This window comes from Apus apus, chromosome 24, assembly GCF_020740795.1.
Source record: "Apus apus isolate bApuApu2 chromosome 24, bApuApu2.pri.cur, whole genome shotgun sequence".
NCBI classification, from domain to species: domain Eukaryota; kingdom Metazoa; phylum Chordata; class Aves; order Apodiformes; family Apodidae; genus Apus; species Apus apus.
In genome coordinates this window covers 2908579-2964618 of record NC_067305.1, presented here as the reverse complement: position 1 = coordinate 2964618, position 56040 = coordinate 2908579, and the positions used below count along the sequence as shown (strand labels likewise).

Here is a 56040-nt window from a genome sequence, read left to right as displayed (position 1 = left end):
TGGGGGGAGCCCTGACAGTCCCCAGGGGCTGGTTGAGCCTCTGGGGCAGAAGAGGGGATGGAAAACAAAGCAGACGTTGGAGCAGGGTCTGCTCCCAACCCCCCTGCTGGGATGGTGACCCCAGGAGCTCCTCTGCAGGCCACGGGGAGAGATCACACATGGGGCTGGAACCTGCTGATCTTTAAGGTCCCTTCCAACCTTCACCATTCTCTCTAGGTCAGGAACCCTTGTCCTGGGGGATTTCCACTTTCCCCACCACCAGCTGGGAACACCACAGTGCTGTGAGCAGCAGGGCTGGGAAATTCCTGTAGTCTGTGGGAAAAGACCTTCTTGTCAGAGGAGCTCAGGGAGCCAGGTAGGAACCACAGCCTCCTCAACTTCCCAGCTGGGAAGGGAGGATTGGTGGGCAATGGAATAGTCTTGGCCACAGTGATGAGGAAAGTTCAAAATGGTCAGTCAGACTAGATGATCATTGTCCAACTGAACTATTTCAGTCTGTTCTGGGAGCTGCTGCAGAGACAGGCCTTGCTGCAGGTGTGGCTGGTGGCAGCACAGAGCCAGCTGAGAGCACTGGGCAAAGAAATGACAGTTTTGGTCCTTGTGCTACTCATGCTTCCCCCAGGGCTGCCTGTCCCTGTTGGCTCTGAGGTGGAGGTTCTGCCTAAAAGCCAGATGAGGAGCAGGAATTGCCCTGTTCAAGGAGGAAACTGGGACAGAATGTTGTTCTCAAAGTGGGATAAGCAGGAGAAGAAAAATCTACCACTTGGTGTCTGCTTCAGCAATATTGCTCTTCCTTTCTCAAGCATGTTATGATTTCTCTCACTCCGTTTGCTGAATTACTTCCTTTGTGTGATCTTGCTTGGAGAGGGAGGGATTTATACTGAAATACTGAGAAAACTAGTATCTTAATTTGTTTTGAGCATGAAGTGAGAAACAGCAGAGAGCTGAGCCTGACAGAAAACTGGTTCCATCCCAGCACTGGAAAAATATCTGATGTGTTTTTCACCTCCAGGACTCTCACTCCTGCTGGGAGGGTTGAGCCACACGTTCAGGCCAGTGTTGCCACTTAAACCAAAGCAGCAACTCACAAAAGCAGGTTTGAGGCTGCAGAGAAGTCACTTGTGCTGTATGAAAACAGGGGATGTTCTTGTGTTTTTCTTGAGGGGACTTTGTTCCTGTTTCTACTACATTAAGGTGACTGACATAGTAAAAACAGGAGCTCCAAAAGAGATTTTAAATTGATTTTTACTGAATTGAAGAGATGACATAAACAAGCCATGACATGAAGGCTTAATATCTGCAGAGGCACAGAAGTAGAAGAGTCAGTTGTTTTCCTGACACAGCTCTACTTGTTCCATTAAAAAAAGGCATTTTCAACTCTTGTTTCAGCCAGTGGGATATAAAAGAAAATAAAAAAAACAAAACACAAAACAATCCTGTCCATCACAGAGCTGTGAATAAGTTATCTTCATGATTCAATTATATACAAAAGATGCTTTCCAAAGGACCTTATAAGAAGAGTTTACACAAATAAACCCTCATTCCAACTTCTCAGTACTATTTACATCGTTCTGTACATGGGTCTTCCAGGTCTTCTGAGACCCTGGAAAGCAAGAAGGAAAAGTCTTGACTATCCAGGCATAAGAACAAGTGGTTTCCAGCAGTCAGCCCCTCAGAAGCAGGGAGGATTTACCTGTCAGCAATTCAAAAGCTTGTTGTGAATATCTTCAAAGACTTGATTGTAGAGCTCATCTCGAGACTTCAGGCCATCTAAATAAACTGAAAAGCAAAGGAGGAGCCTGTAGGTTTCTGATCAGAACAAAGTTTATGTAGATGAGTCGAAAAATATTTCATAGCCCTGACAACTTGTATTCTAACTGGAAAACCAAATCCAGCCTGAAAAAACAAACAACTATGGCCTGGCCTGCAAAAATCTCATATCCCATTAGAAAGAACATAGTTCTTAAAAATGTTTCTTTCTCCCCCCCTAGAAGTGCTTGGAATATGAAACAAAGGGAAGAGGCTCTTAGCTGTAAAACTGCAGCTATTTATCTGGACAGAAATTAGGTCAGGGTTACAACTTAGAAATAAAAATAGTGCCTTGCATCATCACAAAGTTCCCTTGAATTAAATTACCAGCTTCCTTAAAATCCAGAGCAGAATGCCAAAGGCTTTGTGTTCAGGGAGACTTACCAACATCAACTCCACTGTCCTCCATTTCCTTCCTGTGCTTCAAGTACATGGGCCAGACATGTCCATCAAAGAGACCCGGTGGGTCGGGAACGGTGTAGTTCCTTGTGCTGGGAATATTGACATGGAAAGAACATCAAGGAGTGCTGGGAATTCCCTGCTGAAGCCTGGTGTTCATCTGGCAGCTGCTCAGTTGCTTTTGTGCAAAAGCCGATTGTCACAGGCCAGTTTCTCACTGGTATTGGTGGTTTGCAACAGGTTTACTGAGGCACCCAAAGCCAGGAGAGAAGCTGCAGGCAGCAAGTAAGGGCAAAGCAAGCAGGCTGAGGGTTTAGTGATGATGCTCAGTGGGAAACATGCAACAACTCTGCTCCCTTGGACCTCCATAACCCCCCCAAGGGGGGGACAGCAAGAACCAGTTTCAGAAAACAGCACATGAAAAACCTTTCTCCAGTTATATTACCATTTTCAACTGTAATTCCAGTTAGTGACACCAACATATCCCCTGAATAACAACAGAAAAGGTGGCCTGAAGGGCTGCTGTTAGTAGAGTCTTTATGGAAGGATGAGATGTCAAAGAACCTTCTCACCTTCTCCTCCTCTTGCATTCATCGTATGGAACTGCCAGGTAGTAGCGAAGGTCAAAGAGGTCTACCAGGGGTCTGGGGCAGGGCAGAGAGAAAGAACATGTCTATTTCTTTTTTCCTGACAAAGTGTTAAATCACCCCTGAAAGCCACAAAAATCTTTCCTGCCTCCCTCCTCTGTGTCTACTGTAGACAGCAGAAGTGCAAATGTGTTAAGACACAAGCTGGTGGTTCATTAGTAGCTGTAAAACACAGACAGTGCTGATCCCTGCAGGACAGCAAGGTGTGCCAGGTGCTTTTCCCACCCAAATTCCTGTTACTAGTTCCTGGGGAGGATCAGACACAGGGCTGGGAAAACCTGGGGTGTGAACCATGACTCTTTTTTTCTACATCAACTTCAAATTCAGCTTGCAGCAGACCAAAATTGCTATTTAATCAATCTGCTGTGAACTGGAGCAAGCTGTCACAATGTGTACCAGGTCTGGTACAAGGCAAGTCCTCAGCTCAAGTGCCTTTCCAGAAACATGGGAGTTAGCTCTACCATGGCTCACTGTGCTGTGCCCCTGGGAGGCTGCAGAAAATAAACCCAGGAAAATCCTTAAAGCAAATTTAGTTTGAAGCTGGTGGGCCTGACAGAGTCAGAAAACCCAGCTGAGGGTTGCATAAATGCTTAATATAGTATGAACTGAGCAAGCTGCAGCTCTGTGGGTGAGATACTCCCTCTGGGCTAAGGAAAAGGCTCCTGTGAGCAAGAGTGAGCACTTGAGAGGTATTTGTAACCTTCAGGAGAGACACAGAGAGTCACCTCCCCAGGGACAGGCCAGGAACACCTGGCAGTTTGCCAGAGCAAGCTCCAGTTTGCCATTCTGGGCATGGAGAGGCCAAGGCTGCCATTCCACATTCAGCTTGGGAAGCTGGGATGGGGCTGCTGGTCTTAAGGTGCTGCCTAAAAACAACTCCAGTTTTGGGAAGTGTCACACACAGCCTGTTCTCTAGAAGGAGCTTTGTAAACAAAACCATAGTTTAGAGGCAAGAATCTTTTCCTCATGTTCATAGCATGCCATTTTCTGCAGTTTATATATTTAGCTCTTGGAAGTTCTCTCTTCAGTGCTAGTCTTTGTCTCCCCATCTTCCTGCCAAGCATTTTTTTGCCCATATTAAAAAAAAGCCACAACAAAACAAACCACAAAAATAGTTGATCTTTGCTCCAATGTACAGTTAATTACTAAGCTCAGTTTAGTCAGTATTAAACAAGAACATGTATCCTGAGAGAACTATTCCTAAATTCCAGGAGAGATTCCAATGTGGAACAGATTATCATCTTGTTCTCATCAAGGACCTCTGCAGGTCAAGGTTTAGGTGGGAGGGCAGCCTGGGCCTCCAGTGCTGGGTGAGCACTGACAAGCTCTGGTCCAAAGTTAATCTAAAGATGAGAACTTCCTACACAACCCTGGGAGTCACCTCATTTGTACCAACATTGACTGGGCCATTTTACATGAGAAAAATGCTGACGTGTGATTCCTCAGAAAAGGGAAGAAGGGTGTGTTAGTAAAGAGGTTTTAGCCCTGGCACTAGTGGTCTAGTGTTCTTCCCTGGCAAACCAGCAATAGTTCCCCAAACCTTACTTGTAATTATAAAGCAGGAAGCCTTCAATGACCAATATATGGGGATCTTGGGAGGCTGGCTCTTTAGAGCCAGGTGTGACATTCACCCCATGGGAACGGGCAAACTTCACTGGGTTCTCAATCCACGCCCGTACTGTGCTCACCATTGCCTCCATATCCAAGGAGTCCAACACTAGTTAGGAGAAAGGGGGTGGGTGGGGAAAAAGGGGACACAATCAAACACCACAAACCACGTCGGCTGGAGAATATAATAGAGAATGAACTTGTAAAAACAAAAGAATATAATAAAATATCGAAATTACAGAAATTTACTGTTAAGTCTTTAAGAATTAAAAAGGAATACTTAGGAAAAAGATACATTACTGCATCCTACAGCGAGCACTGCTCTTACCATCCCATTGTTTAAAGCCGTCTTCCCCGACTTCTATTTGATCTTGTGGCTGAAATATAGTGAGCAATAAAACATTGCTGCAAACTCAGCTCAGCTACCTAAGATCCCATCACAACCTGGACACTACTGCAGTAAGACAACAAAGCAAGGGTTCACTTCACAAAACTATGACAGACCCTAGCTGGGCTACATGACAATTCCAGTTCCCATCTTTCACCAACCCCGAGAGCTTGGAAAAGTTTTCTTGGCTCAGGCCAAGTCGGACAGAGTTCTAGGTTAATAATTTGAGATGGTGTTATTACCCAAAATGCTACAGGCCTCTGTTTATAAGTCAACATAGAAGAACTTTAAATGCAAATACAGTGTTAATTAACTAATAAAATGTTAAAAAAAAATAGCTATTTTCGCTCTTAATGGCTCTAATAAAAACGCAGGTCAGCACAGCACAACTTCTGATCACTTAGTTACAGCTTGATTTGCACCAGCGTTAGGGAGCTAAACACACTAGTGAGAAGTTTTGTATCATTGTGGAAAACTTCAGCTCGACTTGAAGGGCTCATATCTGACCAAATTTGTGCATGAGGCTTCTGGCAAAGAGGCAGTTCCAAATGAGTGTCTCATTCTGTTCCGTGCTCCTGCTGGGGATCCCATGGAACTATTGCACTTGTGTGGACACATCTCTTTGGATTTCCACCTCTGGCGGGGTCCAGCTAGTTGGTAACTCCCGTGAAAAGGCTGCAGCCTCCAGGGGTTGGTCTCACTCTTCTGGTGTGTCCACTGCCCTGCTTCTCCTCACCCGAGCCAGCACAGGGCTCCTGCCTCCATCCAACCCGTGGATGGGGTTTGGGACACGGAGCTGCCAAAGCTCCCAGCACAACCCCCTGCATTCCGAGCACCGCGGGGGTGCTGGAACCCTCAAGTCTCACTTGCAAGCAACATTCTTAATTTAAATAGGGAGGAAAAGCCAACATGGAGAAAACTATTCGCGCAGAGCACAGCAAATAACCCCTGACTTAGATCAGCAGCTTCACCTCCGTTTAGAACGGTTGTTAAATTTAAAGGAAGCTCTTGCTGTGCCGAGCTCCACTTGTGTGGAGCCTGGAGACACGTCTGTAAAGGCCAGGACCTCCTCGCTTGCCCGAAGCTGTTAACAATTAAACTATTTTTTTAAAACAAATTGGAAATTAATGACTCCTAAGTTGTGAAAACTGACTTGGAAAGCAAGCACGAGTAAATAAGAGCTCCACCCGCCACAGCTACCCCGACAAGCCCAGGCAGCAGCCGGTGCGGAGGGCAGAGGGGAGCTGGGCTTACCTTGAAGAAGTCATCCTGGTGCACCACGCAGCAGTTGGGGAGCGCCTTGATGAGCCGGTTGGTCAGGGTGGTTTTGCCACCGTTGGTGACGCTGAGGGGAAGAGGGGAGAGGAGCCGTGAGGAGAGGAGAGGAGCCGTGAGGAGAGGAGCCGAGAGAGAGGAGAGGAGAGGAGCCGAGAGAGAGGAGAGGAGAGGAGCCGAGAGAGAGGAGAGGAGCCGAGAGAGAGGAGAGGAGAGGAGCCGAGAGAGAGGAGAGGACAGGAGCCGAGAGAGAGGAGAGGACAGGAGCCGAGAGAGAGGAGAGGACAGGAGCCGAGAGAGAGGAGAGGACAGGAGCCGAGAGAGAGGAGAGGACAGGAGCCGAGAGAGAGGAGAGGACAGGAGCCGAGAGAGAGGAGAGGACAGGAGCCGAGAGAGAGGAGAGGACAGGAGCCGAGAGAGAGGAGAGGACAGGGGAGGAGAGGAGCCGAGAGAGGAGAGGACAGGGGAGGAGAGGAGCCGAGAGAGAAGCGGGGAGAGAGGAGAGGAGCCGTGAGAGGAGAGTAGCTGATAGGACAGGAGCCGGGAGGACCACCCGGGCCCCGCGGCCCTCAGGACCGGGGGGCGCTGTGCGGAACCGCCCGCTCCTCCCGTTTGAATTTCCCGCCTCGCCGCGCGCTGCTCAGCGATTGGCTGCGACCGCTGCCTGTGCCCCCCCCCCCAACACACACACTCGGCCCCGCCCCTTCCCCGTCGCGCGCGCGGTGCCCGTTAGGGGGGCGGGGCTCCCAACGGCCGCTTCCCGCGCGCGCCGGGGGCTGAGGGAGCGCGCGGCGCCATCTCCGCTCCCCTCAGGGCGGGAGGGAAGGAGCCCGGGGGCGAGAGGAAGGGACGGAGCTCCCTGCTCCTCCCGGCGGGCACCTCCTCACGCAGCCGCCGGGCCGCCCTCCCCGCTCCCCCCTCTGCCTCCTCGCCCCGGCCCCCGCGGGGTGTAAAAACGCTCCCCGCGGGGCTCAGAGCCGTGCGGGAGCAGCCGCCCCAAGTGCTGTGAGGAAGCGCCTTCCGCGGGGCTGTGAAGGAGGAAGCTCCCTCTGTCCTCCGGGGAGGGCTCAGCCTGGTACCTGTAGAGCCTGTTTCAAACCTCCCCCTCCAAGGACAGGGCTCTGGAGTCGGGATGTGCTCATTTCTCCCTTTTTGTTCACCTCGCTGCCTTTTAACCCGCGCTCTAAACGCGGGTCTTGCCCTGGGTGAGCTCTGTCTCCCTGTCCTCACACGGGTTTGAGTCTAAACCCTGCTTTTCTGGATAAAAGCATTTTATACACCCCAACCCCCAACCCCAATCTCATTTGAACCAGATTTCCCCCCCTCCTCTTGTCTTTTATACCTTTTAAAAGCCTAACCAGACGTGGAAAACCTCCTGTCTCATAGCTGAGGCACACCGCTCCTTTCATCTGACTTACGAAATTGCTTCGTTATTAATGACCGCTTCATTATGACTTATTGCTGCATTATTTTTCCCTACCTCAGCACAGCTCCTGCTAACACAAGTTCAGCACAAGCCACCCTGCAGAGCAACCTCTGTCAGCAGCCAGCAAGTCGCATCATTTCCAGAATCCTGTCATGTTACGTTTAACAGAGAGAGAGGCATGAATTCTAAGCCTTAAAACGATAAAAAAAAGAGGAAGAAAAAGCAGTAGAAACACGCGATATTCACAGGCACTCACCCTCCGATGCCTATGATGTATTTCATCCTTGCAGCTGCCTGGGCAGGGATGGGGTGAGGAGAAACCAGCCAGGAATTTCAGAGGCACGAAATGACTTTTCAGCGGGAACCAAACGATACCCGCAGGGCCGGGCTTGGCCTGAACTATTTCATTGAAGGAAAAGGCGGGCTGGTCTCTCATTTATAAGCCCCGCAGTGCCCTTCCTTCCCTCTGTCCCCGCCCCAGGGGGCAGCCCTGTGACTGTCATGAGCCCCAGATGTCACATTTTCGGGGCGGGATGAGCCAATTGTCCCCTGGTTTGGATGGGTCATGCGTGCTGGGCTTGCACCTGTCCCTCCCTGTCCCCCCCTCTCCCCTCCAGCTCTGATACCCGGGCTGGAAATAGGTTTTTATTTTGGCAAACTCTCCCTTTGCCTAAATTAGTCATGGGGTAGGTGGAAATGTCACCTCTGGGAGCTCAGGGGCAGGCACAGAGCTGGGCGAGGGTGGAATTGTCTTTCTTTCCCTGTCCCTTGAAGGCAGACAAGCTGCTCTCTCTTCACCTTCCTCTTCTTTTTTTCCCCCCAATTCCTCTTTGATTCTCTAAAATGCATCCAGAAATGCCACGGGAAGGGATTTTTTTGTGTTTGTTCCTTTCAACTTCTGATAGGGAAGGCAGGGGAGCAAATTTATGATCACTTTTTCACTTCTTTTTACTGAAGCTGTTCAGAGAAAGGAATATGCAGAGGCTGATGAGTGAATCCACTTGGACCATGATCTTTTGAACATTTAGGAGGAACTTTTTGAACCCTGGGCTCATTCCTCCTTCACAAAGTCATACCATGACATTAGCTTCCAGCTCCAGTTCACTCATGTAAAGTAGAGCTTTTTAAGGTAAGTTCACTCCAGCTGGACTGTTTCCTCCTGTGAATACCTCTCACCATGAACACACATTGTGGAACTTGTGCTTTCATTTTAATTGTTTCAGATTCTCCTAAAATCAGGCTTGAGAGAGGGGAAGACAGAATTAACCACAGCTCTGAATGTCTGTTGTGTTGGGTTTTTTCAGATGGTTTGAAGTATATTGTATGTATTATAAATAATATCTTGTCTAATATAGAGCTTTAATCATCCAAACCATTATGTTTGTCCTTTTTATAAAACCAGCCTAGGGAAATGTTAAAAGTCATACTTAAGGAGTCCTTGTCCTTCAGCTGTTTGTAAATAATTGTGACACTGATGTGTGGTGCCCTGTTCATTTTCTTTACAGCTTTGGAGCTGATTCTTGTGCTGATAGTGTCCAAGATGGGAGTGTTGGTGGGGGGGCTTGCCCCTGCCTGAAGGTGGGCACAGAAAAGGATTTTCACTGTGCCCAAAGGACAAGATCAGTGCTTTCTATTATATTCCTTTTTTTTGTAGTGCCTCCATCATTTCCTCACTGGCTGCCAAGTATTGTCCCTTGAGCTTTTCAGCTGTTCCTGGGTAAAACCCACATAGCTGGGATTTAACCATCAAGAACCTGAGAAAAGGGGGTTTTAAAGAAGGGTTTTTCCTAAAACACCTCACAAGGGCAGTGCCAGCATCACAGGCAGCCACTAATCCAGGCTGTCTCTCCCATATCCAGGGTTTAGAGCTATATAGGCAGGATATTCCATGAGTAACACCAGGTCTGCAGGACCCCCTAGAACATTTTAGTCCTGGCAGTTACTGGTATCTCCTTTGGCCCACCTGTATCCTATAGCTTAATTACCTCACACCTTTTTAATATCCCCAATAGTTTCCTTAGATTGGGTGATTATTTTGCCATCATTGAGCTTTATTCAGAACAACTGGTTCCAAGCTGTATTTAACTTCAATTTTTCTGCTTCTCTTTCAGGTCTGAAGAAGGGTTTTTTGGGCTCAAACTCTTGTTTGTCTCCCCTCATCTATGTCCGTTGATCTAATAAAAGATGTTGCTTTTTTTCTGCAAAGCTGTTTTATGCTCATCAGCTGTAAAGTCAAGGCTCAGTGCTTGGATAAAATGAGCTGATCATGAATAAACACGGACTGCAAATTAGAAGATTATTAACTGTTAGAGGTGTAAGGTTCTGCAAATCTTGCAGTGAAGATTTTGAAGGCAAGAAAATTGGTTTTAAGATAAAACCTGGTAAATTTTTGAGTGGGATTATAACAAATGGTCTTTTCCTGTTCATTTTCTGTGTGTCTAACAAACAGATCTCAGCTAGTGTTTGTCACTGTAATGATTATTTATGGTCAACGTGAGGACACTAATTGATTATTCCTGAAGATACCCCTTGCAAAGTCGACTTTCACCACAATTTCCAAAACACCTCCATGCAAAGATTGCTCCAGAGACATTGGGAGCTGGAATTCTTGAAAAGGAAGGAGTCTTGACTCGGGGAAATCACAGCCCAGCAGCTGCTTGTCACTTTAAGCACAGCATTTGCAGTGGGGAGTCACCCAGCCAGCCCCTCAGCTGCTGCCAGTTGTCCTGGCCACTGGAGCAGGGCTAATTTACACCTGCTGCAAATTTAACCTAAGATAAGTTCTCTGCTCAAATTTTTCATGCCCCTTTCTTGTGTTTCTCTTCTCTCCCTCAGCTAGGAAAGCATCTTGGTTAAGAAACCAGCCACTGTGTTTATTTTACTGTTTGCTTTACCACATTTGGCTTTATGTCTAGGTGAAAACTGGGAGACTTGGAATAAAAATTAGGAAGGGACAGTGGTGTCAGCTCTGGCCTAGTCCTCTATATCACAGTCATGCTCATCCAAGTGTTGGAATGTGCCCTCCTCAAGGTGAGTGAAAATTGTCTTCTGCCATGTTGGATTTCCTAATCTGAATGTGCTTCAGAAATACAGGCTGGGGTTTTGTGTTGAAAAAAGGCAGTATTTAGCCTCAGATGTCTCAAAATACAGGGAGCAAGTAAGAAATAATTCTGGCAGTAACAGAATTTTTAGTGTTTGGCTGAGTTGGTTTGGATCAGTGAATTCCAGAACAGTCAAGCCCCCCTATCTTTATAAAGAATATAAAACCTGTGTGTTTTTATTCTGAGAACCAGAGGAATGAAGGACAGAAAGCATTTTTTTCTTTGTTTGGTTATGTTTTTTTCATTGCTTTATTTTTGAGCTTAAGGTTACAAATCTCATTCATGGAGCCCTCAGTGTAAAAGCTCAACCTTTCCTTCCTGGCCCCTCAGTTCTCCTGTGGATGTGTCTGCCTTGAGTTTCTTTTTTTTCTAACACCCTTCTTCCTACTCATCCCCCAAACACCCAGTGAAATTGTATTCACCCACATAACTCAAATTCTGGGATTCCTGAAGCCTCAGCCTGGCTGTTCCTTTAGGTGCTGCCATTTCCCTGCCTGTATTTGGAGATCTCCAGCATTTCAGCTGTCTGCTCCCCTAAGAAAAAAAATAGTCTGTCTGAAACAAAGGGTGGCAGTTACACTTCCCAGCTACAACAAACTTTACCCAACCTGTAAAAATACCTCTATGCAAATGCCAAGTGTTCATAAATGCTTTTTTTAGCAAGTTATGTTAGCTGCATTTCTCAGTGACTTATGTGTTGGTCATCTGAAACTTCCTTTTTTTGTGCCTGTTTATCCTGCAGATACGTTATCTGCTTGACACTTCACTAATACAAATGCCATTCAAGAGTGTGTTTCAATCCAGGACAGAAAGTGTTCCCTCTCTTTACATTATTTTTAGAATACTAATGTTTACTAAAAGTTAAATATTCATCTTCTTTGTGAAAACGAAGCTCAATTTGGCAGAAGCCAGTTTAATATTTGTGGAGCCATCATGATATCATTTCCATCTGCTAGTTTACATTCTGTGAGTGCCCTGACCTTTCTGTTGCACAATGTGACTCATTTATTCTACAGCTTTAATTCAGAATTTCAATCCTGCACTCATCATAAGACATTGTTTGTGGTTTGAGCAGGGTTATGCCAAGGTTCCTTCCACTAGAGACTTGGAGGAGGGGGCTGGATGAGGCAGCCTCCCAGCTAGGGAGGAACAGGCAGAGGAATGAGAGTAATTTTCACTGGTGAATTTTGAAATGATGGGTTTAGTTCTTCTTTCCAGAGCGTTGTGTTAGTTGAGTTGCTAAGAGAGCCCTTCTCTGAGGCCTTGGAGGCTGCTGGTGTCTTGACAATGCAGGGCCTGTCACACCTCTCTGGAGAGAGACTTTGGTTTTAAACAAAAACAAAGGAGAGAACATCAGCAGAACATTCCTCACTGATGACCTGCAAGTAACCAGGACAGCTAAAAGGAAGGAAAACTGGGCTAGGAGAACAATGAGCTTAAATACTGGAATGATGTCCCAGTGATATGCAGGATGGCTGTAAGCCAGGAGCTGCCACCTTTGGTGGTGACATTTTCTGATCCCACAGCTGCAGTTGGTGGCAGAGGGTCTGCAGTCCCCTGGGAGCAAGTGACAAACATGTCACCCTCTGAGAACTTAAGGTGGGACTGGGGAGAAGCAGCTGTGCAGGCAAGAAAAACACAGGTGAAAAGATTTCAGTACATTATGACTTGGGGGATGTGGGATTAACCCAGAGAAAATATTCTAGAGGGAAGGAAATGAATGAAAGGACAAGAGGGTGAGTGTAAAAGGGACAGGTTTAGAGGTAATCTGAAGTGAGGACTATGAGGGAAGGGAAAACTGGAGCCCAAAGGCAGCCAGCTCATTGCTGAAGAAGTCCAGTCAGGGACAGAGAAATTCTTCTACATTCTCAGTTCCCAAAGTATCAGGTTCTGCAGTTGTTTCCCTCCCCATGCTGCACTTCCCAAGCTTTTCCTGCTTGGAGCCCTCTGGAGCTGTTGACCATGATGCTTCAAGAAAGGATCCTCCTTAGATTTCAGTGGCCTGCATGAGGAATTTGTTTCATGGGATTAGTGGACATAGAAGCAAAAATGAGTCAGATATGCAAGAAATGCTTCTGTTTTGTATCTGTGTGGTGCCAGGTGACAATGGCAGTAATTCCAGGGATGCATTCTTAAACAGATGCCAAACATTTCTAGCATCATTTGCCAGCTGACATATCTTTGTAGATACATGACATTAAATTAATCCTGACCTGTGTGTTGCTGTAAGTTGTATAGTAAGTAGTAACTAATTGGAAGCATTTTTAAAAGGTAATAGAATCCCAGTTTTTAACTCTCAGGTTTATTTTCTAGGGGAGATGATGTCTCATCTTGCTCCCCACCCAGCTGAATCTTTTGGCTGATGTAGATCCTACTGATGGATGAGTAGAGAGGAAGCAAAATGTGAAGATAGTCTGGAAAGTGAAGAAGGGTGGAGAATGACTAAGGCATGAAATCTGTGTTGAAGCTTTTTGCAGCAAACAGGCAGTGAAGAAGCTGAGCTGTGAGGCATGTTGTCAATGTCTGATGATTCATCAAACACCCAAAATATTCTGACAGTGTTTCAGGTACATTTGACAGACTCTTCACAACCAGTCAGAATTGGTAATACACAGACAACAGAGGGAAGTTTTTTCCTTTTCTTGCTTGTTAGAAGCTCATCCCTGCTCCAGTCTGAGGTTGGTGGGGCTAAGTCAGCTCACAGGGCTTGGGGCTTCCCTGTGCTGTGGCCCTTGCTGCCCTGGCATCCATGGAATCCCCAGGCTGCAATCCTCCCACTCCACCTGCTTCTTGGAGAAACTCTCTCTCCCAACTGGATTTCATGAGGGGAAGCAGAGAAGCCCTTTGTGGTGGGATAGCTGATAAAAGGTGCATTGAGAGAGCAAATAATTCAGCTGGGGGTATGGGGAGGAGAATGAAAGGCAACCACGGGGTCCCTGGTTTTCTCTTTAGCTTTTGTGTGTTGTTTGTCACCTCCATGGGGTGCATTTCTGGGTAAACTCTCTCTTTTAAACATTTCTGCCAGTTCTAAATGTTACCAAAGGTTTCTCAGCCCTTTTCTGCATCCTTTAGCATTCCTTCCTGACCCTTCCTTGCTGTTTCCACCTGCACCATCCCAATTCCTGCATGACTGGTTCCTGTGAGATGCTTCAGTTCCTGTCAGAACATGGTGGTGTCATTCCTCCCTGTGTCACTCAGACATCCAGTTCAGGACTTCAGCCTTGGAGCCTCAGCCTTGAAAGCCACTTGCCATGGAGTTCACAGTGGTCCCTTGTCCTCTGAGTTGTTTTGGCTTCAATTTGGGTTATTTGAAGTTCTGTTTTAAAGAAACTAAGAATATAAGTTCAGATTTTCACGTGGGATATGTCTAGTGTGTACTTTAAGATAGACTCTTCCTTCTCATAACACTCAAGAAAAATCAGTTGCTTATCCATATCTAATAACTTATCCATATCTAATAACTTATCCATATCTAATAACTTATCCATATCTAATAACTTATCCATATCTAATAACTTATCCATATCTAATAACTTATCCATATCTAATAACTTATCCATATCTAATAACTTATCCATATCTAATAACTTATCCATATCTAATAACTTATCCATATCTAATAACTTATCCATATCTAATAACTTATCCATATCTAATAACTTATCCATATCTAATAACTTATCCATATCTAATAACTTATCCATATCTAATAACTTATCCATATCTAATAACTTATCCATATCTAATAACTTATCCACATATAATCTTGGCATAAAAAACAACTGAGTACACTCAGCAGGGTTTTCAGGGCTAATACTTTGAATATATTTTGAAAAGGAAATGCTGGAAATAGCAGATAAGTTAATAAATGCACTTTTATTCTTCGTGGTTCTTTCCTGTTTGGTGCTGTTTGTGCTGGTGGTGCCACCCTTCACTTATGGGCAGTGCTGTGCTCAGAACAGCCCCAGCTGCCATTTTGTCCTCCCCTCCTCTGCCTTGGCTACAGGGAGCTGGAAAAAAAACCAAAATGCTCCCTTCCCTAGGAGAGAGCTGCCCAACACCAAGGTCGTGTGGGTGTGGGATCCCAACTGGACAGCGGAGCCATCCCCTCCTGTATTGATCTGTGTGTGGTTGGTCTCACTTTATGAAATCATAGGATGATTTGGATGTGAAGAGACCTTCAAGATCATCTAGATCCCACCCCCTGCATGGACAGGGACACCTCCCACCAGTCCAGGTTGCTCCAAGCCCCATCCAACCTGCCCTTCAACACTGCCAGGGATGGGGCAGCCACAGCTTCCCTGGGCAACCTGGCCAGGCTCTCACCCCCCTCACACTCCAGAATTCCCTCCTCATGTCTCACCTCAATCTCCCTCTTCCAGTTTTCATCCATCCCCCCTTGTCCTCTCCCTCCCTGCCCTTGTTCCAAGTCCCTCCCCAGTTTTCCTTTCCACTACCTCCAGGGACACAGAGGTGCTGGGCTGCACCCCCAGAGCTGCCAGATGCCAGGAGGAGCCTCCAGACCAGCTCTGCCCCAAAGGGAGGAGGAAAATCCTCTCTTCCCTCCACCTGAGTCAGGCTGAGGATGGGACTGATCCTGCTTGACCATCTCACAGCTCAGGGGCATCCATGCTGCCCAGGGCTGCTGGTAGGATGGGGCTGGGTGATCTTCTGGAGGTGCCTTTTCTCCCTACTGACCTGTGACCACACAGACTCTGTGCATCACTGGAAGCTCCTGTGCAGGAAAACAATCTTCACTGAATAAATCAAGTGGCTGCTGAGGCATTTTCTAGAAAAAAACCTACTTCTCTTGGTCATTTTCCTGCTGTGACTAACATTCTGTAAGGCTGTTTTTGGTTGTCAAAGGCAGAAAAAGGAGAATGATCTTCAGTTTTAGTCAAAAACTTGTGACAGCAGCACCAGGCACAGAGCAGATATTTTCCTTACCAGCTTTGTTGGTTTATTTGTTTGTTTTGCAATAGGTGAAAACTTGGCCTCCCACAGTGTTGAGGCTAAAAATTCCCAAGTTAAGTGACTGCTTCAGGCTGGTGGTTTTTCATAAGTTTTTTGCTAAGTTGGATGCTTGATATAAATGACTTTAGACACGGTTCTCTGTGTTGATTACAGAGCTATACAACTCATTTATGTTTAGTTTGCTTTGGAGAAAAAAATTCCACAAACCCAGACAGGCAAAATAAGCTACATTCAAGGAATTGTAGCACTGCAGAGTTAACATAACTCAGGGCTGAGTGTCCTGTGTAAAAGGCTATTTTCTATTTATCAAGGATTTAATGACTGTCTCATCTCACACACACACACAGACAGGCCTGAGAGCCCTTAAATCCTTAAAATGGATTTTAAGGAATGTTCCTTTGAATGGATTTCTGTGGATGTAATCATTTCAGAGAGGCTATATTTGGAATTTAGATCACTGTGGTAGAATTATTAACCATTCATCTTGCTGCATCTGCCTGCAGTGTGATGTAGTCAGAACACAAGAAATAAGGGAATAGAAATGTCTGGCATTTGGAGAATGAAAAAAAATAGAGTAATATGATGTGAGAAGACTGTCCTGTGTGTGGTGTGAGGAGTTATCCAGGGTTGGGAGCCTGTAGGTTGTTTGGGGCAGGATGAGGGACACTGAGGGCAGAAATGAATTGATTTTGATGCTCTGCTGCTTGCTGACAATATCAGGAGTCCCTGTCTTTCCATTCAAACCCAGTCAGTCTTTAGCTCAAGTTTTTCTCAGTGCTGTGTTCTGAGCACATATTAGCAATATTGTGCAGTTCCTAACTGTAATTTCTCTTTTCTTTCCATTCCAGGTACACAATCTTGTTCCTACAGCTCATGGTTTCAGGGAGACCTTATCACCAAGTTCCAGTCCTTCAAGGGTGGCTCCCAAGAAGATGGAGACTCCCTGTTTACAAGGAGTCACATGGAAAAGACAAGGGGTGATGGGCACAAGTTGCTCCTGGGGAGATTCCAATTGGACACAAGAGGTAAATTTTTCCCCATGAGGACAATCCAACATTGGAATAGTCTCCCCAGGGAGGTGGTGGATCCCCCCACATTGGACAGTTTCAAGTCTCAGCTTGAAAAGGATGCTGAGCCACCTCATATCAGCTAGAGTAGCACCTAGAAAGGTTGGACCAGATGATCCTTGAGGTCCTTTCTAACCTGGCATTCCATAATTCCATGTCTGGGCATTATTAACTTTTATCTAGAGGTTGAGTTTTCCCTGGTGGCTGTTCTCTAACGGACTAAAATAAATACAACCCATCTAAAGTGAGTTTTAACAGGAATGTATTGGCTTTGCCTCCTGCTTCAAATCTCTTCTGAAAACCCAGCTCTTCAGCTGGCATTCCCTGGTTAATCTCCAGCCTCATGTTACTCAGGGAACCTGACTGCTTTTGATCAGATTCAATTGTTCAACAAAAGCTCAAGTACACAAAAACTCCCCAACATCCTGAGAAGTTAACCCAAGGTGACAAGTTGAATGATCAAAGTTGCTGACCTCCCCTGAGGGCTGGGAAAGGAAGGAATGTTCTTTCACTTGCTCCCTTTTTCACTTGCATTATTGCTTCATTTTCCTCCCCCGGGTTGTGATTCATTTATCTGGGAGTGTGAAAGACACGTGTGCAGTGAGGAGCCAGAGGTTTAGCTGTGGAGAGAGAGAGAGAGGCCTCCCCACAGTGATTCATTCCCTCCTCAGACAGGTGAAATCATCTCTTTTAATCTCCTGCAGAGGAAACCTGAGACTAAATTAGACTCTGTATCTAGTTTTTGGATTGATAAACTTGGGTGAGATGAATCTAGTATTGAGGTTAACTGTGTGAAGAAGTTTCTAGTTGTTTTAAGCTGGGAATCTTGGTTTCTACCTGTTGGGGCATCATGATTAGTAATCATAGAATCACAGAATGGTTTGGGTGGGAAGGGACCTTCAAGATCTTCAGGATCCAACCCCCCTGCATGGGCAGGGACACCTCCCACCAGCCCAGGCTGCTCCAAGCCCCATCCAACCTGCCCTTCAACACTGCCAGGGATGGGGCAGCCACAGCTTCCCTGGGCAACCTGGGCCAGGCTCTCACCACCCTCACACTCTAGAATTCCCTCCTCATGTCTCTTAAAAAAATGTACTTTAAAAATGCACTTAAAAAAATGTAGCACAGTAAATGAAGTGGTGACAAGAGCAGCAAACAGTTAATCTTGAACTTTTCTCTCCCTTTCTGCCAAACCCCCTCAAACTAACAATATAATCTTAACATATTGACAAGATTCTGATGTTGTTGTTGTTGTTGTTGAGTGCTTCTCTATCTAAGCTGCAGCCAGTTGTTTGCAGAGATCTTTTAAAATGTTTCTTCTTGGGAATAATCTTAGCTTTTCCAGAGTGCTAAATGAAAATAAAGATGATATGAACTGGTCAAAGAGAGGGATATGACGTGGCTAATGGAAAAGTACAGCAAAGTGAGATTAAAAGGGTGTGTTTTCTTTTGAGGAAGGACATCTTGTTTTCTGTTTGGGAAACTTGTTGCTTTGGGTAGGGTAGCAGCTAATCCTGGTTCTTGTGGCACGGTGGAGTCACAACAGGACGAGCCTTTGAACTCTCCCTGCTCTTCTGGTTGCATTCTCTGTGCTTGGACTTGGGCTTGGCATTCCCAGCCAAGGCTCCCTGGCTCCTTTTCTGTTGGCATTGACCAGATTCCTTCATGACACACCACCCAAGCTGGTGACCTTCTGGTGCAAGGCCAGAAAATATTTTAGAAGTGTTCAATTCAGAACCTAAACCCATGTGCCTGCATCAGAGGAGCTGCAAGGGCAGGTAACTGCAGGATGCTCTTCCCTCTGGCACAACAAATTCCTGCAGTCCACACAAATTTAGTGTTTGAGAGATAGCAATTCCTTCAACAAAATATTAAATATAAATTTAACAAGATATCAGAGAGGATGAGGAGGAAAAAAAATGTTCATACTAGTATGATTTGGGTAGAGTCTTTTGGTGAAAATGAAATTATAGCAAAGGATCTGCTTTCATAGGCCCAGCAGAAGTGTAGCCTGATGAATAAATATATGTTCATTCCAACTAATATGCATTTCCTGAGGTATTTCCCAGCATTAGTGCTTGTTACTGGATCAGACTTGTATGGACTGATACTTCCAGTTCATTAATTTAAACATGATAATAACCTTTTTGAAACCCACTCAAATCAGGCATCTCAGGCATTTTCCTGTTTCTAAGGGTTTGGGGTTTTTATCTGTTTAAGCAGCTTTGGGGTTTGTATTGATTATTATTTTTAAATGTGTGTTTGTTTTTACAATATAATTCCCACTCATTTTGTGAACTTCAGCTTCAAAAGGGGTATAAATAAGGTGAGATGAAAAAAACCTGAGACACAAGTGCCAGAAACCCAAGGGGAGCCATTTCTTCCATGATCCTTTTCTAAATCATTAAAGCTGAGGGAAGCTTGGAAAGATCATGCACCAGATTGGGGGAATAGAGGGTATTTTAATAAAAATCATTTCTGCAAGGTTCATGTTGCAGTCTCATAACTGCCAGGGAGGACTCTGATTTTATTCAAGGGAAACAGCATCCAAACAAAAATGGTCATATCTTCCATATGGAGCCAAAGTCTAAATAAGACACTGACAAAAACATACCAAAAAAAAAAAGAGGGGCATGAATTTTTGCTGAAGGATTAAGTCTCATTTTAATTGAATATCCACAGATTCTTATGGAAGAATACAAAGCAAAAAGAATAATACATACTTAACAGCAATCTATGTCTCCTAGCATAAACCACCTAATTACAAACACTTTATATATATAAAAAAAAAAGACTGTTCACACATTTTTACAGGGGTTTAAAAGGGCAAGGAAGAGAAACCAGAACTGAGATAGATGATGTTCTTGCTGTCATGGTGACTTTTTAAAATTCACTTTACCAGTAGCATGCTGTGTTTTTGACTGCCAGTAAATATGGAAATACAAAAGAGAAAACATGTGCTTTTGTATTTATATAGCAACTTTACCTGTACTTTTCACCTGCCAATCTGAGCTTATTGCCCCCAGCAGCTCATTAACTCTCTTGCTTTTTCCCCCCCCCCAGGTATGTAAAAGAGATGTTGCCTTTGAAACCTTTACCACTTGGGGTTTTTATTTTCATAGGTGGTTATTCACACCTGTAAGCAAATCATCTTTGGAAAAAAAAAGAGATGGAAACATTGCAATGAGGTGTGTCCTAAATATCCACTCACACTTACACAGTACTGTACAGAAGAAATGATATCAATTCTCCAACTTGAATTTACAGCAGCATCTCAGTTTTATTTCCTGTGTCTTCCTCATGAAACAAAAAGAAAATTACTGGACAGTCCCAAATCTGACTTGATTCCTCCTCCAAAACAGAAGAGGTTTAATCATATCAATCTGCTGGTTGGTGCCTGCATTGCCAAGGTTGGGTCAAGTCCTGTGACTGCCTCAAGGAGAGGGGAAGATGTTTCTGATTTCTTTGTAGGCTGATGGGGGTGAATGTTGAATTTCAGCCAGGAATTAACCTGTGAATAACAACCCCATGATTGTTATGAATATACCCTCCTGGGTGTGTAAAAATCCCTTTTTCTGCAGCTAAAATGGGGCTAATCATGGATTCCCCGTGAGAAAATCTGCTGAGAGGTAGAATCCAAGACCAGAAAAATTCTGATTGATGCTATTTGCTGTTTGATATCACACAGTGGATGGGTGAGTCAAAATGTTTACCCTTTGGAGTTGTTCTTGTGAGGCAGAAACGAGGCCTGGTGCACACCTGGAACATGGACCAGTATTGCTAAAAGGATGGAGTTTATTTAATTTTATTGTTTAAAAAATAGATGTGTATATATACTGGCAAAAGTCCTCATGTAAATGCTCTCTTCCTAGCAACAGTTATTTTTTTTGCTGGCTCAGCATATTTCTCTCAGCAACCCCATCTCCAGCAGAAATGTTGAGCTCAGCTGGTGAACCCCTTTTGCAAACAGGCTTTGAGAGCAGCTGTTCTGGAGGAAGTGGCAGAGAAAATTTGTCAAATGGCTTCAAATCCCCTCAAGATTGCTCTGGGCTCCATTGGCCCTGCTGGACTTTTGGGCAAGGGAAGTCCTTGGGTTTGAGCCACGGGTGGGCAGTTCCCCAGCAGTGCCATCCTACCATCCCTCTGCAACCTCCCAGGTGCCATCAGCTCCTCCTGGAGAGTCCCTGCCAATATCTCCCCTTCCCCTGGTGGGTCCAAGCTGGTCATGATCTTCTCAAGATGAAGGCAGCATTTCTGGAGGGCTGTTTATCACAGCACTGAGTGAATCTGAAGCTTGTTCAGGTCTGGTGACATCCACCTTGGGTGTGTTGCTCCATTATTTGCTGAAGGGACCAACTGGAGTGTTTCTCCAAGAATTTGTGGCTACTTTGGTTTCAAGCAGCATCTAAAATCATTGTCTGAAAGAAGTGAATGATTTATTATCTTCTTGTTGTGGCTATAAAAATGCACTTTTTACATTTAGTTAGATTTTCTCCATTAAGGGTTGCAGGCTCTTTTCTGTTTTGAGAAGCCATCTAGACACCCAGCCAGGAACAGAACATTGACACACTCATAAAATGTTGTTAAAAATGAAAATATAGTGCATACTACTTGGAGGGCTCTGTCAGAAAGTGCACTTTTGGAAACAATTGCTCCAAAGAAGTTACAAATGGAATTTTCTCAACCCCCTTTCTTCCTATTTGAAACCAAACTGGTCATCTCTCCTTTTCCCAGCTGAACTTTTTACCCAGAAGGAATTAATTAGAGGGGAGTGGGGAAGATGCTTCACCTCCAGGTCTGCTCATTCTGTTGTTTCTCTGAAAATGTAGACACAGTGTCTATTCTTTGGGGAAAAAAAAACCAACCCACAACCTCAAAATAACAACCAAACCCCACATTCTTCTGGCAGGGTGTCTGCAGAGGATCAAGGAGCAGCCTGTTTCTTCAAGTCCCAAGGCCAAATGTAATCAAGGTTTGTATCCTCCATGTGTCCCAGAACTGCAGTATTTTCCACGCCCTTCTCAACAATTCTCCCTGAACTGTTTAGGAACTACAGAGCAGAGAAGGTTTTTTTTTAGGGTTGCACTTTTAAATGTTATTAAACATTCTGTCAGTGTTGTTCATTTTTAGAATTGTAAACTTCCCTTTCAGTGTCCAACTGCATTGCAGCAGCAGCAGATGATGTTTGGGTTTTGTTTTGGTTTTTTTAATCTAAATGCACAAAAGCAGTTTCAAAAGAAGGAAAGAAAATTCTACTTGGAAGTATTATCAGTGGGAGGTCATCCCTGTAGTCTTGCACTACAAGATGAGTGATTCTTTATAGTCTGAGCTGAAATTTGTTTGATCAGAATCATCTTTTCTCCATTTCAGATGGTTGGTTTTGTCCAGGGGACAGACCCTGTGTGGAAAAGCTTTGCCAAGGGGTTCACACATTCATGGTTGAACATTTTGGACTCTTGCTTCTGGCTTGGAACAGCTGCCTGGTTGGAAAAGCTCAGGACAGGATGCTTTTTGTCAAGTGTTGCTTGGCATAAAACCTAAACTCCAAAAAACCCCTGAAGTTTTCCCTGGGTAGCATGGAATTCATTTTGCCAAGAACTGGCTCATCATGGAATTCCTAGAAACCTGGGGAGGTTGCTGCTTGTTTGGTGCTTATCTCAACGTGCTGGTGAGACAGAATAGGGAGTTTTTACCATCTTCAGCTTCTGGGGTTGATGCTGTGGGTGCTGCTTGTCATGCAAGGGTCTGTTTAAATACATCCATGAGAGAGAAAGAAAAACCACGTATCAAATGAGAAGTTAGAAGGTGTATTGGGTGCTCCTTGGTAGCATTCAGGAACGTAAAGATCTCATCTGTGTCATCCACTGAGAGGGGAAAAAGAGCAGCTTTTTGTTTACCCATCCCTCTCTTGAGGAGCATCTTGCTTTGCCCGAATTGTCCTCCAGGGGATTTCAGAGCTGAGTGAAGTGGTGGAAACTTCAAATAGGCGTGGGCTGCTGGTGGTGGGGGGGGACACGACAGGCTGGAAATATTCCTGAAGTGGTGAAATATGCAGGACATCCTTCATCTGCAGTGACCTGCAAGGGCTCTGACCCCGGGCAACCCAGCCAGTCTGGCTCAGGTGAGGGCAGGAGTTTCCAAATGATCTTGGCCAGAGAGTTGTTGCTCACATTTTCTTCCCTCTTTTGCTCCCAGAATCTTCGTGAGTCCAAGATACCAATTTTGGGAGTTTCAGGATCACACTTGCACCTCTTGGCTGACTGAGGAGCTGAACCCAGCCACCCTGCCCAGCATTCTCCACCTGGGCTTTCCCAGCCAGGTATGTTTGTAGGTGAGGCCCCTCATCACCCAGGGATGGCAAGGAGGAAATTCCAAACATTTAGCAGCTTGTCTCCACAACAGGAGGTATTAACAGTGAATGATTGATTGTCCAGTGTCATGAAATCAATACAAAGACAAGGCATGAACAACTTTCTTGTCTCTAAGGCTCCTTCTTAAACCCTTTTTGGTGTGTGTGTGTGTTGGGATGAGAACTGGAACAGGTTGCCCAGGGAAGCTGTGGCTGCTCCATCCCTGGAAGTGTTGAAGGGCAGGTTGGGGCTTGGAGCAGCCTGGGCTGGTGGGAGGTGTCCCTGCCTGTGCAGGGGGGTTGGAACTGGAAGGTCTTGAAGGTCCCTTCCCACTCAAACCTTTCTATGATTGAAGATGCTCCCAAGAAGTTCTGTGGAGGCTGCCACGCCAGGGGGGACCCTCTTTCAGAGTTGCCAGAGTGCCTTACAAACTGAGACAGGGCAAGTCTGGGAAAAACCATGGCATTTACTGAGGGGAAGGGTTGGTGTGAGTTAATAAGAACAGAAAATGAATGAACTGAGGTGGTCAAGGCTGGAAGATGTGCCTAGACCCGTGGGCACTTGGTATTTTCAGGAAGCGAGTGGATGTAGAAAGGAAGAAAATGGACTCTGTGTGTGCCTCATTCCCTGGGGTCATGGCTGTTGTTGGAGTAATGGAGGGAACTGGGTGTGCAGTTTAAAGCAAAAATGTCTCAGTGCTGGCCAGCAGCAGGTTAGGGGAAAGGTTTATAATTTAAAGAAAAAATAGATCTCTTTCTGGGTGGGTGACTAATGGACTACAGGATGCTCTTAACTCACTAAGAGGAAACATGGTGTCTGTTTGCACTACTTAATGCTCTCCACAGACCATTACTGGAACCTGAAAAGTGCTATTCTTGCCTTGTTTTGTTTTGTGGATTTTTGTTTGGTTGTTTTTGTTTTTCTTAAAGTAAAAATGTTTCCAAGAAGTTTAAAGGACTTTGCATCTCGGAGACAGGGGAGACAGGCTCCCTGATCTTACAGAACTTGGAATAAGATGGTGACAAGGTCTGATACCAAAAGGTCATTTACGTGGGTGACTGCCAGGCTGTGTCATTCTTCTACTCCATTCATTCCAGTCTACTTCAATTCATGACATACTGGGAAGGAACAGAAAGGCAGAGTTATTTTTAGAAAGCAAACTGTAGTTGAAGTGGTTTTTTTATTCCCACTATGTTAAAAAATATGAGTAAATTTGGGTATAATCCCCTACAAAAGTGGACCAGGGCCAGAGAGAATGTCACTCATGGCTTTGATGGGCTTTCTTCTCATTTAAGGACTTCTCCTGAGCATGAAAATGTTACTGGGGGGTAAAGGAAGGCAGCTCTGCAGCAGATGCCCACGTGCACACCTTCACCCCCTGGCAAATGCCAGGTCATTTAGTGAGGGGCATCTTTTCTCAAGTGTCCTCTTAGCAGCAGCAGTTGTCCCTGGTCAGTGACAGGCTGCAGTGGTTGTGGTTGCAGCTGTGGTGGGGTGAAGGTGTCACCAGCTTCTTGGTTTTGTGGCTGCAAAGGGGCTGATGCCCCTTTTGTGCCAGGTGAGTGGCACGGGGCTGGAGAGTCTAACTCAGTCCCTGTTAGTGGGTTACAAAGGCAATTAAATCTATCACACAGCAGGGAGGCAACAAATGAAGGAGGGAGATATGAAGCAAACCTGGTTTCTTGATCCTCTGCTGGGGGCACAGGCCTGCTTGGAAGAGAACCAGTAAAATAGTAAGTGAATCTCCACTACAAACTTCATCATCCTCTCTTTTGGCCCTGAGGTCCCATTTGTTTCTTGGAACCATTCAGATTTGTCCAGTGGACCTTGGGAATTTTGATCAAAGCTCCTTTTTTTTTTCTCTGGGAAGAGAACATCAGAAATGTTCACTCTTCCCCCTCAGGGTCTAGTTAGGTAGAATAATAAAAAAGAAGAGAGGCTCTATCCCTGTGAAGCTGAGCCAAAACCAGGCCAAATGATCCTGGATTTGGACACTGTCTTCCAAACCCCTCTAGAATTTTCCTTCCCATCTAATGTTACAGCCTCATCTCTTGCCTTTATGCACTTCAGGGTGTTCCTGACAGCAGCATTTGTCCCTCTGCATTGCACCAGCAAGCAAGTGCAAATGTCAGGAGAACATTCCCTGGTGCCTCTGGCTCTGGTCCATGACCAAATGGGTCCACTGGCTTTACAGAAGTAAACAGCAATGTCAGGAATCCACTGGCATAGGTGAAGGTCAACACCACCACAAAAGCCATGGCACAGGGAGGTGTTAGGGAGGGCAGAGGGTTTATCAGTTCCCAGACACTTGAAAAATGTTCTCTTGGGTCCAAGTATCTGCTGGAAGGGCAGCCCTTGGCTCCCAGGGTGTGCTACAAAAATGGGGCCATTCTCCTCACCAAAGACTCTTCAAGCTGTTTTGTAAGTAAAGGATAAATAACAAAGAGTAGTTACCTTTCCTTCTCAGCCATGTCTTGTTTCTCTTCTGCCCTGTGAACACAAATCCCACTTGAAACCTCTCCAGTCTCACAGTGTGCCAGGGTGAAGTCTCTGGCCTTTCTAGAGAGGCAGCTGGACCTCAGGCAGAGGTTACAGCTCTGACCAGAAATGCTCTTAGTCCCTGTAATACAGAACCTTGATCATCCTGAGGCTTGGTGGGCCCTGGAGGGAGGCAGCTGATGGATTTGGGCTGGGGGACTCGTTTTTCAGCAGCTGATGCTGAGCTGAGCCCTCCCAAACTGGCCCCTCCTGTTCAGTTCACCAGCATGAGGAGATGCTCTGCAGCACCTGGCTCCTGTGCTGCCCCAGCTGGTCTTTCCTCTGGCCATTGCTGCCTTTTGCTTCCAGCACAGCCAGTTTTTATGGAATCATAGAATTTTAGAAGGGTTTGGGCTGGAAGGGACCTAATAGATCATCTAGATCCAACCCCCCGGGATGTATCACTGGTTCTGGCCAGCACTTCTACATCACCACTGATCAAACAGGTCTAGAAGATGAAACAAAACCAACTCTAAACTCCTGGTCTTCCTTGTGCCACTCTAGCAGACTGAAGTGGCTTTTAAAAGAAGCAGTAGCTCTCTCTTCAAGGTCAGTTTGCATGGTCATATGGGGAAAATGAGCCATTTTTATACATGGACTGATTTCTGAGGACCTTTGCTAGCAGATGAGGGTGCACATTCAGGATGTGTGTACTTCTGGGGTTAAGGGGAACAGTTCTGTGGATAAATAATCTTTTAATCAAGCTCCTCCTCCCTCCCTCCTTCAGCTTTTGAAAAAAATCAGTAGAAAGTAAGTGTGTGCTACCAGGATAGGAGGAACACAGAACAGACTGGTTATAACACCAATAATGGTGAGAGGAAGCAAAAACATCCCAAGAAAATGAACCCACCCTCTATCCCACCCAATGAATTTTACCTTTCTTTTCTAGCCTTGATCCTCTCTTCTTCATATCTGCAACAAACAGAAGATGTTCTTTAAGTGTTACCCAGCCAGGACTTGTCACTTTTAGTCAAACCCCTCTGGAGGTGACAGAAGCTGCAGCTCCTGCAGGCTCTTGGCACCACTGTGTGGCTGTGATGGGGTTTGCCCCAGGCTCTGTGCTTCCAGTGCAAGGGTTTTGACTCCACACAAGATCCTGGGTTTTTGTCCTGCACCTCCTGAGAGTTCCCCAAGGTCCCTCTGATACTCACTGTAAGACACAGTCTGGAATCTGCACGTGCTCCATTGGGATAAGTTGCTCCAGTTCCTCCAGGCTGTGAACATACTGGATCTTATTGATAAACTTCACACTGGCAGAAAGACAGAAAGAGTGTGTGCTGGAGGTCTTGTTTCCATGGTCTCTCCATAGGAAGTTAGAAGTTTCCTGGTGGGAACGGGGAGTTCTGCATCTCTGTATCCTCTGTAGTCTGTGTGTACCCATCTCATAGAATCACACTGGCTTGGGTTGGAAGGGACCTTCAAGAGCATCTAGATCCAACCCCCTGCATGGGCAGGGACACCTCCCACCAGCCCAGGTTGCTCCAAGCCCCATCCAACCTGCCCTTCAACACTGCCAGGGATGGGGCAGCCACAGCTTCCCTGGGCAACCTGGGCCAGGCTCTCACCACCCTCACACTCCAGAATTCCCTCCTCATGTCTCACCTCAATCTCCCTCTGCCAGTTTTCATCCATCCCCCCTTGTCCTCTCCCTCCCTGCCCTTGTCCCAAGTCCCTCCCCAGCTTTCCTCTCATACCAAGGCTAATTATTAATTAGCTGATTATTATTGCTAATATTACTGTACCCCACTTTGCTTTGACCCCCATCTCTCTGTATCTATAGGAAGGAAACAGGACCACCATTCCTGCACTCCCCAGGGAATCTTCATGTGCTACCCACTGGGACAAACTGGTCTGAATCCAGACCACCACCATCTCTCTTAAAACCACCTCTGGAGCTGCCCTGGGATGTCTCAGAGAGATGCTGGACAAATGATGAACCTTGGTTGCTCTGACTTAAAGGTGACCTCGAGATCTGAATCGTGAGATCCAACTTCCACTCCAAAACCAGCCAGATTTGGGAAGATGTTCCATTTACCTGATGAAAGGTCTGGATATGGCCAGGACTGTCCGGATGAACCAAGAGGGATGGACAATTATCAGGGCTTTGAGGTTTTTACGCAGCCTGTGGAAAAACCAGGGGACAGAAGGTGAGGTTGAATGAAGGTACCTTCTCTTCAACCCTCCCATAACATGTCAGGGCACTAATGAGCATCACTGGCCTCACGGGGGGGGGTCTCCAGGTAAAAAGGCCTGTTTAAGCTCAGCCCCAGCCAGGCTGGTGGAGCTCTGCTTGGGTGCTGTGTTGGCCTGGTCTCTGTGAAGGTGCTTGTGAGGGCAGGAGGGAGAAGAGGAGATGAAGAGGTCCTGGAGTGAGAGAGGAAGGGATTCCAGTCTGGGGAGCTAGGAAGGAGGAGAGGCTGAGGAAGAGATGGGAGAAGAGGACTGGGAAGAATGAAGAGGCAACATCAAGAGGCTTCTCACCTTCTGTCTATCATCTGGTAGCATTTCTTCAGCCAGCCAAGGCCTGGCATCCTCCTCCGGGGCGTTGCTCCATTCAGGTAGACAATCATGTAGTCCTCAGCCACCAGCAGCTCCAGACTGCTGATCACATACCTGTTGGGTGGAGATCAAAAGCTACAGGGAAACAAGACTCAAACAAAGGTCCCTTGAAAGTTTCTTCAGGTGCCTTGGTGTCATCCAAAAAGGACTCCCCACCCTTCCTTTGTAGACCTTGGAACCAGGCTTTGGATTCTCCTGACACCTGCAGGGTGCCTAGGGGTGTTTCTCAGGGATCACAGGTACTTGTTAGCATAGTGCCTGCACTGGTGGGCATCTCTGCACCCTTCTGCTGCCCAGCAGCAGCATCTACCAGCTGCTCAGCATTGTGCACGTATGCTCTGGCCTGCTGGTGAGCCCATCACTGGCATAATTAACTCTGCATGTTTGAATGCTTTGACTTACTGGATGCAAATGCTGTGGAGAGTGTCTCACCCAGTGACACTCACTCCAGTCTGCAGCTGCACCCTGGCTACATCTGGCCCGGATTCAAACCCTTTCCAGCTGAGGTTCTTGATGCAACAAATACGTGGAAGCTTTCCCCAGAGCCCAGGTTACCTTCCTTGCCCCCCTCTCCTGCCCCTGACCTTGCCCAGCCACTTACAGGAAGAGATTCTCCATGATGTAGTGGTAATCAGCCAGGTTGCTGTCTGGCAGGTAGCAGGCAGCAAAGACAATGATGGCATTGAGACCTTCTCCATAGTATCCTGGGAAAGAAAACCACAGGCAGCATCAGTGACTCTTCCCAGGGGGAGATGCAAGAGCTGAAGGAAAAACAGCAGTGAAGATGTATCACCAGGTACAGACCTGGGCCATTTTTGTGCCTCCCTTCAGCTCTAGGGAAGTGTTTGTCCCTCTTCCATGATCAGACTGGCTTCTGATCCTGCTTTTGGCTAGAACAAGCACGGGGGGGGGGGGGGGGGCTCAGGGGAGGAATTTGTGTGTGTCAAAGCACAGAGCTGAGGCTTCTGCTACTTGGCTTTGCTCAGGTTTCTGAAGTGCTCACTAGCTGTGGACATGCCTGCAAGGACAGCTCAGGCTCTGGGCTCCAGAGGGGTGAAGCACCTGCTGGCAGTGCTGCCCACACTCAGGACTGGGCAGGATTCAGCCAGGGTTACCCTGCTTGTGTTTGTTGGAGCACTGCAGCAGGGGCTGGGTGGTTCTGCAGCAGGGGCTGGGTGGTTCTGCAGCAGGGGCTGGGTGGTTCTGCAGCAGGGGCTGGGTGGTTCTGCAGCAGGGGCTGGGTGGTTCTGCAGCAGGACCTGGGCGCTTTTGTGCTTCTCTGCCATGTCACGGTACAAAACAAAGAGCAATTTTTCCCCCCCTAGAGCCACTCAAACCAATCAGCCATGGCATCACCCCCTCCAGCTTGACAAGGATGGACTGAAAGAAATCCCCTGAGGCAGGATGAGGCCTCCCTCACCTCCGTGTGTCACCACCCTCATGTAGGGTTTGATCATCTGGAGGTCGATGCGGTGCTCCTGCTCTCCAATGATCACAGTCCTCCAGAGCCTCCCATTGGCAGCACTCCCATCTTCTGGCCCACCATCCCCAAACAGGTCTGCACTGTCCCCAGGCATGTTCTTGGCTGTGGCTACAGGAGTGTCATCTGGAAAAGGGACAAATATTTTGGCCTTTAGTATCATGTACAGGGAGGCTTTGGTGAGAGACAAGAACAGCCACAGGCTGAGGGGTGGCCAGTTTCAGCTGCAACTTTGTCCTGGGTCAGTTTGTGGTTCTTCATGGTCTTGCTCCTTTGCCAAATTGTAATAGAAATAAGCTTAACTTCTCCTGCTGCCTATGGGATCTGCAGTGCCAGGTCAGGCACAGGACTTCTTGCTGGGTCCTCCCTCAGGTCCATCTCTACTGGCTGAAGAGGGCACCACCAATGCCAGAGGGGTTGCCTTCTGCTCTGCCAGCAGAGCTGCTTGCACGAGTCCTTAGCCTGATTCAGCCAAAACCAGGTTAGCCAAGTTCAAGATGTTTGAACATTCAGGTGAGAGCTCTATCAGCAGAGCCAAGCAGGCAGCATCATCCAGCCTGAGGTGGTGGCCCAACTGCAGCTGGAAGGGGGTGTGTGTGTGTCCACAGCCTGGTGCCCTGAAGAGTGGCTAGAATGGTTCTTGCAGGTCCCTGAACTACTTCTGCCCACACTATTCCCAGCTGGAAGTGCTGAGGTAGCAGCACTGGGACTCCTGGGGGTATAGCTGGGGTCCTGATGGGGTAGATGCTGTGAGGAAGATGAGGCTTGGCTGTGCTGCTGAGGATCTCAGTCCTCAGCTGCTGAGGGTGAGTGGTGTCAAAAGTGGTTAAAATGAGGCTAAAAAAACCAACCCCTGGAGACATTCACCCCAAACCAGGCTCTTACCTTCCCATTCCAGTTCGTTCCCATTCCCCAGGAATTCGAGGGAATCTGTCTCATCAGGAGTTTCAATATCATCCACGTTGATGTCCAGGTCATCTGGTGTGTCCAAGAAGTCATCAGAGAGAATGGAGCCCTCACTCTGGTCCAGGGAAATGTTGATTTCAGGTGCAACGAGTGTCTTCCGCTTCCGATGGGCCCCGTTGAAGTTTAAGGTATTTGGGGGAGCTGGAGTTAAAAGGAAAATAACTGACAGGTTGTCCTGTGTCCTTAGTGCAAGACTCTGCACTGTGCTGTGGGCAGGTCTGGGCTGCCCAGGTCAGGAAGGACAAGGAACTACTGGAGAGAGTCCAGCACAGGGCACTGAGATGCTGAGGGGGCTGGAGCATCTGCCTGGGAGGAAAGGCTGGGAGAGCTGGGGCTGCTCAGCTGGGAGAAAAGGAGGCTGAGGGGGGATCTGGTCAGTGCTGGTGAATATCTCCAGGGGGTGGCAGGAGGATGGGGCCAGACTCTGCTCAGGGGTGCCCAGGGACAGGACAAGGGGCAATGGGCACAAACTGCAGCACAGGAGGGTCAAGTTAAACATGAGGAAACACTTCTTGACTCTGAGGGTGACAGAGCCCTGGGACAGGCTGCCCAGGGAGGCTGTGGAGTCTCCATCCCTGGAGACATTCCAGACCCTCCTGGAGGTGTTCCTGTGGGATCTGCTCTAGGGGATCCTGCTCTGGCAGGGGTTGGACTGGGTGATCTCCAGAGGTCCCTTCCAACCCCCCCACTCTGGGATCCTGTGAAGACATGGTGCTTCCATTAGGCATGTTTCAGGCTATGGCCTTAGGAGCTAAGGGTGGTGGGTCAGAGCTGGGAGGCACTGGGTGCCTGCAGGTAGGGCTGGGTTACAGTGCCCACACCTCTGAGATACCTGTTTCCACTCCTAGCTCCTTGTGAGATGTTAGCAAATTCCAATCTCTGCTGGTTTCCTCTCCCAGATGGGAGTTTCAGTGGATACACCAAGGGAACTGGCTTCCACCCTGACTGCAAGCTGCCATTCCCCCAGGCTTGTTTTCCTTTGGCCTCCTAAGAAGACAGGCTGGTACTTACAGGATGTGTTCTCATCTTCCATAGGGCTGCCCAGTGACTCCATCCCTGTCTCCTCTGGCAGAGGTCTGCAGGCAAGCCAGGATGGGGAGGTAAAAAAACAGGAGAGAACAGGTGGTATTTAGGAGAATGTCACTCCATGGCAGAGAGTGGAGACAACTGGGGACAGCAGGGAAAAACATTTAAGTTGTCTAGAGAAGCTGTGGCTGCCCCATCCCTGGCAGTGTTGAAGGGCAGGTTGGATGGGGCTTGGAGCAGCCTGGGCTGGTGGGAGGTGTCCCTGCCCATGCAGGAGGTTGGATGATCTTTAAGGTCCCTTCCAAACTTCACCATTCTGTGTTTCTGTAAGATTCAACCCCCTGTGTGCTCTGCCCTTTCCCTTTGGCCTCAGCCTGAGGGACAGAGCCCCAGAGCTCCCCAGCAGATGTGGAGCACTGTACAAATCCCTAGACCTCCAGACTCTCCCTGCATTTACCTCCCCACCACATCCCTCAATGCTGCCATTCAGCCAAGAGGCTGAAAAACCCAACCAGGGACACAAAACCAGATCCTGTCTCCAGGAGAGCCTGCTCACATCCTCACTCTCTCCATATTACCCATACTTTATCTTCATCAGCAGGCTGAGAATCCTCATCGAGGGTTCCAGGGAACACCTCTGCAGGTGGTAGCTTTGGTGTCTGTGTTCCTGCTCCCTGCAGACTGTGCAGTGCCCAGACAGCCTGAATTTCCCTGTTGCTGGGCACAGTGGAGCTGCTTTCATCCCAGCAGCAGCTGAGCCAGCAGTGGATGCTCAGCACAGGAGCACTTGGCACTCTCTGCCCATGGTTTTGTTAAGTGCATCCTGGTTTGGTTTTTGTTTGTCCCACAGGCCCTGGCTGCAGTGGAGCAAAACTTTATCCCCAGCTCCTGCCACAACCAGCTGCCTCCTTGCTCTGGAGTGACTTTGCTCTGAGGCAGTTGATGTTGAAGGCAAGGATCAAACCTTAGGTGTGATCCCAGAATTGTCACCCCATCCTCAGCCCCCGCTTGGCAGGGATACCCAGACCCTGCTGAGGTGTGGGAGCAGGTTCATCCTGAGCTAAGATCCAGGTACCAGCAGCCAGACCCCTCTGGACCCACCTTCCCTGCCTGGGCCTCCATGGCAGGCTCAGGATCTGCAGCTTCTCATGCTTGGCTCCTGCACCCTCTTGGTGTAAATCACTGTGCCTGCAGCCAGAGGCTGGAAGCATCCATTGATTTAAAAGAGTTGCCTTTCCTATGAATGCCTTTTGAAGTGGCTGGAGTTGCTCCTGACCCATCCTGGGGTAAGTGAAGTCAGAGTCTGGCCTGCAGTGCTGGGTGGTGGCTGAGCAGCACCCTGCCCACCCTGAGCTGGACCCTTTCTTGACATTTTTCCCCTTCATTTGAGCTGGGACTTGTGCCCATCCCCTGGCATCAGCTGGCTTTGAAATTCTCACTCAGCATGACCAAACCCCACCAAGCCCAGGACACGTTCATGATGCTAAAGGTCTGTTTCAAAGGGACCTTCTGAGCCACCCGTGGTTCCCCTGCCCCTTTCTGGAAGGGGAAGAGCTCATGCCTCTGGGTGTGAAATCCTGGGTGCTGGGACAGCCCTTGGGGTGAAACCTGGGGAAAAACCCACCAGTTTTAGGGCTGTGCTGTGAGGATGGGGATGAGACTGTGCACAGGGCTGGTGTCCAGCAGCTCCTGGTCTTATGGGGAGAGAGATGATGAGGTACCACCAACCCACAGGAGGATGCTCTGCCCTACAAAGGCTCCTCTTGGTGCTGCTGTGACACCAGAGCCACCAGCCAAATTAAAACCTATAAATATTTAGATTAAGGGATAATCCTCTCCTAGCTGGTTGTTGTATATTTATGAGAGTTGGAGACCTGATCAAAGGCTCCTTGCTCACTCATGCAGGTCCTGGACCCTGTGGGCTGCCACAATATTCCTGAGCAGTCAGAAAGGTCCCTCTTCCCCCCTCCAGCCTTTCCTCCTCCCTTTTGCTTTTATCTCAAAGGGGGCCTGACTGGTTGTTTATCTGGGAGCTGGTGCCTGGCACAACCTGGTGATCCAGCATGAAAAGGAGGGGGGGGGAAGGCCCAGCTGTAGCCAGGGATGTGCTGCAGCCAGGCATTCTGCTCCCTCTGGCTGGGAGTCATTTCAGCAAAGCCATTCAAAAGTCAGAGGTGAAGAAAAGGCCTTCCTTACCTTCCCAAAAGCTCCTGGAATCACTGCCTCCCAGTCTCCCATGTAAACCTTCCTTCCCAAAGGCAGCCAGCCCCAGATGCCAGTTTCCTAAGGGTTGGGTGCCACCTTTTTCCTTCCTGCTGCTCCTGTCCTGCCCTGTTCCCCTCTATAACCACCTCCTCTTGGGCACCAACCAGCCTGAGCCTTCCCTGCCCAAGATCCCTGATCCCAGGAGGGAGGGAAGCTCCTGGTGGAGCTTGCTCCTGCCTGACAGCATCATGGCAGGACACAAGCAGCTGGGACAGGCTGTCAGGGGAGGCTAAACCTCCAGGGAGCAGCAGGATGGGGGACCCTGCCCTCTCCTCCTTCCCAGGCTGAAAGGCAGGAGCTTGTTCTGCCCATCAGCTTCTCGGGGAGGGATGAGAAAGTCACCCCGTGTCCTCAGTGAGCAGCTGAATTCAGCTCCCCCAGCCTGGATCTTTGTCTCAGGGTATGTTTTGTGTGTGTGTGGCAAGATTGGTTCATCACAGCTAAGCAAAAATAGCTATGCAGCAAATCATCTGCTGGAGAGCTGCTGTCCCACATGCAGCAGCATCTGCCCGATTATTCTCATGCTTCTAGGGGAAAGTGTCTTGAAAATGCTTCTTTATTTCTTCTTAGGGCCAGTTCAACTCAGCTGGCACTCTCGGTGGCCTGCTGGCTCTTTGGCCTCTGTTCCACTTGCATCATTCCTGGTTTCATCCCCCTGCAGCCACCAGCAGGCTGGGGAGTGTGTTTGCAGGGCCCTGGCCTTGTCCCTGCATCTGCTTGGCCACCCAGCCCTGCTCCATCCCTTTCCCTCTCCCTGGCTTCCATCTTCCAGGCAGGAGCCACGATGCCCGTGGGAGCTGGTGCTGGGAGCTCTGCAGAGCAGATGCCCCTGGAGGGTTTGGCTGTGTCCAGGGTGAGTTTGCTGCTCTGGCAGCTCCTGCTCCAGCAGGATGGTGTGGGTTAGTGCTCAGGTGTCCAGGTACTAGTCCAGCTTTGTCCTCAGATCTTTTAGGGTGCCCTGGGTCAGTGCTTTCCTTTCTATACCTCCATTTCCATACCTGCCTTTCCATACCTCCCTTTTTTTCCCCCAAACCTCCCTTTTTTCCCCCATAGTTCCCTGTCCTTTCCCCAAACCTCCCTCTTTTTCCCCCATACTTCCCTCTTTTTCCCCCAATACCTCCCTGTCCTTTCCCCAATGCCTCCCTGTCCTTTCCCCAATGCCTCCCTGTCCTTTCCCCAATGCCTCCCTGTCCTTTTCCCCCCCCAATGCCTCCCTTTTCCCCCCCCAATGCCTCCCTTTTCCCCCCCCAATGCCTCCCTTTTCCCCCCCAAAACCTCCCTGTCCTTTCCCCATGCCTCCCTTTCCCCCCCCCCCATGCCTCCCTTTCTCCCCCCCCCAATGCCTCCCTTTCTCCCCCCCCCAATGCCTCCCTTTTCCCCCCCCAATGCCTCCCTTTTCCCCCCCCCAATGCCTCCCTTTTCCCCCCCCAATGCCTCCCTTTTCCCCCCAAAAACCTCCCTGTCCTTTCCCCATGCCTCCCTTTTTCCCCCCCATGCCTCCCTTTTCCCCCCCCCCATGCCTCCCTTTTCCCCCCCCCATGCCTCCCTTTTCCCCCCCCATGCCTTCCTTTCCCCCCCCCCATACCTCCCTTTTTTTCTACACCTCCCTTTCCTCCCTACACCTTCTTTCCTTTCTACTCAACAAGAAGCCTGTCAGCCCGGGGCTCTGGAGGAGCCTCAGCTTGGCCAAGGTCCATCAGCTCCAAGCTCTGCCCAGCTCTGCTCTCAGAGGGGAGAAAACTCCATCCTAGAAACCCAAAGGCTGAGCTGAGCCCACTGAGGGGGGGGGGGGGGGGGTGGGAAATGTGGGGGGGTGGGAAATGTGGGGGGCAACGGAAGGACAAGGCACGTCCCCTGAGACAGAGGTGCTCAGATGAGCCCTGCAGCTGCCCTGGGGGGAACAGAGCCCAGCTCATCCCCTGCTGTCAAGGGGAACAGGAGCCCCTTTCTGGCCAGGCAGGGGTTGTTTGTGCCCCCCCCCCCCCCGACGGGCACACTGCTCCTCTGTCTGCCAAGACAGGGGCTCTGTGGGCTGCCTGGGGAGCTCAGCTGCAGCTGGGACAGGGACAGGCAACCCTGAGAAGCCCCTCGGGCAGCCCAGCCCCCAGAGGCAGCCAGGCTGGGTGCTGCATGTCAGCTGAGCCACGGGTTTCAGTGCTGGGCAAGGGGTGGGTGCAGCCCTTGGGTGGCCTCAGGGGGTTCAGCACACACAGAGGTGGGGTTTTTTTTGGCAGTTGGTGGAGTGTCTGAGAAGGTGCAAGCTGCCACTTTGGCACCTTCTTGTCACCCACGCCTCGTTTCTTGCAAGGTTTAAAACCCTTTGGATCCTGCACCTCGAGGTGCTGTGGTCATTGCACAGCAATGACTCTCCTTCCTGGGGCAAATTCCTGGCAGAGCAGCATTGCTTGGTTCAGAGGGGAGTCTCTCCCTTCCATCCCTTCCATCCCTTCCATCCCTTCCATCCCTTCCATCCCTTCCATCCCTTCCATCCCTTCCATCCCTTCCATCCCTTCCATCCCTTCCATCCCTTCCATCCCTTCCATCCCTTCCATCCCTTCCATCCCTTCCATCCCTTCCATCCCTTCCATCCCCTCCATCCCCTCCATCCCCACCTCCCTGCCCTCCACACCCAGCTCCTCATCCTCCTTGCCACACTGACAGGGGGTTGCCAGAAGCCTCCCAACACTTTTTTAAGCCTTCAGAGCAGCTTGGCTACAAAAGCTCTGTTCTCTGGCTGGAATCACCCTGCTGAAGTCAGGGCTGGTGGGAGGGGGACCCACATGCTCGATGTTCCTTACAGGAAGAAATACAATTTTCCTTGACCTTTTTCTTTTTTTTTACAGGGAACCAACCTGGGGAAGTCCTCATCTTGCCACTCTTCCTTCACATCCACATTTTCCATCCTCAAAGTGGCTTCTGTGGTCCCCATGGTGCTCAGAGAAGGGCTGGCTGCACCGAGGTTCCCTCAAGGAAGGGCTGAGGCTGGAAGGTGGAAGGCAGAGAGGTTGGCACAGGGCACCACGACTGGGAAGCATCTGATCCCTGCTGACAACACGTTCCAGAGAGGAGCAGAGTGGTGGCTGCTTGTTTTGCAAAAGGAAGAAGGCAAGGACGTGGGGTTTTGTGGCCTGGGCAGAAATGAATGGCTTTGGTTTTGCAGAGGAGCTGCTGCCTGGTCTGTGCTCCATCCCCATCCTTGTCCCTGCACCCCGGGGGGAACAGAGGAGGGTGAGGAGGCCTTCGTGGGGCTGTTGAATGTCCTTCCACACCCCTGAAGAATTCCCATCTCGGCCTTGCTCGCAGCGAAACTGCAGCAGTTGCTAAAAAATCTGGAGCACCTCAAATGGAGGCAAGGCTGGTGTGCTGTTCCCAGCCTGGGCTTTCTCCTGCACTGGTGTGAGCAGGAGAAACTCCCACCCAGGGAGCCCCGTTCTCACACCAACCCCCAGCAGGGTGAGGGGCCCTGAAGACCATAGCTACTGTTTTGCCCCCACTAGAAAGTTCCTACACTGCAAGCCAGCAAAAATCAGACCTTGGTGTCTGTTTCCCAGGGTTGGCATCTGCAACTCCCAACAAAGTCCAGGCAAGGACCAACCCTTGCAGGACCAGCTCGGGTCAGAAGGAGCAGACAGGCTGCTCAGCTGAGCCTGGAGGGGACGAGGTCAGGCCTTATCTTCTCTAGAACACGTTCAGGTGCAGTCAGCTCCTGTGTTGGGCACATGCATTAACTCACCCACTGCAGGTCAGTTTGGAATGTTCTTCCTGGGTCCAGCCCTTCCTGTGAATGTCCCCAGGCACTGGCTGGGTAGTAACATCTATTTTTTTAGAATAAGGGACCTAGGGGGGTTTCCCAAGAGGATGGGGCTGCTCTGCCTGGTGCCTGGTGCTGGGGAAATCAGCACCTGGCAGGGTCTGACTGATGGCTACAATGCTCTTTCAGTCAGTGCTTTTTCTGCCTCCCTTGGAGGTTGGTCTGTACCTGGGGTGATGATCTGGGGGCAGAGCAATCTGTGTGTACCTGCTGCAGAGGAACGAAGCTGCGTTGAGGCCTGAATAAATCCAGCATCCCCGTTTACGACAGGAGCTGGCAGGGGCAGGAATCAGAGCCCAGAGCTGGCTGGGAGCTCTGCAGGGCTCTCTCCCTGCCCTGTGTCCCTCAGCCTTTCCTCCCAGCACCCACACGGTGCGTTCTGCTCCGTGCACTGCCCAGGACGTGGTCACACATGTCTCCATGTTTTATTTCCCTACATGCAGGAGAAGGAGATGCCCTGAGAGACCCCACCTTCCCTCCCTCCTCCCCCTGCTGTCATCTGCTTTCTGCTAACCCTGGAGGCATCATGGAGGAGGGAGGGGGGGGGGGGGGGGAGAAGAGAAAGGAAAGACACTGAAGCAATAATCCCAAGCTGGAGCTTGATGTTTCTGAAAAATCAACCAGCATGGAAGCCCAGATGATGCTGTACTCACCGATGCTTCTGGCTAATGAGGAACAAAGAAGACCCAGCCAGGCATTCCTGCCGGTGCAGCCGGGCTGCTCAGGAGCTCCAGCGCCGGGTTGTGGCCGCAGGGGAGACCAGAGAATCCTGGAGGTGCATGTAGGTTCGGTCCTTCTCACAACAACCCTTGGGTTGGATTTTGTCGGGGCAGGGGGAGGGGAAGGGAATGGAGGCCAGTCATTTGGATTCTTCCATGGCTGCTGCTTCCTCTGCTGCCTCCCTCCCCTCCAAGGTATTTGGTGATGGTTTTCAGCTCGCAGCTGGCTAAGCCTCAGCTCTCTTAAGTCAGCTAATTGCTCTGCTTTTGTGTGTGAGGAGGATGGCGGTGGTGGTGAGAGGGAAGGAAGGGGGTGTTATGGAGGATGGGTGGAGGGAGGAGATGGCATCACCCCCCTCCCAGTGTCACCTCTCCTCCAATTGGCTGCAAGGTACCAAATCTCTCCCTACACTCTTCCTCCGGGTGAATGATGCTGCCAGGGGCTGAGCACAGCAGCTCCTTGCTGCTTTCACTGGGAGCCAGGGATGCCCATCATCTGGCAGGATCTGGTCCCAGAGGAGGCCTGGGAGCTGGGAAGGGGAGGGATTTTTCAGGCAGTGCATCATTCCCTGGGAAAGCAAAAGGTGGCCTCAGCCCTTCACATGCAGAGCTGATCTGTACCCAAACCTCTGGCACTGCTCTCCCTTCTGGTGCCAGGGATGTCCAGACAGACCCACAGACAGTCCTGTTTGTGCTCCTGTCCTGGCTTCCAGGATGCCTGTAAGTGCACAAGAGCCTGAGGCCTTTGCTGGTTCCTTTGCCAACCAAAAATTGATTAAAGGTGATTTTCACCTGCTCCAGACTTGGGCTCACAGCTCTGCCTTCTGCTTCTGGGGCTTCAGCCACCAGCCTTCCCTCCAGCTGGGGCCAAAGCCTCAGCCCAGGGTTTGTTTGATGGTCTCTGCTGTTCCAAATCCCCCCCATGTCTCCATCATGCAGCCAAGGTGCCTGGTGCTGCACCAAGCCAAAGGCAGCTCCAGCTTCTGTAGTGACCCCCAGGGGAGGAAGGGCAAGGGATTTGTCTCCTGAGTCTTAGCAGGAATGGTCTGAGAATCCCAGAGTTGCAGACTCATTCTGCTTGGAAAAGACCTTTGAGATCATCAAGTCTCACCATAGCCCAGCTCTACCAGCATTAACTTTCTGCTCTCCTGCAGGTCACCAGCAACCTGGGGGCTCCAGATCCCTCTCCTACCTGGGGCTGCTCAGTCTGGAGAAGAGAAGACTGAGAGGGGATCTCATTGATGTTTATAAATATCTGAAGGGTGGGTGTCAGGAGGATGGGGCCAGACTCTGCTCAGGGGTGCCCAGGGACAGGACAAGGGGCAATGGGCACAAACTGGAACATGGGAGGGTCAAGCTAAACATGAGGAAACACTTCTTGACTCAGGGTGACAGAGCCCTGGGACAGGCTGCCCAGGGAGGCTGTGGAGTCTCCATCCCTGGAGACATTCCAACCCCACCTGGATGTGTTCCTGTGGGATCTGCTCTAGGGCATCCTGCTCTGGCAGGGGGTTGGACTGGGTGATCTCCAAGGTCCCTTCCAACCCCCCCACTCTGGGATTCTACCCGTGGTGAGAGAGAGAGAGAGAAATCCTCGCCCTGCTCAAAAACGCTGCTGCTATTATTCTTAACAGCAAACCCGACGGTTTCCAGCGCGCTGATGGAAGCTGGAGGAGGAAAAATGTTCTGGGATGTGCCACGGGAGGGCGGCCGATCCCTCCCGTCCTGCAGGGAACGTCTCCTCGGGCTGCGGTGCCGGGTCGGGCTGCGGGGCTCCCGGGGCTGCGGGGCTCCCGGGGCACCGGGCTGAGGCGGGGGAGCCCGCGGGGACCTTCTGCGAGAGGGAGGCAGCAACGGGAAGTTTAGTCCCAGCCCAAGTCTGAGGGCTCTTTAAATCGTAGAGTCATAGGAGGTGTGGGGTTGGAAGGGACCTTCAAGATCATCCAGTCCCAACCCCCCTGCATGGGCAGGGACACCTCCCACCAGCCCAGGCTGCTCCAAGCCCCATCCAACCTGCCCTTCAACACTGCCAGGGCTGGGGCAGCCACAGCTTCCCTGGGCAACCTGGGCCAGGCTCTCACCACCCTCACACTCCACAATTCCCTCCTCATGTCTCACCTCAATCTCCCTCTGCCAGTTTTCATCCATCCCCCCTTGTCCTCTCCCTCCCTGCCCTTGTCCCAAGTCCCTCCCCAGCTTTCCTGGAGCCCCTTCAGGCACTGGAAGGTGCTCTAAGCTCTCCCTGGAGCCTTCTCTTCTCCAGGCTGAACACCCCAACTCTCCCAGCCTGGCTCCAGAGCAGAGCTGCTCCAGCCCTTGGATCATCTCTGTGGCCTCCTCTGGACTTGCTCCAACAGCTCCATGTCCTCCTTGTGTTGAGGACTCCAGAGCTGGCCACAGAGCTCCAGGTGGGGTCTGAGCAGAGCAGAGGGGCCTGAGGTGCTTTTTCCAAAAGCAGATATTGCAAAGGCCCTGCTGCCAGCCCGGGGACCTTTGCAAAGGAAAGGGATGGGAGATGCTGACTGGGCAGACTGGGAATGTGGGACTTTACTGGCAGCCAAACTCAAATCCCTCCCCAGACCCTGCACAGGACAGGCTGCTGGAGCTGAGCACCCCACAGGGCTGTGGCTGGTTCCTCTGCCTGCAAGGTTTGCCTGAATGTCTCTGGGGTTTCTAGGAGTCTTGTTGAAGTTTAGGGCATTTTTCATGTCTTCCTTAACAGCCAAACCATTCAAATGTTTGCAGAGCATCCCAGAGGGGGAGCTTCAGGGGCTGAATGGGATTGGAGATTTCCATACTTTCTCCCATCACTCTCCTGTTTTCTGACCCCACCAGAGGTCTTTAGGGGGACCACAGACCCTAATGCTCTCCAAAAGCCCAAATAAGAAACATCCATCGCCTGTTTCCTGCTCTTTCCACCCACTTTGGACAAGGCTGGGCTTTTCCCACGTTTTCCCAGGGTCTCTGGTGTTTTCATGAAGCCTGGGGCCTGGTGGTGACGTGGCAGGTGGTGCCCAGCAGCCCCTGGTGCTGCTGGTGGCCAGGGTCACTGCAAGCTGCCAGAGGGCTCAAGCTTGTGGACCTATCAAGGTCTTACAAGGTGAGCAGGGAAGGAACAGGTGCCCTCATGAGTGCAATCACAGAATTGGTACAGTTGGAAAAGACCTCTGAGATCACCAGGTCCAACCATCAGTAGCTCCAGCATGAGCTGAACCTCTTCCTGTACCCCACAGAATCCAGGCAGCTGCAGGACATTTTGAACACCCAACTCTGGGAGAAGCTTTGCAGAGTTCACACCTCACAGGACACAGGAGGTGGAAGGGCTGCAGAAATCCAGCTTCTTCAGACTGGCTGTTCACAGGAGGGCTCCTTTTAAATACCTGCAGTTTCCTCTTTTCCCTGCCTTCTCTTTCCCCCCTCACAGGTCAGGCAGAGGTGACAGGTCTTCCCTTCCTTTACCAGGGTGAAAAAAGGTGCTATTTGAAACACTTCATTGCAAAAAATCCCAGGAACTGGAGCTTGAAAACACCACGGAGCTCTGTGAGACCCTCAGACTTGGTGGGGTGGGTGATGCTGCAGCTTGTGGTGGTTTCATGGGGCTGGTGCAAGCCCAGGGAGGAGACCACAGGGGCTGGATGCTTCCTTTTCCAGTTGGTGATAAAATAACACGTGCTGAGGGGGTTGAGGCTGGAAGGAACCTCTGGAGATCATCCAGTTCCCACCCCCTGCTCAAAACAGGAACAGCCAGAGGGGGTTGCTCAGGGCTGGGTCCACTTGGGGGTTTGGATCCTCTCTGCTGGTTTGGTGGGTTTTTGTCCATTGGGTTTGGATTCTCTGTGCTGGTTTGGTGGGTATTTTTGGTCCACTTGGCTTTGGATCCTCTGTGCTGGTTTGGTGGGTTTTTAGTCCACTTGGGGGTTTTTATTCTCTGTGCTGGTTTGGTGGGTTTTTTGGTCCACTTGGGTTTGGATTCTCTGTGCTGGTTTGGTGGGTTTTTTAGTCCACTTGGGGGTTTGGATTCTCTCTGCTGGTTTGGTGGGTTTTTAGTCCACTTGGGGGTTTGGATTCTCTCTGCTGGTTTGGTGGGTTTTTAGTCCACTTGGGGGTTTGGATTCTCTGTGCTGGTTTGGTGGGTATTTTTGGTCCACTTGGGGGTTTGGATCCTCTGTGCTGGTTTGGTGGGTATTTTTGGTCCACTTGGGGATTTTGATTCTCTGTGCTGGCTTGGTGGGTTTTTTGGTCCACCTGGGGGTTTGGATTTGGATCCTCTGTGCTGGTTTGGTGGGTATTTTTGGTCTGCTTGAGTTTTGATTATCTCCAGGGACTCCCCAACCACTCCACACAACCTGCTCCAGCCTTTGATCACCCTTACAGGAAGAAAAGAAAGAAAATGAATATTCTTTTTAAAGGGCATTTCCTGTATTTCCCCTCGTGGCCCTTGTCTCTTGCCCATTTCCTGGGCACCACTTGGAAGAGTCTGGCTCCAATCACTTGAAGCTTGCCTGGCTGAAATTAAGAGGAAACATTTGTTTGCAGGGGAAAGAAAAGTTATTTTGGTGCTTTTGAAATTATTTACAACTTGAACCGAAGTTGGAAGTGAAAGGAGTATTTTTAGGGATGAAAACCTGCAGGCTTTGTTTAAAGATATGCTTGAAATGAAACTCTTTTAACTTTTTATTACACTGGGACATTCACCATTTGCAATTTGCCTGCCTTTAATAAAAAAAACACCAAACTGGGGAGGCCACAAGTGCCTCCAAACATGCATTTGAAAACCAAGAACTGTTTCATTTGGGGGGAGAATGAAATGTTTTCTTCTGGGGAGAGCAAAATGTTTTCATTGTCTCCACTGAAGTGAAAAAAAACATTAAAAATGTGGCTGTGACAAATAAGAAGGTTTCACATTGGGTTGACCTCAAAAAAAAAAGAAAAAGTCCTGTTCCTTATTTTTTAATTTGATTTTTAAAGGGTAGAGGAGCTAATTGCACTTGTCAAGGATTCACCTCTAGGAGTCCAAGAAGAGGAGCTGGGGAAGGATGTTTGGATCTGGCAGGTCTTTGAACTGTGGGGTTGGATCAGACTCATTCCTGCTGAAGGTCAGGAGCTGGTGTAGGTTTGGATTCTCCTTTTCCTGAGCATGGGGAGGGCTTGGAGACTGGGAGGGCTTGGAGGCTGGGAGGGCTGGAGGCTGGGAGGGCTTGGAGGCTGGGAGGGCTTGGAGGCTGGGAGGGCTTGGAGGCTGGGAAGGCTTGGAGGCTGGGAGGGCTTGGAGACTGGGAGGGCTTGGAGGCTGGGAGGGCTGGAGACTGGGAGGGCTTGGAGACTGGGAGGGCTTGGAGACTGGAATGGCAGCTCAGTCTCAGCACAGCCATGGCCATACTCTGTGCCTGACACTGCTGAGCTCAAGTTGGTCTGGCAGAGCTGGAGACTGTGGAATAAACATGTGGAAACCCTTCCACCCTCTCCTTTGCAATATCTTCCAGCTCTTGGGAGGCTGCTCTTCTCCAGTTGAGTTTCTACAGGACAACTGCTGCAGCTCCCAGCCCGGGGGGCAGCGCTGAAGCCTTTAGCAGGGAAAGCCCTTCCTGGTGCTGGTGTGACCTCTGAGTGCTGTGCTGGACCTTCTGCTGCCCTGGGGACATCTGCCCACCCCATAGCACCAGCCCCTTTGCCTCGGGGCTGTCCAGCTGTGGGGGAACCAGGTTCCAAGGGAGGGGACCTCTGGTGGACCAGAGTGTGGTGGGTGCAGTGGAAAGAACTTCTGCTTCTCCTCTGATCTGGTGCTTGCAGGACATTGGTGCCCTTGCAAAGCCCAGGTCTGCATGAAATCCAGAGGCATGAGTGAGCATGAATCCCAGGAGGGCACAAGGAGAAGGAGGAACCCATCTAGGTGGGCATCAACCTCATGGAAGAAGTTTTACACCTCCCGAGGCTTCAGGGAGGTAAATGTCCAACTGCTTCTGCAAACCAAAGGTATCAGGATGGTCACGGAATGGTTTGGGTGTGAAGAGACCTTAAAGATCACCTAGCAGAGGCGCTAGAGAAAGGAGGCAGTGGGTGGGGATTATTTCATCCCCCACTTCAGGGCTGAAGCCTAAAATCAGGCCCCTGGGCCAAAGCATCTGGGAGAGATTATGGCCCTGACCCGGGGGCTGGTGTTTATGCCAAATGAAATGGCTCGTGATAAGAGGGGCTGGCGTGGCCTGACCTGCTCCTTGGGGCTTGTTTACATCTCAGACACAGGAACTTTTCACCCACGCCCTCCTCCCTGGTGATCAGCAGCAAGTCCTTCCTCCCCTGATTGCCTGTTTGGCTTCTCTGGGTATGAAAACACCCCAAAAGGCTTCACCAGAGCTGCCCAGTGACCTGCTTTCCTTCTCCTTTTTGCTGAGCTGGGGCTGGCTCAGGGACTGGATGGTTCAGTGTCAAGGTAGCTGTGGTGAGAAGCATCCTGGTCCTGGTGAGAAGCATTCACACCTGCTTGGCCAGGTGGGAATTTCTTTGCTCAAGTGTAGCAGGATGTCGATTTTGGAAGTTCCTTCTTTGGTTTTTTTTTTAGCTTCTCTAGGATGAGTCTGTGGTCTCTGGTCGTTTCCCAGTTCCTGGCTGGAGAGGGAGGCAGTGTCTGATGGCCTGAGCAGCTGCCCAGAGGTTGCATGGTCTGCAGAGCAGGGGATGTGGTGCTGTCTGACCTCACCAAGGGGCAGTGGAGTCCTCCAGAGCTGGAGGGAGTGATGTCAGCACTGGATCTTGCCCTGTGACCTTGTTGTCAAAAGAGTTTGTGGATGCTAAAAGTTTCGGAGGGTTTAAGAGGAGACTTGGATGTAGGATAAACTGCTGAGGGGTTACTAAGTGTGTCTGGCTCAAGAGTTCTTCTGAGCTGGACACAGCTGGAGGCCAGGAGAGGACTTGGAGAAGTATCATATACCTTGGTCTTGTTCTTACATGTCCCCAGGCATCCTCTTGTGGTCACTGTTAAAGCTGTGAGGGAAACTGAGCCTTTGGCCTGCCCCAGTGGGTGGGCAGTGGGTGGACCTTGTCCCTTGGCTCTTGTTTCCTGGTCATTTTCTGCTGCTTTGGCACCAACTGCCTCTCCAGGGATCTGCTGCTGGCTGAGCTGTGAACCAGTGAGGCTGGTTTGGAGACCTGCTCTGGGGATGAACTGGAAGCCCAGGGTGTTTCCACCTCAGCAGTGGATGAGAAGAAAGACCTGATCCTGGTTCAGGTGCAGGGGAGGAAGAGGGGAGGTGGATGGCTGAGCCTTCCTCCATCCCACCTGCTCCCTCTTCTCAGCTCAGCCCCTTGTTCTCATGAATTTCTCTCCAGATCTTCCCTTTCAGTCAAACTCTGGCCCTTCCTGTCCCCACAGTGCCCCAGCTCTTCTGCTTCTCCCCTTCCTTTGGTCTCCTGCATCCTCCTCCCAGCCTCCTCCTGCCCCCTCCTCATCCTCTGGATGAAACATCTGCCAGCAAACCTACAAAAAAAACCAGCCTCTGCCAGTTCCTGGAGCTGTCAAGGAGGGAAAATTTGAAGCAAACAAGCAAATGGGCCATGAAAACCAACATCAGTCAAGAATGGAGCTTTCTGGAGCTGGTGATGGGCTAAAATCTCCAGTGACAGATCCAGGAAGGTTTTTTTTCCTTCTCTGCTTTAAAATACAAGGTTATTTTGGGGAGGTTTTTATGGTGTTATGGGGTTGTTGTTGTTGTTGTTCTGCATGAAGCTGCCCAACCAGAGCTGCTGAGCAGCAGGGGGATGTCACAGGTCAGTGGCAGAGAAAACAGGTCATCTCTCATGTGCCTTTTTGGGGAGGATGGAAGATGATTGAAATGGATTGAGTGGGGGGATTGATGCAGAGGTGAGTAATCTGCTTAGAAACATCCCCCATCCCAGAGAAGCTGGAGGTGATGGGTTTGGAGGGTGAGGAAGGCTTTGCACCTGCCTGGCTCTTGGATCCATCTCCACCTCAGCAGGTGAGCTCTCCATCCCCACACATCTCACAATGAAAAGGAGCAGCAGAACAAGGCAGAGGTTGTTTTTCTTTTCAGCTTGACATAGTTCATCAATGTCAACCAGGTCCTCACCTGGGGTTTGTCTGGCACCAAGAGAAGACACCCCTTGTCTTGGGTGTCTCACTGGGAGATGTAGCTGGAACCACAGCCTGTTCCACCATGGAGGAGGTGTCCTCTGGTCAGTTGTGGTTTGTGGGCCCTACCTTGGGACCCTGCTCTTCTCCAGCTCCCTGGTAAGCCAGGTTTAGCTGGTCTTGCCCTGCTACCTGATGTCACAGCCATCCAGGAGCTGCCTTCTAATTCCAGGTTGCATTTTATGCTGGGCCAGCTCCTTTGGAATTGGAACATTGAGCCAATGTTTGTCCTTAGCTTCGTTGAATTTTGTCCCTTCCTGGAAAGGAACTGATGAGAGTGAAAGCATTTGGGTAGGAGGTACCAGGGAATTCACCCTGGCTGGACTCACAGGGGCCTCATCCTGACCCTCCCAGGGCAGCACCTTTGGAGAAGTCATTGATGCTGTGTATGTTTTAGAGGCTTGAGCTTGGGACAAGGTGGCTTGATTGATTCTGGAGTGTGAGGGTGGTGAGAGCCTGGCCCAGGCTGCCCAGGGAAGCTGTGGCTGCCCCATCCCTGGCAGTGTTGAAGGGCAGGTTGGATGGGGCTTGGAGCAGCCTGGGCTGGTGGGAGGTGTCCCTGCCTGTGCAGGGGGTTGGGACTGGATGATCTTGAAGGTCCCTTCCCACCCAAACCATCCCATGACTCTATGATTGCCTACCATGGGAGAGGGATCAGCCACTGGGTGGGAGAAGAGCTGGAATGGGAGAAGCTGCAGGTCTTGCCCAGCTCTGTGCTTGATCACTTCTGAAGGGCTTGGGTTTCTGCTCTGGATGGGGAGCTGTTGGTGATGCAAACGACTGGAAACCACCTGGTGCCAAGTGACTGACTGCTCCCCCCTTGAAGAGCTGTTTAAACTCCTATTGATTTTAGACAGAGCCCATCCAGAAGATGGTTCCCCCTGGTGTTTTATTAGCCAGCAATAAACATGGGTTATTGCTGCTACTCCCAAGTGGGTCCCTCAGCACAGCAGGTCATCAAGTGGTGACAGGAGAGCAATAAATTGTGCTACCAGTTCATGCCCTGCTCAGTGGAGGACACTTCTTGCTGTGGGATGTTGACAGCTGACATCTAGGGAGAGGCTGCCCCACTGAAACACCCTGTGACCTTGACATTGATCTGGGAAGGGTTAATTTGGGCTTTGCTCTGCCCCCCTGCTCACGTCTGCTGATTAATTCCAGCCAGGTGTCTATGGTTCAGGTCTTAAAAACAACAAGTGCTGAAGTGTCTGGGAACACTTAGTCAGGCTTCACTCTGCAATTCCAAGTATGGATAAATATTTGCACCTCTGTGGCTGGAGGACACCTTTGAGATATGAAGGCAATTACTGGAGTTCTGTGGGAGAGAAAAAAGGCTGATTTCCTGGGGTGGTTCAGAGGCAGGAAGGGCTCCTGGGCTCTCGTGGCAGCTCTTTCTGGGTGGTCTTGGGGCAGGTGGTGGTGGGTGCTGGAAGGGTTGTCCCCCTCCAGCACCTCTCAGGGAATTCAAACCTGCTGCCACTGATTTTTGGCCGTGGAGTTTCTGGCCCGTGGTTGCCCCCAGGGATCTGTTTGCCATGGGAGAATGAGGAGGAGAAATGCAGAATCCAGGAGCAAAGCCCCTTTTCTGAGGTACCCTGAGGAAAGTCCCTGCATGGCTCAGTCATCCTGGAAAACCTGGTTAATGTTGGTGAGTTCCTGTTTCCATCCAGGTGGAGTTTAATATCTGCAGCTTCTGCCACTTTCCAGTAAAAACCCAGATGGTTTTATAGAGCTATATACATCTTTTTATAGAGCTATATAGTTGTATCTGTCTTTGGGGAGATGCAACCCCCTGACTCTTCATTTCTGGCTCTCCACAGGTGCCACCCTGTGATGTGTTCAGGGACAACAGAAAAAACAGTGTCTGCCTTGTCCTGGTGAGAACAACTCGGCCTCTCTCTGCCTCCCTGCACCCCTGGGGACTCCAAGTAAGTTACCTGCTCTTCTGAAGGTGTTAATGGTGACCCTGGTCCTGCACCTCTGGCCATTTGTAATGTCTTTTTCCTGGGTTTGGGTCTGAAAATTGTACAGAGACTCGAGGACCTGAGCCATGTCTCACTCTGCTGCTGGTACATGTAACCCTTCTGCCCTGGCAAGTTAAAACTCACCCCAGACAGAATCATTGAATGATTTGGGTGTGAAAGGACCTTAAAGATCATCCAGTCCCACCCCCCTGCATGGGCAGGGACACCTCCCACCAGCCCAGGTTGCTCCAAGCCCCATCCAACCTGCCCTTCAACACTGCCAGGGATGGGGCAGCCACAGCTTCCCTGGGCAACCTGGGCCAGGCTCTCACCACCCTCACAGGGAAGAACTTTTTCCTCATGTCCCACCTGAATGTGGAAATCAGAGTGAGAATGGGGTTTGGCTTCTTCAGGAGGGAAAAGAGAAGGGTTGGTAGTTGGAACAAGCCTCAGTACTCACATCCTGATGGGGTATTGGTGAGAAAACAGCTTAAAATCATAGAGTCATGGAATGGTTTGGGTGTGAAGGGACCTTAAAGATTATTTAGATCCAACCCCCTGCATGGGCAGGGACACCTCCCACCAGCCCAGGCTGCTCCAAGCCCCATCCAACCTGCCCTTCAACACTGCCAGGGATGGGGCAGCCACAGCTTCCCTGTTGTCATTAATTCCAAGACATACCTGGGCTACAGGATCCTTATTATTTGCCCAAACAAACAGCCTCTCAAGAGACTTTTTCCCTCCAGTGTGTGATGGAAGTTGCTTTATACCTCACAGTCCACATGGCTGGAGAGTCTGTGGTGTATTAAAACCATTGTAATAACTTCACAGGCGTTTCCACATTCAAGTGATCATTATAATACTCATAAACTACACTCCAGTGTGAAGTATTTATGAATTATTTGACTTAAGGTTGGAGCAAAAAAAAAAAAGAAGGAATAAGAAAAGACCTGGACTGAATTCATAGCTCTAGAAGAACCATAAATTTAAAGGCATCATATTGCAGGGGGTTATTTTGTGTGTGCAATAAAAGGAACATTTATGGGTTTGGTGTGTAAATTTGGTTTGAATGTTGTTTTTTTTTTTTTGAAGCAAAGGCTTTGGCAATAACTTAGAACTTTTCCCCTTTCATTTTAATGTTGCCTTAAAGAGAAAGATCAGACACTTTGGTGCTGGCCATGAAGGCCAGGGAGGGCTAAGGTGGGAACACAGTGACCTTGGCATCTTGTCCTTGGCCTGAAGCAGGTGAGGATGCTCCAGGGAACCTGGAGGGAGATGTTCAGCCTCAGACTGGCTCCCTCTGAGCCCAGGCTGGGGTTTGGTGGCCACATGTCTCCCATTCACTGCTGGGGCAATAAATAGCTGTGACCCCAAGTCCCGTGCCAGGAATCAGCTTGTCTGGAGGTGTTTTGGATGCTGTTCACAGGCTGCAAGAAGGCAGATGGCTGGGAGATTTGTCTTCCCTCATTTCCTAACCCGAGGGTGAGGTTTTTACAGGGAGATGAAGGGGAGGGAGCCAGGGGGTACCCCCAGAACAGGCCCCCCACAGCAAGGTCACAGCCAGGTCTGTGTTCACCCTGAATGGGAACGAAGGCAGGTCGGGCCCTTCAGCAATCTGGGAGGAAAATGTTCCCCACCTGCCAGGGAGGTGTTTGAAAGGGATGGGGAACCATTGAAACCCTCTGATCACTTGAGAAAGAGGGGTGGGAGAGTGGAGCTGGTTTGGGATGTGGCTCTGCAGGGTGCCACGGGCAGTCCTTGGTGCAGGATGGCAGAGACCACCTGCTCCAGAGCATCCTCCTCCCTGCTGCCCCTTCCCTGGGTCCCTGGAACCAGGGGGACTGGAGCTGCCAGCAGAGCTGTCTTGATTCAAGCAGCAGGAATGCAGACACCATCACTCCCCGGGTTTTTTTTTTTTGGGGGGTTGTTTTGGTGTTTTGTTTCTTTCCTCCTTTGCTCCACATTGTGCTCAGGCAGCTCCATCTGAAGTGAAGCCCCAGCTCGTAAATCCTCTCTGCTGCCAGGATCCCCGAGGGTTTCCCCTCCCTCTGTCAAACTGAGTAATCAAATCCCTTCCAACACGTTTTTAATGGGGTAACTGAAGGCTGTAAATGTTCCCCCTGGGACATCTGTGGTGTGATTGCACGGGCAGCAGGGAGAGGCTGCTTCCCAATCCCCACAAGTGACACCAAACAACAAGCCAGGGCTTTTCCAGCCTGGAAGCACTTAGGGCTCTGGGAAGCATTGAGGTTCTGGCTGGGTTCCTTCAGGGCCTGAGGCAGTGAGGTTGGTGACTGCAGGGCAGCTCTGGGGGGCTGGGGGTTCTCCCTTCTTTCCCTGCTGAAGCATCACAAGTTGAGAGTGAGGAATGACTGAGGGGTCGTGGGATTGTGCTAGAATGGGTGGGATTCTCAGTGAGGCCACGAGGGGAAATGTGTGGAGGCACGTTTAGAAAATCATGGAATGGTTTGGGTGGGAAGGGACCTGCAAGATCATCCAGTCCCAACCCCCCTGCACGGGCAGGGACACCTCCCACCAGCCCAGGCTGCTCCAAGCCCCATCCAACCTGCCCTTCAACACTGCCAGGGATGGGGCAGCCACAGCTTCCCTGGGCAACCTGGGCCAGGCTCTCCCCACCCTCACACTCCAGAATTCCCTCCTCATGTCTCACCTCAATCTCCCTCTGCCAGTTTTCATCCATCCCCCCTTGTCCTCTCCCTCCCTGCCCTTGTCCCAAGCCCCTCCCCAGCTTTCCTGGAGCCCCTTCAGGCACTGGAAGCTGCTCTAAGTTCTCCCTGGAGCCTTCTCTTCTCCAGGCTGAACACCCCAACTCTTCCAGCCTGTCTCCAGCCCTTGGATCACCTTTGTCTCTGACTTTTGAATTGCCCAGGCTACAAATTCAGAGGGAAAGGCACCACATGTGGATATTCCCTTGTCCCATTCCAGCTCCCCTGCCTGTCCAGCCCCTTCCCTGTGCTGCTCTCTGCTCCCCACAGCAGCTTCTTGGCTGGGGCAGAGCCAGAGTCTGACCAGGACCTTCCCTAAAAGGATGGTTGGAAGAGACACATCGTGTACAGACGTGGAGGGAGATGCTCTTGTCTTGGTCTCCAGCAGATGGATGTTGCTGGGAGTCCTCCAGCACTTGGTTTCTGTCCCTGCCAAGATGGTTGTCATTAATTGTACTGACTCTAGATCTCCCTGACATCCACAGAAATGTCTAAACCTGGTTTGGAGCTACTTACATTCTTGGCCTCTCTACATCCTCCTTTCCCTGGGAATTTTCCTTGCAGACAACTGGGCTGTGCTGGAAGTGCCTGTTGTTGTCAAAGACCAGGAGAGAGGTTCTGCTGGGCAGAAGATGTTGCAGACGAGCTCGTGGTGGTGCTGCTGGTGCAGGGGGGATGGTGGGGCTCTTTGGATGCAAGTGTGCCTTCCCCAGGGTGCTGCCCCTGTTCCTCAGCCACCAGATGAGCCCACTGATGGTGCTGGGTCTTCCTGGAGATATTTACCCTCCAGGAGGGTTAAAAGAGGTGGCCCAGGGAAGTTGTGGATGCCCCATCCCTGGAAAGGTTTAAGGAGAGGTTGGATGGGACATTGAGCAACCTGGGCTGGTGGAATTTGTCCCTGCCCACAGAGGGGGTTGGAACTAGATGATCTTTGAGGTCCCTTCCAACCCAAACAAAATGAAAATACACCTGGATTTGCAGCTGGAGGTCACATCTCTGCCTGAGGTCACTGGGGAAATTAGGAGAAGTGGAGGCACTGGGGGAAGGGGTGGATGGGGTTTGGCTGGAAGAGCTGTTCCCCCTTCATGGGCTGGTTTGTTGTGATGTGGGAAAAATGGCATCAAGACATGAGGATTGTCCCATCCCTGGGTGTCCCTGGCTCCCTGCTGAGAAGAAGAGGGTGCTGCAGAGTGGTGCCAACAGCAGCTCCTCTCCTCACCCTGCCAGCTCCAGCAGTCAGGGGCTGGGAGGGACGAGAAGGCACCTCTAACCTCAGCAAAACTGACAGACTTGGTGTTTCCCACACTTGGGAGAGAAGATCCTTGTTCGTTCCCGTTGCACTAACAGGAAATATTCAAGTGCTGAAAAAGAAGACCCCAAACCTCTCTTCTCTGGCTGTTTGGTGTGCAGGAGCTGCAGGTTCCCCATGCAGGCTGTGAGGTTTTCTCACTGTAACACCAACTCCTGCTGGATTTCCCTGCTTTGGGAGGGCAGAAGCATCTCAGCTCATGCTCCAGCTCATGGCAAAGGGGGCCCCAGTTCAGCCACTGGCAGGTGGGTACGTGGATGTTGGGGTTTGGGTTGGGTTTGGGGTGGGTTTGGGGGTTGTTTACCACAGCAAGGTGTTGTCCATGGGCCAACCTGCTTTTCCAAAGTGTTTCTGTGCGTCCAGGTTGAGGAGTCAACCGAAAGGGGGGGGGGGTTGATAACTGAGGGTTGTTTTCTGATGGCTGCTGGAATCAGATCTGCATCAGGCCCTTGGCTGGTCCTGGAGAGGTGTTGAGCCTGGGGCTCTCTGCTCAGCCCCTCGTCTAGACGAGCTCCTGCCTGGCTGGAAAGTTCACTTCTCGGGCCCGTAAATTTAAGCAGCTCAGGGAGGCAGCTGGGGCTTGATCCAAAACAGTAGGATGGTGTGAAATATCCTGAAATCTCCTCCCAGAGGGCTTTCCTGCTGGGCTGGATGCAGATCTGAGGGGCTGTGCTCAGGGCAGGCTGCCTGGGCTGGCTGGGGAGGCAGGATCCCACCACCCGGGACATCAGGGGGTGTCTGCAGGGCCCCCTGGGATGGGGAGTGATTCCCTGCTCTGCAGGACACCAGAGGGGCTGATGCCCCCCCAACCATCCCTGGGAGCCTCCTTTGCCACCAGCACCACCAGCCTGGGGAAGGATGGGCTGCCCGGATGGGATTTTGGGGGGGGGGGGAGGTCACGAGGTGGTTGGGAAAATGCCAGTTGTTCCTGCCTTGTCACTGGGTCCCTTTGGCACGTTTGCCTCTGGGTCTCTGAGTGCTGAGAAAGGGGGGGACATGGATGCCAGACCCCCCAGCTGCACAGGACTACCTGACTGTGCCCCCTGCACAGGGTTAACGTGTCCCTCCCTCTCATCCCTGCAGGGAGGTGTTTTTCATCTCTGCATTTGTTTCAGGGCAACGTCCGGGTTCAGGCCATGATCTGGTCAGTGCTGGTGAAGATCTCCAGGGGGTGGCAGGAGGATGGGGCCAGACTCTGCTCAGGGGTGCCCAGGGACAGGACAAGGGGCAATGGGCACAAACTGGAGCACAGGAGGGTCAAGTTAAACATGAGGAAACACTTCTTGGCTCTGAGGGTGACAGAGCCCTGGGACAGGCTGCCCAGGGAGGCTGTGGAGTCTCCATCCCTGGAGACATTCCAACCCCACCTGGATGTGTTCCTGTGGGATCTGCTCTAGGGGATCCTGCTCTGGCAGGGGGTTGGACTGGGTGATCTCCAGAGGTCCCTTCTGACTCCCACCATTCTGTGACTGACCTAAGGATGAGGAAATCCATGTAGCACCAAACCCACCTGGGGTGGCTTCCTGTGGGAACTGCTGTAGGTGACCCTGCCCTGGCAGGTTGGGTTGGACTGGCTGATCTCCAGAGGTCCCTTCCAACCCTGATGATTCTATGACCCTCTCCCTCTGGCAGCCTTGAGACCTGGAGTTCCCTGGAAATACCTGGATGGGAAGGAGCCCTGAAGGGGCAGATGTCACCGTGCATCGATGGCACACGAGGACCCGGGGCTGCCAAGAGCCACCTGAGCAGACAAGTCCAGGTTGAACAAGCCCAATTCCCAGTTCAGCCCCCCCAGTACCAGGTGTGTCCCAGCACACAGGGTGGGTTCCTGCTCCCCTTCAGACTCGTTGCTGCCAGGGGGTCTCCAGGGCCTTCCCCTGGGAGTTCCAGCCAAGATTTCCAGCCCTGCTCAGGGATTTTGAGGCAGGGCTTGTGCTTCCAGGGAGCAGGAGCTGGATGGGGCTCCTGGGCACATCTCTGGGCAGGGGGTATGGGCAGAAGTTGTCCCTCTCTTTCAGTAGCACAGCTATGCATGTTCTTAATCAGTGTGTTAATTGATTTGACCTCCCAGAGCCTTTCCCACTCCAGGTTTGGAAGGACCTTGTGATGATGTGTGGTAGAGACAGATGGGTTTTGGTGGAAGTAACCTCTTGTCCAAGCCCTTGGCTGAACCATGACCTTGGGGACATCCTTTGAGGGCCACCTGGCATACCAGGCTGAAGCCAGAGGGTCTCTGTGAGGGTCAGGGCAGATGATGGGGATGGAGTTTAGGGAGCAAGCAGCTCGTTTGAAATCCTTCTTGGGATCTGGTGCCATGGACCAGATTAAACCTCTCACTGAATAGGTGAGGATCAAGCAAAGTTGGACCTCCCTGGCTGTGATCCTCCGTGGCCTCATTCATGAGAGGAACCAAAATGAAGAAGGGGGAAGCTGATTTTTTCCTTGCTGCTGTTGGATGAAGTTTAGCTTGGAGGACTTTTCAACTTTGACGTCTTCAGGTCTGGGCTCAATTATGTCTCCATGGGCTGTCATGGTATCATCAAGTGAAGCAGGTCATTTTAACATTTTTGAACAGTTGCCCAGATGAAGTTTGCTAAAGAAGAAACCTCTGTGAGTGCTCATGGACACGTAGAGGAAACCAGGGCTGGAATGCTTTGATTTATGAGTGAGTTTGGGGATGCCCAGGAATGAGTGGGTCCTTGGACAGGCCCTACACCAGAGCAGGAGGCTTTAGAGACTTGCTGAAATGCTTTGTGGTCTGAGGAGTTTTCCTGCTGTGCTGATTCATCTCTGATTATCAAACAGAGCCCCAAATTCCTTCCTGATGAGGTGGGAGGGAGAGTGTTACCTGAGAAGCCAGCTGATGGATTCAGGGCTAGAGGGAGATGGCAGAAGGTCCTTTGGGATTCTTCTGGGGGGAGGAACTTGAGTGTTGATGTGACTCATGGAGGTTTCTGCAGCCTGCAGAGCTCCTGGTGCTGTTTTGATGGTCACTGGGGAGGTGGCTGTGGAACCAGAAGGCTTTTAAAGAGTTAAAACAGTGTCCTTGTCCATGGGCTGGTGACACACTTTCCAAAATAGCTGCATCCCCCCCAAAACTGGAACAGAAACACCCCAAGGCAGCCCCAAAATGACAGCTCTGTGAGCAGCACCTGGGGAGGTCAGGGCTGTGTGTGGCTCCTCATTCTCTGACATTTTCAAGGAGAAGGGAGAGGGAAAAGTGGCAAAGGGGAGATACCCTGTGCTGTCTTCTGCTCCACATCACCCACATTTTTATACCCCAAGAAAACTCAGCTCCTGGAGGCCCTGAAGCTGCACAGCCCTTCCCCAGCAGGAGAAGCATCTCAGGAGTGCAAAGGACAGTGTGGGCTGTGCAGGGTGGGTCCTGGGATGGTTTGGGGACCTCACTCTGCTGCCATCAGGAAGGAACAGAGCTGGAAACACCCTTGGCTGGTGGGAAGGAGGTTGGAGCTGGTCCTGGGAGGAC

General features: G+C 50.2%; 2 protein-coding genes and 1 long non-coding RNA gene across 7 annotated transcripts; 1 reads left to right on the top strand and 2 right to left on the bottom strand.

Moving 5' to 3' along the window:
* Nucleotides 1-1227: 1227 nt before the first annotated feature.
* On the bottom strand, nt 1228-7970 carry NMRK2 (nicotinamide riboside kinase 2). 2 transcript variants are annotated; one of them, XM_051639798.1, is made up of 8 exons: nt 7809-7970; nt 6106-6196; nt 4792-4840; nt 4401-4572; nt 2781-2852; nt 2194-2300; nt 1694-1779; nt 1228-1630 (listed from the first exon to the last, which is right to left on the bottom strand). In XM_051639798.1, exons 1-7 carry the CDS (start codon nt 7832-7834, stop codon nt 1697-1699), a joined length of 600 nt encoding a protein of 199 aa, XP_051495758.1. In that variant the 5' UTR covers nt 7835-7970; the 3' UTR covers nt 1228-1630; nt 1694-1696. The 2 variants fall into 2 exon arrangements, with proteins under 2 accessions (XP_051495758.1, XP_051495757.1); XM_051639797.1 differs by having other exon boundaries at nt 1228-1603; nt 7809-7969.
* A 252-nt stretch (nt 7971-8222) lies between these two features.
* On the top strand, nt 8223-14537 carry LOC127394067 (uncharacterized). 3 transcript variants are annotated; one of them, XR_007891592.1, is made up of 3 exons: nt 8238-8681; nt 9664-13220; nt 13726-14537. It is a non-coding gene; the product is annotated as an uncharacterized LOC127394067 (long non-coding RNA). The 3 variants fall into 3 exon arrangements; XR_007891591.1 differs by having other exon boundaries at nt 8243-8681; nt 9664-10582; nt 12967-14537; XR_007891590.1 differs by having other exon boundaries at nt 8223-8681; nt 9664-14537.
* An 8758-nt stretch (nt 14538-23295) lies between these two features.
* On the bottom strand, nt 23296-38792 carry ATCAY (ATCAY kinesin light chain interacting caytaxin). Of its 2 annotated transcripts, none has more exons than XM_051639786.1 (13): nt 38343-38792; nt 36731-36860; nt 31599-31663; nt 30507-30728; nt 29562-29747; nt 28743-28845; nt 28064-28195; nt 27618-27704; nt 26734-26832; nt 26459-26494; nt 25499-25534; nt 24719-24754; nt 23296-24162 (listed from the first exon to the last, which is right to left on the bottom strand). In XM_051639786.1, exons 2-13 carry the CDS (start codon nt 36805-36807, stop codon nt 24153-24155), a joined length of 1089 nt encoding a protein of 362 aa, XP_051495746.1. In that variant the 5' UTR covers nt 36808-36860; nt 38343-38792; the 3' UTR covers nt 23296-24152. The 2 variants fall into 2 exon arrangements, with proteins under 2 accessions (XP_051495746.1, XP_051495747.1); XM_051639787.1 differs by having other exon boundaries at nt 24719-24751.
* Nucleotides 38793-56040: the final 17248 nt, after the last annotated feature.

Coding starts and splice junctions, on each gene's coding strand:
- NMRK2 (XM_051639798.1), bottom strand. CDS start 7,834: ATGAAATACATCATAGGCATCGGAGG. Junction 4,841..6,105: donor ACCAGGATGACTTCTTCAAG/GTAAGCCCAGCT, acceptor ACTATATTTCAG/CCACAAGATCAAATAGAAGT. Junction 2,853..4,400: donor TTCCTGCTTTATAATTACAA/GTAAGGTTTGGG, acceptor GCCCTGCCCCAG/ACCCCTGGTAGACCTCTTTG.
- ATCAY (XM_051639786.1), bottom strand. CDS start 36,807: ATGGGGACCACAGAAGCCACTTTGAGGATGGAAAATGTGGATGTGAAG. Junction 29,748..30,506: donor GAACGAACTGGAATGGGAAG/GTAAGAGCCTGG, acceptor TCCCTTTTCCAG/ATGACACTCCTGTAGCCACA. Junction 26,495..26,733: donor ATTCCAGACTGTGTCTTACA/GTGAGTATCAGA, acceptor TGTTTGTTGCAG/ATATGAAGAAGAGAGGATCA.